This window comes from Vigna angularis, chromosome 5 (assembly GCF_016808095.1).
Source record: "Vigna angularis cultivar LongXiaoDou No.4 chromosome 5, ASM1680809v1, whole genome shotgun sequence".
In the NCBI taxonomy this organism is placed as follows: domain Eukaryota; kingdom Viridiplantae; phylum Streptophyta; class Magnoliopsida; order Fabales; family Fabaceae; genus Vigna; species Vigna angularis.
Genome location: NC_068974.1, coordinates 8,246,628 through 8,318,716, shown reverse-complemented (window position 1 = coordinate 8,318,716; position 72,089 = coordinate 8,246,628). Strand labels below are relative to the sequence as shown.

Here is a 72,089-nt window from a genome sequence, read left to right as displayed (position 1 = left end):
AATTTTATTTAAATTAGTCTTTTAAAGTTGATCTAGCTCTTTTAGGGTATGTTTACTTTAAAGGAAGGATTTGGAGGGAGTGAGTAGATGAATTTGAAAGTAAATTATTTGTTGTTTATTTGAGTGAATTTGGAAGTGAGTGAGGGTGGATTTGGAAATAAAGTTTGTGAAAATTAGTCTAGAATTTGATAGATGTGACAAATAAAAAAATTATTTAATTGATAAAAATTGAAGATTACCAAAATATTAAGTAAAAGTAATATAAAATTGTAATTGTTAATATTATATATAATTGTAAAAATTAGTATAAGAAGAGAAAAAAATAAAAATTTGTTTTTAATATGAAAAAAAATTATATTATTATTATTATTATTATTAATATTATTATTATTATTATTATCATCATCATCATTATTATTATTATTATTATTATTATTATTAGACTTAATACCATTTATGGTCCTAATTTTTGTCCGCTTTATTCGAAATGGTCCTAATTTTTTTTATGTTCAATGTAGTTCTAAATATCGTAATTTGTGTTCAATTTAGTCATTTTCGCAAACGTCGTTTAAATCGTTAACGGCCAAATGTCCAGCTGTGCAATCAGTGACACATCACCCTTGACATGTCATCATCATCACCTACCTCCAGAAACCCTAATTTCCCCCAACATAGAAACCCTAGCCACCAACCCTAACCGCCATCGTCACGCTCACAACCAGTCACCATCTTCGCACCTCCATCATTAGACATTTCGAAACCCTAACCAGATGGTCGCGCCGGTGTTCCAAACGCTCCGACACAAGCATCGCGAAACCAAATCGCGAGTTCCTCACACCTTTGAGCAACGTCGTGAAGCTTCTTCATTCTTCATCAGCGACTACCAACCTGAAACACAAAAGATCAAAACCCACAGAACCAAAAATCTCCTTCAAAAATAAGAAGTGTGATTCGCGCTGCAATAGTGAAGAGCCACCAACATCATCATCAACCTCTCGCGAGCAAAATCCAAATCGCTAACGCAAACCCAAATCGCACCAGCGCCTCTCCGCAAGCTTCTTCACTGCGCCTTCTTCATTCACCTACAGGATAAAAGCCTAGAAGAAAACCAACTATCACGAAGTTCGCCATATTCGCCGTGAAGAAGAAACCCTATTCTCGCGTGACGACAATCGACCAAGCTTTTTCCCAATCTACCGATGCAAATCTGAAACCCTAATTTTTGGGTGAAGAAGGGGGTTGCCACATGTCAAACCCTCATTGGCGTGATCATCCTTAGTGAACTCTAGTCCTAGCCACATTAGCCAATAAGTGCCCTGTAATTCACAAATTACGATCTTTAGGAATACATTTAACATAAAAAAAAAATGGGACCATTTCGAACAAAGCTAACAAAAATTGGGGCCATAAGTGGTATTAAGCCTTATTATTATTATTATTATTATTATTATTAGACAGGGACAAAATGGATAATTGAGGGTAAATACTCTCAAATCTCTACTATCAGCGAAGATTGAATTAAAGAGCTAACTTTCAAATCATCATCTTCATTTATTCGCAAATACTAGGAAACGAACGCACATAATCTCGCTAATCCATTTGCACAAATCATCATAAACAGTGAAACCCCTTCAACTAAACACAACATTAGTTAACTATTGTCATGCCAAGTTACCTAGTTGCTCCTACATTGGATACCATTGGCTACCTAGTTGCTCCTATGTTGGATACCATTGTGTTGTTTTATTTCTGTACTCGGGTCAGGTTACTGATATACCAAGATGTCGAGTTATTTGTTGTGTTTGATCATTGGGATTCTTATATGTTTTTGTACTAAGGTATTGGAACATGTAAGATCTAGGAAAAATAAAATTTAGAAAAGTGGTATGAGCATGGACGACATTAATTAAAATAAGGAATTATAAGTTATACGAAAGTGAAATGTGGCACACTTAGTTAGAGATCCTTGTTATGGGTTGAAGGATGTATTTGATTCTTGTTGTGTACATTGGACATGTTTTATTTCTTTTTATTATATATATTATTTCTCAAGGTGCATAAGCTTGAACTCAATCAAGATGGATCAATAAAGAAAGAAAAAAACATTGCTCTTAAGGCTGCCGAAAGAGCACCTACAAAAGCTCTCAGAATGAATGAATCCTTAGAAGAGTCTGATGATGAAGAAGACTTTATGGACGAAAATGAAGAAGAAGAACTTTCATTCATCTCAAGAAAGCTTCACTCAATGTGGAGAAGAAAGAAATACACAGTGTTCAAGGATAAACGCATAGGGTCTAGCTCAAGAAACAATCAAAAGGACATATGAATGGAAGAAACTGTTGTTTGTTATGAGTGCAACAAACTAGGATACTTTAGGTCTTAATGTCCTGATCTAGGAAAACCAAAAAGAAAAACTACTTCTCCTACGCATGACAAGAATAAAGTGCTTATGAGCACTTGGGAAGACTTAGATACCTCTAAAGAAGAAGAAGCAAATTTGTGTCTTATGGCAAGAAGTGTTGAATACTTATCAGATGAGTCTGACAAATAGGTAGATGTCCACTACGGTTGAAAATACTAAATGTATTGAACATCTTCAGCAAGAAAATGACACTTTACTCAAAGTGTTAAATAAAACCTATGAAGGTAACAAACTTTTAGACATGTTAATAAACAATAGAAAATGTCCTTATGACAAAATAGGATTAGGATTTAATGATAAACCTATTAGTCATTCATGCTCATCAAAATTTATTAAATTTGTTAAAGTTGGGAAAGAGGTCTTCAACGTTAAGTCCAATACTGAAAAGAAAAGGACAAACAAAACTAACAAGGTTGGACCCAACTCTAAATGGATACCAAAGAACAAAATCATTTCCCTTGTAGATTTAATGGACAACAAAAGAGAAACTCCTATCATGACATTAGGACAATAGATACTCACTTATCACAAAGGAAGAAAGATCTATATTCCAAGATTTGAAGAAGAAAAATGAAGAGCCAACTAACTATGAGAAAGACCACAAGAGAACAGGCATTGGGAAGATAAGTATAAACACTCTACCATTTATTAATCTTATGTAGCATCTTAGTTAATATATCATAAGACATATCGTCTAATGATATCATGCTCAATTGTATGGTCTAAGACACATCGTTTGAAGACACTCCATATTGCATACATAACATCTAAGGCATATCGTCTAAGACGTCATAATATTACATTGTCTAAGGCAGATTGTCTATGGATATTGCACTCATGCATAAAGTCAAATGCACAAAGCCGAACTAGGTAGCCCATTAAGGATCATCCAGAAAAAGAAAAAGAATTCAAAATCGCCATGTCAGCAAAACCATACACCTCATATTAAATGTACCATGATTCCTCTTAAAAACCCTGATTATTCGAATTCCAAGAAAGCACCGTTATTCTTCACTCACATAACCGCCAAGAAAACCAAAGTCTTTGTGTCCTCAATGCTATCTTTGAAACGTTATGCCCTTTCACTCTCAGTCTCAATCATTTTCTCTTTGAAACCCTAAGCTTTCAAAATCCCAAAAACCTTTCATGCTACTATGGCCACAAACTAGAACCTAGAAGTTGATATCTCTCTTAAAGATGTCTTTGAGGCTACTTGTAGAGTTTTTGGCGCCGTTGTCGGGGACTCGTGGTTTAAACTATACTTTTGTGTGATTCTTAACCGATTAGAATTTATCTTTAATTTTATCTTTTTATCTTTAGTTTTTATTTTTTTATCTTTAATTTTTATTTTATCTTTAACTTTATCTTTTTTATCTGTTAATTCTAATTGGGTGCTCTAGTGTTTTGTTCTCTAGTGTATGCATGGTACAATTCGAAATAAAAGCACAAAAGTCTTTAAACCTCTTCTTGTAGGTTTGGACAATAGTAGAAGAAAAAGGAGAAATAGGACGTCCAAAGAACTTTTCCCTTCTTCTGAGACTCTTTTACAGCCTTCACCTCAAAGATCTAACCAAGAAGCAGAAAATATGGCTGAAGAGTAGAATGGTAGACGTACCTTGGCAAATTATGCAACAGTCATTGGCCCTCATCATTTTAAAGTTTCTGAACAAATACTTCCCACAGTCAAAGGTGAATAAAGGTAAGCAGGAAATTTCTTCTTTCAAGAAGGGCATGGATGAAACATTAGGTCAAGCATGGGACCGATTTAAAGGCTTGTTGAGAAAGACGCTCACTCATGGTTTTGATGAACCTACAGTAGTCATTCTATTCCTTGGAGGTCTAAGCTCACAAACTAAATTGCTGCTAGATGCCTCAGCTGGAAGTAATATCAAGTGCAAGACTCCAGAGGAAGCTTATGAGTTGATTGAAAATATGGCTACAAATGATAATGAGATGCATAGTGAAAGAACTCAACTTCAACAAAAAGGAGTTCTACAATTACAATCTTAAGATGCTCTGCTCATAGAATACGATTATAACTCAACAACTGGAAACTTTGATGAAGAAAATATCTCAACTGCCAAGGGAGTTGCAGAACGTTTCTCAAGTTGAACAACAACTTTGTGAGTTGTGTGGTGGAGATCATATTAATGGTCAATATGCTATGCCGGAAGTTACCCAAGAGGAAGTCAATTTTATGGGTCAAGGTAATCAATTTCGTCCAGGTAATTACAACCAAGGATGGAAACCTCAACCAAGTATGGTTCAAGGGAAAGTTGAGCAATTCAATAGACCACAACAACAACAATGGCAACAACAACCCTCCTTATATGAAAGAATTGCAAAGTTAGAAGAGACACTCCAATAGTTCATGCAAGTGTCTATCTCCAATCATAAGAGCACTGAAGCTGCTATAAGGAATTTGGAGATACAGGTTGGCCAACTAGCTAAAAAGTTGGAGGAGAAATCTGAAAAGCCATTTGGGGCTAATACTGAAGTTAACACTAAAGAGGAGTGTAATGCTATCATGAGCATTAGTAGTGAGAGGTTGGAAGAGAGAAAAAGAGAGAGAGAAGAAAAAGATGTGTTGAGTGAAGAAAAAGAAGAAAGTAAAGAGAGAAAAAGTAAGGTTGAGAGGAAAGAAAAGGGAGAAAGAAAAGAAGAAGAAGAGGGCGAGAGAAAAGTGAAAAAAATTGTGAAATCTCTTCCTTACCCTAAAGTTTAATCTAGAAAGGAAAAATAGAGACAATTAGGGTGTTTTAAGGAGATGTTCAAGAAATTGGGGATTACTATTCCATTGACTGAGGCATTACACCAAATCCCTGCGTATGCAAAATTTTGAAGAAGTCCCTCAAAAACAAGAAATATTTAGATGAGGGAACAATTGAAGTACATGAAAATTGTAGTGTGATTTTGCAGAAGACACTTCCTCCTAAAGTCAAAGATCCGAGAAGTTTTACTATTCCTTGCACTATTGGGGATTCTGATGTAGGGAAAGCTCTAATTGATTTAGGGGCTAGCATCAATTTGATGCCCTTATTTGTGCTAAAGAAGATTGGTGATCTTGAGGTTAAACCTACGAATATGGTGTTGCAAAGGGCGGAGAGATCTACCAAGAATTCCTATGGTGTAGTGGAAGATGTTGTGGTCCAAGTTGACAAACTTAAACTCCCAGTGGATTTTGTAGTGATAGAGATGTGGGAAGAATTGAAGATTCCTATCATTCTTGAAAGGTCATTCATGAAGACAACTAAGGTTGTCATCAATGTAGATTATGGAGTTCTAATGCTTAAAGACCAAGATGAAGAGGTGACTTTCAATGTCTTTAATGATGAGCAGTCGATTCAAGTGAAGAAGATAAGTCCATATTCTAGAAGACTCAAGAAGGTGGACAGAAAGTTGTTGAAGATAAGTTGGTGTGATGAAAGTAAGAGGAACACCAACATCAAAGCTTTAAACTGAGCATTATGGCGTCAGGCTCGTGACGTTAAACAAGCGCTTGCTGGGAGGCAATCTAGTGTTTTTGAAAACTTTTATTTTTGTTGGTTTGGTGTGTTTGATATGATTTAGTTGCATTAGAGATGTTTTTGTGGATGTATGGTTATGATGTGCATCAAGAGTTAATTATTTTAAGTGTGAGATGTTCAGCTTGAGTTGGAAAGTGGAAAGTTTTGAAAGGGCAAAAATTTTAAAAAATTAAGTGTTGAAACTGAGGGCCCCTACCTAAAGACACTTAGGGCAAGCAAGAAAGGAGGGGAGAAGAACCACCGCATCGCGCTCAGTGCCCTTCTTAGGGGCGCTTAGCGCCAGCGACGTTGGTTTAACAAAATGGGCTTTTAAAGTTCAGCATCATTCGGCCCATCCCATTCTTTTAACCCTAAAGGGCGCGATTTTACCCTCATTTCTCACCCCCACACTTTCCAGCCAGTAAAGACCTTTGCTTATGGTTCTCTATCACTTTCCCCTTTCATTCATTCACTCAAAATCACCATTTCCACTCTCTTTGCCTCATTCCATTCATCAAGTTTGGGGTTTTTGGGGTGCTACTGCTAGTGTCCATAGAAGCCCTAAGTTTTCACAAGCTCTTTGTGCATCTTTTGAAAGATTTGATTTCCACTCAAGTAAGCATCTTGCATTTTCAATTTTAACTCTTGAAAGCTTTGATTTTTGATGTTTATGCATGATGTGTATTTGGATCTGCTGGTTAAACTATTGGAGAGGGTTTATTGTTGAAAATAAATGGTGGAAAACCCTGCATTGAAGGAGAAAAGTGCCAAATGGTCATATTCCCTTTTCTGGTATGGCGCTGAGGGCCCCTCTAGGGGCGCTCAGCGCGATCGTGACTGGTGCATGGTATTTGTTTTATGTTATGGTGGTTTTGATTGTGTGCAGGTGCCGCTGAGTGCCCCTGATTGGCCCTCAGCGTTGGCAAAAAGGTTTTGATGTTGATTAGTGCTTTAGATTTAGGATGCTTATGTTTGATGTGTTATGTTGAGAGTGTGAATTATGTTATGACCAATAGAAAGCATGGATGTAAGCACTAGTGAGTATGTGTTGAATGAATTGATATTATAGATGACTCATTAGTGGAATGTATTGTGTTTGTTTGTGGTGCAGGTATGGCTTCATCCTCTGGTAAGCGTATCAAGACAGTTGCTTCCAAGACAAACAGAGGTCAGAAGAGGAAAGAACAAATATATTCTAACAAGTTCCTCTCGCACATGCATGAGAGGCACTTCCAAACAGTACAAAACAGGAGGTTGTTGATGGAGAGAAAGGTGGGATTAATACCCACCATGGTACCTGAGTTTGAGAGGGAGCTTGGAAGAAGGCAGTGGGAGAACTCGGCTTCTTATCCATCTCCTGCCAACATAGTGGTGGTCAAGGAGTTTTATACGAATGCAAGGACATTTGGTGGTGCTACTCATGAGGCATATATGAGTTATGTAAGGTGAAAAAGAATACCCTATGATGCTACTACAATCAATAGGTTTCTTGGTACTGAATGGAAAGGAGAGCAATGTCAGTTTGCTCTAGCACTAGATGAGGATGTTAATTATGCTAAGGTGGAAGGGACTTTGTGCATGCTAGGTGGCGAGTTTCAAAGAAATAGAAGTGAAACACCAATTCATATTAGGAGGTCCTACTTAACTCCTTTAGTAAAATATTGGATGGCATTCACTCATGCCAATATCCAACCTTGTTCACATGTATCAGACATCACCACAAACAGAGCAGTCTTCCTCTACTGTGTCCTCAGAGGTTTAAATATTAATGTGGGGCAGGTCATAGCAGATGAGATCAGGCACAATGCCCATGCTGTGAGCAACAAATCACCTCTAGGGCACCCTTCTCTTATTACTCACTTGTGTGAGCTTGTAGGGGTGAATACCCCCACACCTCCATTTGAACGTCCAAGGAAGGAGATTGATGCCTCCTATTACACCCAGTACTGCATGCTGGATGATTTAGGAATACCTATGTCAGCACCACACCGTAGTAGGCTCAGTAGGATCAGGCTCAGGATGCTACTCCTTTCCAGATGAGAGACATGTATATGTCTCTAATGGAGTCCCGGATGGAGGCATTGTATAGAGGAGAACAAGCGTTACTGATGACCCTGACTTCCGCCTTTCCTGAGAGACAGTTCATGTCTCGGGAGGATTTCATGGCCCATGTTGCATGGCCTACAGATCCAACTCAGCCTAGTGGAGGAGCTGGAGCATCTGGAGCAGCAACTATGGAGGAGGATGTTGAAGATGAGGAGGAGGAGGAAGATGAAGAGGAAGAAGAAGAAGAAGAAGAGGAAGACGATGATGATGATGATGATTCTGATGACAATAGAGGTTGATTTGCTGGAGAGCATCTACTGATGGATGCTAGATATGATTTGCTGGATAACATCTACTAATGGATGTTATTCTAACAAGATTTTTCTTTTGCTTTATTATTATGAAATTGTGAACTTTGAAAGTTGATTAATATGTATTGTACTTGGCCTAATGAACTATGCTTGAATGGTTTGACTAATGTGTTTGTGATGAGTAATGTATCTTGTGATACTTTATTGTGTTGAATGATGTTGAGATGATGCATGGTCTAGTCTTATAGACAGGTGGTTGCTCATGATTGTTAGAACTGATGCATGATTTCAATTGTGATTAATTTGCTGGGTAGGATGTTACTAAATTGGGGAACTTGATTTATCCTGTGAGAGTTTGGGCTCCACTGTTTTGGATTGATTGAATGCTATTGCTTAGGAAGCATGATTGATTTTGCCTAATTTTCTATCATTGAACCACTTGTTTGCTTGTTACATACGATCAAGGCCATGTTTTCTTCTCCCTTAGAGCCAATGCCAATAGGTGAACTCAACAAAGAACAATGTTTCTCTTTACCCTTTGAACCTTGAGCTAAAAATTGAAAGTGAAAAAACTCTTTTTGAAATCCTTACCTTGAGTTAAGTATAGTATGTTTATTTGGTAATGGAGAATGGTTCAAGTTTGGGGTTGTGATAAACCGGAAAGAACTTTGTGAAATTCATTAAAGAGCATTGAGCAAAAGCAAAAAGCAAAAGAAAAGAAAAGAAAGAAAAGAAAAGAAAGAAAAGAAAAGAAAGAAAAGAAAAGAAAGAAAAGAAAAGGTTAAGCTCAATGAAAGGAAAGTTGGGAATAAGTTCAAAATTGGTTTCTCACATAAAAGAAGAAAGAGAGTTGATTGTTAATGAGAATATATGAATTGTGCACTCTCTTAACTCAAGGATTTTGTTGTCTAGAAAAACTAATTTTCTTCTTAAAACGGTCTCAATACAAGCCATAAAAAGTCCTTGTGATGATAACTTGCTTGTGAGTGTGTTTGATATGTAGTAAAATGAAAGGCAAAGTTGATTCATGTGACATTGTGTGGTAGAGTGTAAGAGTGTCACCTCACTATACACCTTTGAGTGCTTGAGTGAAAGACTTTTGAGTGCTTGAGTGAAACACTGTCTTTTGGTGAGGAATAGTTCCATGCACTATAGGATAACATTCTTGCCTTGCTGTTGATCATTCATGAGTTTGCATCTGTTATATATTGTGAATATGTGAGCACCATAGTTTAGCTTGTTTGACTAATGCATCAATGCATCTTGAATGATATTTTTATGATAAGCAGTTATGAGTGATTACTTGTCTTAGAAGAAAGTGCTATGTGATATGTTGAACCATTGACATGTTGTTTAGGCTGAGTCACATGTTGTTTTGCTTGAGGACAAACAAAGTTTCAAGTTTGGGGTTGTGATAACGGTTGATTTCACTGTTATTTGGGATTAAATTTTGGGATTAAATTTTGATAATAAATGAACCAGTTTTGACTTAGAAACTTGCTTGTTCTCTTGTTTTTAGCTTATTTTGGTGAATAAGAGAGTTGAGGTTATACTTGAAGATTTTATCACTAAATTCCCTTGATTTTGTAGGAAACAGGGATGAATTGGAAGAGGAGTTAAATGTCAAGAAGTTGGAACTCAAAAAGGACAGAAAGAGAACCCGAAGAAAAGGCTGCTAAAGGTCGCATGACGCTTGGGCACCCTTTTTTCGGGCCCTCAGCGCAGGATGCTTCGCACTCACACTTGAGCGCCCTTTCAGGGACGCTGAGCGCCAGTCTTCAAGTAACATTTCACGCTTGGGCGCCCTTCATGGGGCGTTGAGCCCCACTCCTCTCGCAAGCTCGCCTAAGCGCTAATAACAGTTGAAAAACTGTTATTTTCATGCTTAAAATTGATACTAAAAGCAACCTTTAACCCTTAGAAACTAGCTTGAAATCATGCTTTTGTTCATATTTTCAGAAATAAGAGAGCTGGACAGGTTTATGCTTGATTTCAGTGTTTTTGTGCAGGTTTTAAGGTGAATTTGGTGAAAGAAGTGAAGAAGGAGAGAGATGGAATCAGAAAAGACATCAAAAAGTGCAAAAGGAGGAGCCGCAACTACCGCTCAGCGGCAGTTTACCGCTGAGCGGCACTCAGGAGCTCACGGGGGATCCGCTGAGGGGCAAAATGGCCGCTGAGGGGAAGAAACCAACTCACGCACTTACCGCTGAGCGGTACTTTACCGCTGAGCGGCACTTTTATGGGCTTGGGCCTAATTTTTCTGTAATTTACGAATAGTATATAAGCTTTAGGGTTTCCTAAGGTTTGTATCTTTGGCTGGAACGAAGCAAACACTCTATCTTCCACCCCTTTGAAGGAGGATCTTGGATGCTCAGGCTACCTCTTCACCTTTCTAGGGTTTTATCTTTCATTCTTTCATTATTATTCATCTAGTTTCACCATGAATATGGTGAACTAAACCTTTTATTGTTGTTAGGGAATCAATGTAGTCTTGTGAAACTCTCATATATGGAATTTGTTTTTACATCTTATATTTAAGACCTATGCTTTCTTTCATCATTAGTTAGGGTTTTTCCTCTTTGCTCAATGCTTGCTTTGTTTAACTCATTCAATGCATGATTATTGATTTTGTCGATACGGGAACGTACGGGGAAGTCTAGATCTGGGGAATTTCTCCCAATAGTATATTGGTTGCCGTTAAGCTCCTGCACTAAAAGAACTAATTATTAGGAATGTTAGGAATCGTATGAACTCGTAATTAGGGATAGGCCTTCTTGCAAGGTAATTTAGAGAGTGGCATTAACAATGATGAAAAGAATGTTGAATTCCTAAAGTATATGAGAGTGGATAAGATGAAATTGATAACCCCAACAACATACTCATCCATATATTCCATTGAAGTGTTTGTATTTTGTTTTATCCATTGATCAAATTCATGCATACATGTTTACTTTCTGTTTTGCATATTAAACTCCACTTATTTCGTTCTTAAGTCTTAAATAATCAACGAATCACATAACTAAACTAGGCCGTGAGTCCTTTGGGAGAACGATACTTGGTCTTACCGAGTTTATTACTTGAAACGATTCGGTCACACTTGCCGATTGTTAAACAAGTTTGTGGCGCCATATTTCGGTGTTCATAAATTTGTCATCAGTGTCATTGAAAGATCAGATTCTACAATCTTTTGAAGATTGGTTTGAAGTTCCCTGTTGTGATTACAGGAAGAAGAGTGTGCGGCGTTCTTGACTTTGAGCGTGTCTCAAAGGGTTTAGACAGCAAAAGAGAGGATTCTTGCTGCTGGTCTTGTTGCCTATATTTTGATTAGAGGGTTAGAGAGGTGTTTTATATTTTTGATGTGTGGTCACTATAAAAACCTTGTTGTAAAAACCTTGATCATTATAGCGCATTGGCTTCCTGTGGTTGGAAGGACACTGGATGTAGGCTTGGCCGAACTAGTATAAAAACACAGTATTTGAATTTTCTCATCCCTACTCTCTTTATTCAATCGATTACATTCTGCATTCATTCGATTAAATTTCCGCCGCATTGAAAATCTTATACCTTGCGATTCAAGAAAAGTATCAAGGCATCATTTTTGTGAAAAAGATTTTATTTTTACATTTCACCAATTGACCTCAACACTTGGTTTATCCTCTTGAAACTTTAGCCACCCTGAATCAATCAAATCTTGTACCTTACGTTTAAAAGTCCAGCACTTATCAATTGAGTGACCAATGCCTTCCCCATGATAACTACATTTGGCATCTGCATCATAATTTTTGGGATACGGAGGCTGATGGGCTTCATTGGACAAATAGCTACAAGATTCTTCTTGATGAGATGAGGTAATAATTCTGTATAAGTCATAGGGATTGGAGTGAAATGAACAAAGCTTTTTTCTTGATTTCTCTTTGGGTAAATGTCGGGACCTGAATCCTTATTGGGACTCATGTTACCACCAGTCTTCCAAGCTTCATTTGAGACATGTTGTGGTTGATAAAGTCCTTATTGTTGTGACCTTGTTTGGTGAACATGCATTGTATTAGTCACATAAGGAGATTGATTAGGGTATGGTTGATAAGAAGGGGCTTGACTTCTCCACATGGATCCTACTAATGTTGCATTTACTCCCATTTCTTTATTGCTTCCCAGATTAAAACTAGACTTCTTGGAAATTTTTTTTGTAGATGAGCCATGTGCAATTTTTTAATTTTTCATCTCGATTTCTATTCTTTCTCTTATAATGATGATATCAGCAAAATTGGAAGGCACGTTACCCACCATGTGTTCATAAAAAGGTGGTTGCAATGTGTTTACAAACGTGGCCACCATCTCTTTGTCATATAGAGGTGGCTCAACCTGAGAAGCCACCTCTCTCCACCGTTGCACATATTCCTTAAAAGTTTCGTCCTCCCTCTTTGTCATGTTCTGTAATTGCAACCTGTCTGGTGTTAAGATGTCGGCAAGTGTACCGAATCGTATCAAGTAATAATAAAATGATAAAACCAAGTATCGTTTCCCAAAGGACTCACGACACTAAACAGTTATGTGATTACTCAACTAATTAAGACTTTTGAAGAACAATTTAGGGGTTTTGAATGCAAATGCAATAAAAATAAACATGAATGCAATTTGATCAATTGAGGCTAAACACAAAGATGAATGGATGATATTGAAAATATGAGATGAATATGTTGTTGGGGTTTAGATTTCACCAAGTTTCCTGTCAGGCATGTATGAATTCATCTTTTTCATTAATGTTAATATCACTTTCTAAATTACTTAAAACCCGATGTCTCGGCGAAGAAAGCATATCCTTAATTACTAGTTTACAATGTCTTGTCTCCCTAGCAATTAATTATGCATTACATACGCACAGAAGCTTAAGATAACCAAAACTCATATCCTTATGTCTAGGCAATACTGCTTTTGGGAGGAATAATTCTCCAGATCTAGGTTTCCCCATATGTGTCCATATCACAAAATCCAATAATCATGTCATGAATGAGTTAAACATAACAATGCATAGAGCGAAAAAGAATAACCCTAACAATTAATGAAAGAAGCATATATAAATTGGAATCAATTCAAAATACATGAGAGTTTAAGAGGTTACATCTTTCCCAACAAGAAATAAGGTTTAGTTCTCCATTATCATGCAAACACTAGATGAAAAATGGAATGAAAGAATGGAAGAGATAGAAAAACCCTAGGAAGAGAAGAGGAGAGTTGTCACATCCCCAAATCTACCCTCAAAGGGGTGAAACATGTGTTTATGTGCTTATGCCATCAAAAGATACAATCCCTAGGACGTCCAAGTCCTTAAATAGATCAAAATAATAATAGAAAACAGGTCCAAGCCCACTTCACTACGCTCAGCGCCCTAAGTGGGGCGCCTAGGCATTGTGCGGGAGAAAACTGGCGCTTAGGCGCCCCACAGTACAAAGCTGGCGCATACGCGGCCTGCACTACACAAAATGGCGCTCAGAATGGGACGCCTAGGCGCCTTGCGTGACCTTCTGTGCTCTTTTTTTTATGCTTTGACTGTCCCTCTTGAATTCCAACTCCTTGATACTTTTGCTCTTCTTCCAAATCATACAAATAACCTACAAAATCAAGGGAATTTAGTGATAAAATCATCAAGTATACCCTATACTCACTTATTCACAAAATTATACTAAAAACATGAGTTCAAGCAAGCTTCTAAGTCCAAAAAGGGTTGATTTAATATCAAAATAATATCACAGATAACGATATATTTAACCGTTATCATCTGGTGCAATATGCATGTTATATTCATACTATTTTACAAAGGCGTCTGCCAAGTTCATAAAAGAACGAATGTGAGATTACTCCAATTGTGTATACCAATTCAGTGTTATCCCAGTCAAACTATCTTGAAAAAAATGGATCAACAATTTATCATCATAAGCATAAGCAACCATTTTTCTACAATACATGGTCAGATGGTTTAGGACATGTACTTCCCTTGTACTTTTCGAATTCTGGCACTTTAAATTTGTGTGGTATTATCACACCTGGGGCTAGGCTTAATCTTGCAACATCTCCAAACCCGTAACTCTCAACCCCCTCTATGGCTCGTAATCTTTCTTCTAGGCTTTCAAGCTTATTTTTGGCCTCTTCAATACCCGTGGTTACAACATGGGTGGTAGCATGCGGTATAGCCTTGGTTGAAGAATCTTCTACAACAATTGTGTGTAGAGGCTCGGACGTTACAACTGCATGTGATCCTATGAATATGACCGCTTCCTTCATTGTTGCACTTGCCATGGGTGCTGAAACTAATACACTCCCTTGATTATCAATTGCTAGTGCATTACTGGTTACAGGAAATAAAAATGAAGCATTTCCTGTCTTTGGGTATTCTCCAATGGGCGGAGTGTAACCCGGAGGAAAACCCTACATTGGGAAAGAAGTTGGTGTGCCTAAAGTGTTTTACATCATAAGATAAGGATGAGCATTTTCTTCGATCCTTATAGATGATGTTTCTCCTGTAGCCTTCATAGACTTCAAGGATTCTAGAATTTGACTGATTTGTTCCTTCAATTGGTTGATGTCAAATTTTACCGCTTCATGGGCTTCTTCCCAATTATCCATATTTTTGCAATTTGCTCGGGTCCTATAAGGATGTCGTGGAAATCTTGTCGTTGTTTTTTCTGGTTGAGACTTTGATCATTATGAATTAGAAAAAAAAAATGAACTACGCAGAAAATATATATATGACGCATTTTTTTGTTTTTTTTAATCTCACAAAATTAATTATTTGCATTGAAAACAATTGACTCACAATGTGATGTATTATTTTTTTCCTTTTCATGAAAATGATAAAACTTTAAAAAAAAGAGTGAGGTGTGATAAGAAAAAAAAAAGTGGTGAGGAAGTAAAAAAAATGCGGGATTATTTTTGGCCATTGGGCTATGGGTTAAAAATTTAATTAGGGGTGAAAACAGTAAAACAAATAGTATTTTATTATTTTTTAATTTTGTTCTTATATTTTTATTTATTTAATTTTGTGATAAATTTTATTTACCCGGATAAAATTGGGTGTTGACAATAGGTAGAGTATTATTTTTTGGAAGTGATAAATCATTATTTTGTACTATTCACTTAGTCTTCCGCATCGAATTGTATTAGTGAATTGTGTTTAATTTTTCATTATTGTCTCATTTTCACTATTTGGGATTAATTTGACTAATAATTATTATTTTAATTAATTTGAATTATTTGGGCTTAATTATTCCAATTATTATTTGCAGGACAATTTTGGAATCATATTTTGGGACAACAAAAGTGTGACCACATCATTTATTATTTTCCACATCAACATTATATTTTTAATTTTTTTTAATATGTATTTTTGGACCAAAGTTACATTTGGGCCATTTTGGGTCAGATTTGTAAAAAGCCCAATGTGAGGGCTGAATGGGGACTTAGGTTTTATACCCCGAGGGACCCAAAAACGTTTTTCTCTTCTTTTCTTCATTCTAGTTTTCGAGACCCCCCTTCCCTTTGGGATTTTAGGTTTTGCTTTCTTTTCCTTCTTCATGTATTGAATAATTTTAGTTTAATTCCAATCTCGTTTTGTCCCGTTGCTTTAATTTCATTTTCTGTTTTGAATTTCATTTTCCCCCTTTCATTTTCGCATTTGCAATTCAATTTCGTCATAGATTTTTGCATTCTATTTTACTTCCAGGTTGCAATTTCGCTTATGATTTTACTTGCCTTTGTTGTTTCGTTTTCTAGTGTTGTGTTTTAATTTTTTTTTATGTTTCACTCCAATTTTGATTTATGTTGCTTCAATTTCGTTTTCATGGAAGTTTAATTGAGTTGGATTGGTAACTAGAACGATTGTGATGTTTGCTTGAGATTTCTGGACCATTTTGATGGTGTTGTTCTTGCCTTGCATGATGTTAGTTCGGTTATTGTGTGCTTGCAATTAGGTATACATTTAGTTTCCTAATTGGTGTTTGATTTTCGCTTAGTTAATTAGATTGTGTGTGCATAATTGATTAGACGTGTGCAATGTGTTTACTTAATTCGCGTTTTTGAAGACCGAATTAACCTTCACTTAGTTGGTTAATTCGTGTTGGATTAGGGGTAAGAGTAGTGTTTAATTGTTGTTAATCCCTGATTGGAAGCATTGCAATTGATCTAGATACGAACCTGTTTTAATTAGTGTTTTAATCAGTTAATTTTTGTTCACACAATCTGTCCAAATGACTGAACCAATTGTTGGTCCTTGAGAGATGACCTAGGAGTCACTTCCTAATATATACTGTACATTAATTGCATATTAATTTGATTCGGGATGACCTTGATCAGGAAGCATCTCTTTCAACGACTCCAACAACTCTGTTAAGCTTTTGTCGGTCCATACATTCCTTGTTTTTAAACTAAACAACTTCAAAGTTGCAGATAGACGTGTAAAGTTGGAGCATCCTAGGTACAACTGTTGCTCTGAATCATTTATAAGAGAATCATACAAATTAGCTCTTCCAAAATTTTCTTCACCAACATCATGTATCATGTCCTCTAAATGATCACTCAATCATTCTTCCACATAATTTGTTCCTCGTCATGTCATTGGCTGGTCTAGTACTTCTCCATGCCAAGTCCAAACGATATAAGTTCTCATTATACCGAACATGAATAGATGGTCACATATATTGCAAGAACTTTGAAACTCCGTAACAAGCTTCATCAGTCTCAATTTTTTAACTCTCACAAGGTTAGGTCCCACCCATTTAGAAAAATTACTTTTCATAATTTGCTAAGACACATGAAAAGAACTCTAAACTGATAAGTTTGATAAGATTTTGGCAACATTTCGCATTGTTCTCCAAAATACAAGAAATGAGGGTGGTTAGAGATGACCACAATCAAATATGCATCCCGAGAACAATACAAATAATCTGAACCGAACTTTTATCAAACTTATCCATAAACTCCAACGTACATGGTATAGGAAATTATGAAAAATAATTTTCCCAAATTGTCTGATCGGACAATTCGAAATTTAAGACAAACAATTAAAAGATTAATCGTTTGTGTTAAATCTCAAACGGGAACAAAGTCTCACTCAATGATTTCATACTTATAATATATTCAAAATTAAATCAACAATATATATTGCGAAAATTCAAGCTAAAAAGTTTACATAACATGTCAATCATAATAACACAAGAAACTTTATCAAATAATGCAAAATCACATATCAAATAATCATATCTCCCAAAACTAAAATTCATATATATTATAACTAACAACCCAATGACATGCATACCCAAAACCCAATCACATGCGTATACAAAACTAACAACAACAAAATTAACTTTCTTAATGGGGAAATAGAGGAGTGGGAAAGTGTTTTGAAGGCTGCACCACTGTTCAAAAACGCACAGAATATGGCCCTAAAATCACCGGCCAAGAACGCGCCAAGAATTTCACCAAAACGCAATGAAAACACATTTTAATTGGTTAAAATGGAAGATAATTCATCAAAGAGTAATGTAATCGGAGTAAAAATGATTTTAAACGGTGCAAATGGGAGAAAATCGTACCTCATTAGTGATAGAGGATGAGAGAATTCGTGAGGAATATGCGTAATTGTTGCTCGCATTCACGGGTTGGTAATAGCAGCAATTTAGACGTCGACCGGGGGGGGGGGGGGGGGGCGACGTCTAAATCAGTTTAAACGGCAACCCCCTCTCGAGCTGCCATCTAAGGGCTTTAAAAAATTAATTTTGGCGTTGTTATTCAGTCATTTACGGAGCCATTTGGAGTCCGGGCTAGGAGGAGCCGACGTCTAAAGCCTATTTGGACGTCGGGGGTTGGGTCGGACGTTTAAGGGCAATGAAACAATGGCTTTTGGGCTACTTTATGCAAACCATTTAGCGTTCGGGGTGGGGGGACCGACGTCTAAAGCCTATTTAGACATCGAGGGGTGGGATTGACGTCTAAACCCCTCCAGAAAGTGACTTTTGGATTACTTTCGTAGACCATTTGGCGTCCAACATGGTCAGCTGACGTGTAAAGATGCTTTAGTCATCGGCCTCCCAACCCCTGAACGTCTAAATGTAATAAAAAAAATTGTTTTTTTACCTCTCTCACATATTTTTGGCGTCCAATGAGGGGGCCCGATGTTTATATGTATTTAGACGTTGACTTTGTGAGCCGACATCTAAATGACTTTTTTAATTACGAAACTGTCACCGATCATTTTTAACGTTGAATTTTTGGAAATCAAACATTATATGTGTGACGTTAATTATATTCTATTTCTACACTAGTGTAATTGTTGATATGAAGGTTGTGGACCATCTCATATATGAAAATAAGGTCAATCACTTTTAAAAATGGGATGAAAATAAGGTCAATCACTTGCAAAAATTGAATTGTATCTTCAACATTTAGTTTTTCACACACGATTGACTATATGTTACTATTTTTGTAATAAAATTAGAAGTGACAATGTGACACAAAATGCGAATCGAACTAACCTACGTTGCTTGTTAAAATAATTTGAATGTTAGGGTCCATCCCACATTCTTTTTTACCCGAAGGGAGCTCGCATCACTTTTAAATCATATTCACTTCACTGATAATAGTGTATCTTTTTGTAAACCAGTTCCCACGTCACTGACCCAGAAAGAAAATTGTTCCTAGAATTTACTCAGAATTGTCATTTGATAAACTGTCAACCATAAATTTAAAGGTTATACATCTTCATAAAGACAAACAATAAAACCATGATTTCATCAAAATTCAAACACAACACTCCTGAAATAGCATATTGTTATTTCTAATGAACAACAAAACCTTAAATTTCACTATGCTTTTTTACTCCATTTAAAAAGAGTATACTTTAATAACAACAAACTAAACATTAAACCTACTAAGATCCACACATGAACTAATAAACTAAAACAGAGCAACACGGTAAATAAAATTCTGCAAAATAGCACAAGAGACACAACCAAAACATACATTAAACCCGTTGTGGATAGTTGGTAACCGCAGATAATATGTACCCGCGGATAGTGGGTAGCAGGGTTTTTAATACCCGCTCGTTATCGGGTCGGGTTCAGGTATTGCATTATCCGTACCCGCAGGTATCTGTTACCCGCTTAGAAGTTGAAATTACATCTTTATCCTTAGTTTAAATTAGGTTTTATGAATGTGTTCTACTTCTTTCCTCATACTCCATCCGCGTGTCGTGTCGTGCCTCTTCTCTTTGCAGCTCCATGCGTGAACTGTGCCTCTTTGTAGCTCCAAAGAAGATATTCAAAATCTTTCTCTCGACCAGGGACGCACATTGTAATGTACTTTTAAATCTCTTATGTTACCTCTTTTCGGTAGGGTTTTGGGTTTGGGGATGAGATCAATTTCTGTGTTTGGTTTGTTTGGGAGTTTAGGTTACTTTGTGTTTGGGGGGGTTCGTAATGCCTGGAATATTTCCCGTTGCAACTGTAAAGCTAGAAGAAGCAGAGAATCAGTTGGGGGTTTCGTAGAGAAGAAAATTGATGTTTTGTTTATTGCTAGCCTCCTAGCATCCAAGGAAGCACAATAGGAGATTTTTACGATTTTTGTTTGATTTTGTTGTTGCTGATTACTTCACCTCAGGTACGTCCTCTTGCAGTTCATAATCTAGATTTATCATTTAGAGAAAAGTAAATGTCTTTGAACTTAGCTGGAAGCCTCGAAAAGTAAATGTCTTTGAACTGATATCTCGAAGATTGATATTAGAACTAGGATTCAATAATCATTCTCATTACAGAAAATCCCGTAAAATTTTTGGGACATGAAATTTGTCTTGCTCCTTTCCTGGATTGTTGTTATGCTGATAAAAGAGCAAGATTGATGATTCATTAGAATCAAAGCTGATCATAACACGGTCACTAACAACATGGTTTTTTTGGTCCCTTCTAATATTCCTTCTGTTTCAACCCCAAAGTCATGAAAAATTTTCAACTAGATGTGAGGGAATAATAGAATATAATAAATCCTAAAATTACACAATTCTATAAGAGTTGAAAAAAAGCACATTACACTAAAGGAGCATCAGCATAAACTTCAGCCAACATGCCATCCTCACTACCAAACATGGCAAACAACTTTGCATCCTTCTCTTCCTCACTGGAAAAGTCTCTCCTTTCAAGCTTGGCATGAGTTGCAATGTATATCATTTTCTGAGCCCTCTCCAAGGCAGCTCTTGACTGTTTATTAGCTTAAAATTTCCTCATAAAAGACCAATTACTCTTAAACCCACATGAAGTTGCGTGCTGAAAAATAAGCCTCACTGCAATCTTCCCCAAGGATTTAAACTCACTCAAACATGTTTCCCACACAAGTCTACTACTCAGTGGATTTGCAGCTTTCATCTTTCCTGTCATCGTGCTTCATCTGTTTCCATCAACACAACATTAAGTGGACAGTTGTCTTAATAACAGCTCTACATCTGTTTCCATTCACTGTGCATATAAAGCCACTTGTATACTTTCACATTTTAATACACACAGAACATACAATTTTACATTTCCTCTCTTTCTCTGCTACATCAGAACTTCTATCTTCTTCTCTATTCTATCTTTTGAAAATATCTTAGCAAATCTAGACACATTGTGTATTAAAAGTGTCTCGTGTCTCCCTTTTATTTTCCAAACAAAGAACTATTAAAGTAAATGTTTCACAGTATTCTAGAGTTCTTTTGTGTTTTTATGACATTGATTTGCCCTTTGTTTGGTGATTTCATTTATAATAAATAAATTGATGACAATTTGTTGAAATTTTAATATGAAATTTGTTGTCAAACAATATCCTCATTATATAAGGGGTAGGAATTATGCTCGTCGACACTTTTTTTAGTCCAATTCCTTCACATATACTTTTTTAAGTATTGAGTATACTATTTTCATATTTACACTTGTTCAAATATTTATTAAATAGTAATAATAAAAAGTTATTATTTAATAAGTTTCAAAATAAAACATAAAAAAAACTAAAATATATTTAGTAATTTAATTTTAAAAACCATTATCATTATTCCAAACATCAGATTGCAAAGAAAAATGAACCATCAAATTATAAGTTAGAACTTGATTATTACTTCGAGGAATCGACACTACCGGATTCAGATGAAGAATTTGAAATTTTAATTTGGTGGAAGACTAATGGATTAAAATATCCAATCTTACAAATGATTGCAAGAGATTTTCTAGTCATTCCTATCTCAACAGTTGCTTCTGAGTTTTCTTTTAGCATTGGTGGTCGATTTCTTACTCCACATCGGAGTAGATTACACCCAAACACTTTAGAGGCATTGATGTGTGTTCAAGATTGGCTATGGAGTGACATACAAGGTAATTAAATGAACAATACAAATTACATATTTATATTTATTCAAATGATTGGCTATGACAAATGAATTTATTTTTCTTTTTCAGGTTCTTCAAAATTGAAAGTGGATAACATGAAGCTTAATACAATACTAGAGGAGATAATTGATGATAATGTTAGTAGTTTTGTTTATAATATTTTAATCTAATTTTATTAATAATGTCACTTTGTCATTGATTAATGATTTTATTTGTATTTATTTGTTTCAGGAATTAAGTGGTCAAAATGAAGATGTAGAAGAACAAACATAAATCTTACAGTGTTATTTTTAGAACAAGTATTTGAATTTAAGTTTTAATTTGTACTAATTTGATTTAATTTGTATTAATTTGAATTATTTTTACTATTAATTTGTATTAATTTGAATCTAAGTTTTAACTTTTATTTACTTATGTATTGACTTTACTTGATATATGTTTTAAATATTATTTGCATTTTTTTTGCAATTTAATTTGGATTTTTTTCATTTAATTCTCATTATAAAATAATTTTTTTTAAATATTTGCGAATTGAAAACGGGTATCCAACGGGTACCCGCGGGTTCTTTTGAGGCGGGTAGTAAGGCGGGTAACGGGTACAATTTTATCCAGCGGGTTAGGTTGCGGGTAGGCACTATCTGTACCCGACCCGACCCGTTGCCATCCGTGGTCTCATCCCATCCAAAGCTCGGGCCGACTGTGGTTCTGACTGTAAGAACCGTGAAATTCAGAGAAAGTGGGGAGGACAAGTGTATGCATTTGAGTGGACCGCTCGGTTTTTGACGGTAGTATATAAATGAACTTTTCAAAAGTTCGTGCCATTCTCTGCATGCACTTCTTCTCTCCAAATTCTGAGTTTTCCTTTTCTCCTCCTTCTCTCTACAAATTCGCACTTTTTCTGCATTTGATCATCAATCAGGTCGTGCTTGAGCTTTCTTGGTGTCAAGAACTTTTCTTTTCACCGATCAAGTTGTTGTGTTAGAGTTGGTAAGTTCAATTCCTTCGTTCTTTGAGGTTTCTACATTTTCTGTTACATGCAAGCACTGTTCAGCTTGCATGTGTTCATCAACTACTCCTCCGAACATGTTTTTCTGTCTTTGATTCTCTAGTTGGTTCCTTTTCACCGATCGGAAATTGTAGGCTGCCTTAGAAGTTATTTGCAGGTTAGGCAAGGCTGTGGAAGTGTAGAATTGTCTGGATTATTCGAGGTAAGGGAAGTTAGTAATTTAATTATGTTTTTCTGTGTTGAGGAATTTTTGTTTGGATGTTTGCATGAATGAATAAGTGAATGTTTGATTGAATTTTGTTTGAAACTCTATATATGGCTGCAACCTGGGGAACAGTTGAAATCTTCTGTATAGTGATCGGTTTGAGTGATTTTGTTTTTCTATTTTGGGTCATAAAACTTGGACAGGGATGGGAATATAATACAAGTTTGGAAAAATGTAGAAGTTGGTGAGAATGTTGTGTTTTGGTTAAGGATAGGTGTTGAACATAACTCTGCAGTATTATGAGGAATTATGCCGATCGCTGAGGGTCACTAGTTGACCATAAGGTTTTACTCGAGAGTTTGGTTCTATATGTGTTTGAATTCTTATGGTTCTTATTGGTTAATGACCGATCGGTCATACTATTGTACCGTTCGGTCTCTTAGTAGTAATAAGTGATGATTAACATTTGTTATAAATTCTCAGTGTTGACCTAAGCATTAGGTGTTAGATCTAAGCTAAAGGGTGTTCGGCTTAGGTGGGTAATTGTATTGGTAGTGTTTGTACTTGTATTAGTGTTTGGTCTTTTCTTGGGGGTTGGTCCTTAATAGTGTTTGGCCACTTCCTCTTTATTACCTAATATGGACCTTTCGGTTTTGTTATGTGGATAGTAAAAGACTCTCGGTCTTACATTAGGTGTTCGGTTTTAGTTTTAGTATTCGGTCTAAGCTTAGTACTTGGTCTGGTGGTAGCATTCGGTTTCTAGTCTAGTGAAAAGTTTTAATAGCGTTCGGTCAATTCTTCAGTCTTATCCATTATATACCATTCAATCTTGTCCTTTAGGAAGTGAGAAACCGTTCAGTCTCCAACATACACAAAGTGTTCGGTCTTATTCATATGTGTTTGGTTAATTATGTTCGGCTTATATTTATTCCAATGTGTTAGGATAATTAATTGTCCAAATTGCTTTGATGAATTATGTATGCATGATCCTGATGGTGTTAAAGTAAAAGTATGTTTGATAGAGGTATTACTATTATCCTCAAGGAGAGGTGACATGGTGGTGATTGTTTTTGGTGGTTTACTGTATAAATGGTCGGAGTTTTGTTGGGATTTATCCTAACATTCTAAATAACCATCCATGCTCAAGTAAAGTGGGATGAGTCATGTGATGAGAATAGCAGGAGGTCTGAGTCCAAAGTGCCTGTATGGCAAGAGGGCGTTTGTAAGGCTAACCTGGTGTGATGGCTGATGGAGTTTCTAGTACTTCATCACACCAGTGCACAAATCCTTAGAACTCGATAATTTATACAATCCGGATGGTCAACGTCAAGTGTTCGGTCATGGCATGCTTGTGTGGTTGGTGATTTCATAACTTTGAGTGTTTAACGATTATAAGATTATGTATTTGCTTTATTTGTATGATTAATTAAATTACACTAGCTTACCCTTCTTTTGTTATTCTTTCCATTCGGAAATTCTTATTTGCAATGATCACCTTGTGGGTGTGAGTAGAGGGAGATGGGTGTTCTTTGGAGCAAGCGTTGGATGGCAAGGATCCTGCTGTGTAGATTAAGACCGTTCGGTACTAGAGTTGAGTGGTTCTGTATTAACCGTGCGGTTATAGTTCTAGTTTTGAAATGACCGCTCGATTATGTACCTAGTTTTGTAATAGTATAGAATTATTGTAAAGTTTGAACTTTTACGGTTATTTTGAAGTAACTATAAGGTTAACTTTATTTCTAGTAACTATTTTACCATATTATTAAATGATGACACCTGTATATAGTTTTATGCTATATTTTTGGGATGTTACATTAACGAACTTGAAATTTTAACCCCACATTTTTCATGCAGGCTTGTGAGTTGACCCCACATTTTAACCCTTACTTTTCTATTCCTAAGTCAAATCAAAGAAAATATTAAAAATATATATTTTGGATGAAAATAGAAATGTAATTGTATCATAGGACCATACGGTCTGCACATCAATGGATAATCGACCAGTATGATAGACTTGTTCATTTCCTTTACAAACCGCCATCTTTATCTTAGCAGCCTTTTCTACATTACGAACGACACATACCTGCTCGGTCCAATCCTCCAAGTCTTTCTTTCAACGAAAATAGGTGACATATTCACCAACTCAACCATAGCCTGGAATCACAGACGTACTTATCTCCCTCGTCTTGACCATCAACCTCCACTCCCCCGAAGTGAAGACCGATCGCAATACCAAAAATAGCCTTATCACTATATATAGTGGTTGAACCGCCGACCGAGTTGTTATCTCGCTCGGTTGTCTCAAAGAATGTTAAAAAGTGGACTTTAAGCCTAACTCAACCCCACAAAATCGGCTTGTAAGGTGAGGTTTGCACCCACTTATATACTATAAATTGGCCTTATCTCTAGTCGATGTGGAACTTCCAACAAAGAGAGAAGAAAACACAGAGTTTGAAGACGAAGATTGAGAGGCAATGCCGACAAACACCCCGCCGACTCCTCAGACAAAGATAGATGAACGATAGCCATTTTGTTACTTCAAATTGCAAACAAAATTGTGTGGTAGGCAAAGCAAATGGAAGAGAGACAAAGATAGATGAACGATAGCCATTTTGTTACCTGAAATTGCAAACAAAATTGTGCGGTAGGCAAAGCAAATGGAAGAGAATGGTGAAAATGACACTAGACCCCACTCTTATTTATAGGAAAAAATTTGCATAACCGCCAGCATGCATCCACCGTTGGATTTAGCCACGATCAACGAACCAAATGACGGGCCTTTGCCTCTTCCATAACCATGATTCAAAATTCACCCGAACGGCACACTTGTTAGCCAAATAGAGAACGAATGCTCATGGATACAGGATATTGTGGAGGAACTGAAACAATAATCCCTAACACCAAGTAAACCTGGCTCGGGCTTGGAGGCTCTGCATACCATAGGACCGTATGATCTCCACATTAATGGAAGGTCGGCCAGTGTACTAGTGAAATCGAACGAGTCTTAAGCAACCTTAAAGATAGTTCCTAATCAAGTTTTACCGATAAGTTTTGCTGATTAAGATGATGAGTCGTGATTACGATCTTACTAATCATAAGCCCAACTAAACACCTATAAATACAGGTCAAAGGTAAGAAGATAAATAATTGTATATATTGCGAATTAAAGATCTTATTATAACCCCAAACGGTTAAATTAGTGACTTGACCATCAAAGTGTCTTTGATAGGTACCGTCCGCATGATTTGGAGCTCGAACATCAAGAAAGTGAAAGGTAATTAACTAAAAGTGTTCAAGATAACCTAAGTTGAATAGAAGAAAAGTATGAAAAAGTGTTTTGTAAAGTTTCTCAACCCTACTCCCAAAACTACTCCCAAAACTATAACTAATATAATTAAAAATATGATGAACAAATAAATATAACATTTGATAACAATATATTTTTTGTTCAATTTATAATATATTTATTTGTTATTTATCTCTTTCTCAAACCTAAGTTAGGTCTATAAATTTCTTATTGAATAAAATGCAAATTGATTGGATTCATGAATACAAATTTTCTATAATTGCTTTTTGGAGTTATATAATAGTAATTTGAAATCAAATAGTTAGAAATATCACTTATTACAATAATTTTTGTACACGATTGTATTTTTATTTCTAACTATTAAATTTATTTAGAAAGTTCAATTATTTATTATAAAAAAGTATTGAAACTAATATATAAAGAATTTTTTTGCATAAATAATTTATTTTGTTTGATGACTTCCAAACTTAACACACTGTATTATCGTTAATTCATTTTCAAAAGATATTTAATAATAATTTCATTAATATACATGTCATTTTTAATAATATTTTATTAATAATTATTATAATAATTTTTATTATTTTACTTCAAAAATTATATATAAAATAATTAATTGTTTATGTTATAAAATTTATTATATTATTAAATATTAATTTTTGTTATAAATCTTTTTTTTTTTCAAATAGATTTGGAACTTCCGAATTAGTGATATATATATATATATATATATATATATATATATATATATATATATATAAAGCTTGGCTCATACTCTAGTAAGGATATTCTACCGAAGATAGTAAAATCAATAAAAACTCAATTTGTTGAAAATTTACCATGATATACTTGTATAAAAAGGTGACATTACTAGCTTAAAAAAAACACATCTTCACGTCCGACTCATACTCCAAAAGAAAATACTAAAACACCTATTATTTGCAAGTCATACAAACACACAACAAAAGAAAAAAACAATTTGCAAATGTTGAAAAAAAGAACTTGGCGAAGGAAAGAAAATATTGCCTACTCAGCACATTTATATATTAAAATCTTTCGGCAGTCTCCACAACAGGTTGAGGTTCAGCATGGCTCTTAACAAGGTATGGACCCATTTTAACAGCTTTCTCTAACTGCATAAAACATTACTCAATTACTAAATTTTCAATTCAACAAAAATATACTCAAACAAACACGAATAAAAAATTGTCAACTCAGAACTGAAAGCCAATAAGATAACTAAGTCTCGTATTATTGTATATTTTGAAAGCACATATCATTCGATGCTGTATATGAATGAAGTATCTAAATCTAACCTTTGCATATATATCTGTAAAAGCAGAAACACTATCAGAAAGTGTCAGAGTTTGGTATATAGCCTTGCAGCAGTTATATCGGGCTTCCATACCTGAAATGAACCAATTCAAGTGATGTTAATGCGACAGATGGAACAAAGTAATGGAAAAGCATATATCACTAATATAATTAACAACAATGTTCTTTTCTTTTTCTTTTTTTAATAAATTTTTCATTAGCATGAGAGATAATTAACAACAATGTAAATTATAATACATACCTATTTTCGTGGTTTCAATAGTTGGATTAATCAATTTGTTTATAATATCATCTTTTGAGCATATCTCCATCAAGCACCATGATCGGGCAACCAATCCACTTATCACTCTATAGACCTGAAAATATATTGAACAAAATTGGTTTTGATAAAAATTTTCATGGACCACTATATCTAGAGAAAATATATCAGATGATAACTTTTGTTGTAAAATATAATAACTAGATTACACTCCTTTATATAAAAGCAAATGAAAGTATTTGTTTTTTTGCTGATGACAAGATTCACTCATTTCTCCGTGTGACTGCATGCTCAAGTTGGGTTATTAATGTTATAACAATATGGCAAAAGTTAGTTACTGGATGAACTTTTTTTAAAATGTTGTTTCTTTCACACGTGGTCAAATGAAACCACAAGATTCGGTCAATGCAGTTTCACAAAATCTGCAGGTTCCGCAAGTCACGGGATTCAACCGTGATAGACTGATTTTGATCATTTTCCAACTCTATAGAGAGATTTGTGCTCACCTCCAAATACATTTTTCTCTCATTCTACTTTTTCTCTTAATTTCATCCTTCTCTCATTTCTTTGAATTTATTATTTTAGAATTTCTTGCTAGTTTTGATATCCTAAAATATTTTGAGAAATTCCTATGGTATCTTGGAAGACTTACACAATACACCACAGAAAAGTTTTTAAGAACAATGGATCTACACATCTTGGCAAATCTTTGTTCGTGGATTTTATTATTTTTTTGAGTATTTTACAACAATATTAAGGACTTGTGATGGATATCAACAACCCAAACCTGGAAAATCAAAACATTGTTTCCAGAACTCAAACGGTCTTCACAAAATCTTTTCTGGATGTGTCGAAAATTGAAGTCTTCTTTGGTCAAAATTTTCGATGCTAGAATATGTGTGTCTACCCTTTTAGACATATACAAAGTCACTTTTACTCTTTCATTTCCAAAACCCGACTTCAATCTCCCTACAACTTCAAAACAAGTTGTAGATTGGATTCATGCAAACAAGGTATGTCGATATAGTTTACTTAGTGCACTTTCTAATTATTTGTTTGATGTGTATTGTTGCTATAAGAAAACAAAAGACATTTGGATTCGTTGATTCTCAAATATCCTGCTGAAGATGTTGTCAGACAAAGGTTCATAATTGGGAACTACTACCACTAGGAAATGATTGAAGATAAGGATATAAAGTCTCAAATTAATAAGTGCCACAAGCTACTTGAAGATATCAAAGTAGAAAACATTTTTCTATTGGATGACTTTAAAACATTTTTCTATTGGATGACTTTATTTCAGAACTTTTGATCAAAAATTATCACCATCCTAGGACAAATATAGCTGAAGGAGATGATATTATCACTTCGGTCATTTCACAAGTAAATTTGATGACCAATGTGAACAAATGGATGGTAGACTTTGGTGCTACCACACATATTTGTGCAAACAAAAATGCTTTTACTTTCGTATAGGGGATGGAGAAGAACATGTTTACATTGGTGATTCCAAGACAACTCTTGTTCTGGAAAAAAGGGAAAGTTATTCTCAAACTTACATCTAGAAAGACTTTGTCCTTGAGTGATGTGCTACACTTGTCATCAATCAGAGTTAATTTAATCTCTGTAACACTATTGAAAAAAGTGAGGGTTAAAGTGTTATTTGAGTCTGACAAGATTGTAATGACAAAAAATAATGTTTCTGTGAGGAAAGGATATTCTGATCAAAGTTTCTTTGTACTCAACAATTCTGAAAATCTTAATGAATCTTGTTCTTCTCCTTATATTATTGATTCAAATTATGTGGCATGCTAGATTACGACGTGTGAATTCTTAATGACAACAACTAGGATTAATTAATATGCAAGACAAATAGAGTGCTAAATTTGATGTGTAGAATTTTAAATAACAAAGAAAACCTGTTATTTTGTAGATCGTCAAACTGAATTGTTAAAGTTAATTCACACTTATCTAGCTGATTTAAAACAAAGCATGTCTAAAGGCGGTAAAAATTATTTTGTAATCTTTATAGATGATTATTCTAGATATACCAAAGTGTACTTAATCAAACATAAAAATGAGGTCTTTGATGTGTTTTTAACCTATAAAGCAAAAGTAGAAAATTAACTAAATAAAAAAATTAAAAGGATTAAATTAGATAGGGGTAGTGAATATGTATTGTTTAATATGTTAATGAGTTTTGTGTTAGAGAAGGTATTATCCATCAAGTAACCTTATTATATTCACCTGAGTCTAATGGAGTAGCCAAGAGAAAGAATATAACTCTTAAGAAAATGATGAATGTCATGCTTATTAGTTCTAGTGCACCTGATAACATTTGGGGAGAAGCCCTTCTTACTATGTGCTTTTTACAAAATAGAATATCTTATAAAAAAACTAGTAAAACTCCCTATGAGTTGTGGAGAAGTTATTAACCTAACCTTAAATATCTAAGAGTATGGGAGTGCCTAGTTAATTTGATGTTACCATATCCTAAGAAAAGGAAAATAGGCTCTAAAACATTTGATTGCATGTTTTTAGGCTATGCTGAACATAGTGTTGCGTATATGTTTTTAGTTCTTAAAAATGATATACTTGAGAGTAGTTCTAGAGTGGAGACGAAAAAAGCCGAATTTTTTAAACATGTGTTTCTCTTAAAGGTTAGTGAAACATCTCAACTTTTATACTTATCTTGTTGATTATGATCCAAGTAGCTTTATAGAAGCTATTAATGCTTCGATGCAAAACAATAGGCTAAGGTCATTAGGATTGAAATTGAATCAATTCAGAAAAATAATACTTGGGTCTTAGTAGATTTACCTAAAGGAGCAAAACCCATTGGTTGTAAGTGGATCTTTAAGAAAAAGTATCACCCTAATGGATCTATAAGTATAAAGCAAGGTTAGTAGCTAAGGGCTTTACTCAAAAACCTAACATAGATTATTTTGATACCTTTTACCTAGTGACTAGGCTTTCCTCCATTTGAGTGTTGTTAGCCTTAACAGTTATCCATAAGCTAGTAATACACCAAATGGATATTAAAATTGTCTTTTTGAATGGTGATTTGGAAGAGGAAATTTATATGATTCAACCTGAAGGGTGTGTTGTACCTGGTCAAGAGAATAAAATATGCAAACTTTTAAAATCTTTGTGTGGGTTTAAGCAAGCACTAAATAATGACATAAAAAATTGATAATGTATTGTTATGTGATAGTTTTTCACCTAGTGATGCTGATAAATATGTGTACTCTAAATCTAAAAATGGTGATTGTGTCATTATATGTTTATATGTGGATGACATGTTAATTTTTGGTACATACAATGAGATTGTCGCTAGAACTAAATTGTTTTTAGGATCACACTTTGAAATGAAAGACATGGATGAAGCCAAAGTAATTTTAGTTGTTAAAATCATAAGGAAGGGAGATAGTATATTACTATTCCAAGAACAATACATGGAGAAACTTCTTAATAAGTTTGGGTATTATAATTTCAAACCTATGAGTACCCCTTACGATGCTAACTCTAGATTAATGAAAAATGGAGGAGAATCTATATTTCATCCTCAATATGCCCAGATAATTAGGAGCTTATTGTATTTGATGAACTTTTCTAAACTTGGTATTGCTTAGTAGGTAGACTAAGTAAGTACACTCAATGTCCAAATTAGAAACACTGGGATGCACTTGTAAGACATATGAGATACTTAAGAGGTTCAATGGATTATGCCATTGATTATATTAATTTTTCGTTGTATTAGAAGGGTACCATGATGCTAACTAGATCTCTAATTCAGATGCGACAAAATCTATTAGTAGTTAAGTATTCACACTTAGGGATGGTGCAATTACATGGAGACCAGTTAGGCAAACAATTATTGCAAGATCAACAATGGAATCTGAGTTTGTTGTTGCTTTTTAGAAGGCTGGTAGTGAGGCTGAGTGGTTGAAAAACTTCTTAGCGAACATTTCACTAGGAATGAAACCAACCCCATCGGTGTCAATACATTGTGATTGCCAATCGACAATTTATAGCTAAAAAAAAGAAATACAATGGAAAGAACAGACATATACAATTGAGATACAATTTGGTTAAGCAACTGCTAAAGAGTGAAACTATTTTGATTGATTATGTGAAGTCAGAACGGAATCTAGCAAATCTTCTGACTTAAATCAAATATGTTCATTCCCATGGTGTGCGTGAAAATGCTAGAGACTGCATTATTGAAAGGTTAAACTTGGTAAAATAATTTTAGTTTAAACAAAGATTTAAATGATCTTCATATTCCTTATGGGTAGTGTATGATTTGCAACATACACTTGATGAAATCACCTAGTCAAGTGGAGTTGCCTGCATGAGATTTTGGCATGATTTCTAAAGCACTCGTGAATATCGGACACACGCATGACCCAGTAAGAACATCATAGCTATAACAACAAGGATTGTAGGGGTGTATTGTGATTGATAAACTTCTAACACACATCAAATATCTTTGGTTCATATACATTGCTATACCAACTATATTGTACCTTGATATACCAACTATATTGTGTGTTAAGTTGCTCGATCATATAGCTTACTACACTAGCTTTACATCTTATGAAACCCAAGATATTTCTTTTCTATATCTTTAGTTAATGTTTTTATTTTTTTACAATATACGGGGATGGTTATATCAATATTGCAAAAGTTAGTTACTGGATGAACGTTTTTCTTTTAAAACGTTGCTTCTTTCACACAAGATCTAGTCAATGCAGTTTCACAAAAATCTGCAGGTTCCGCAAGTCATGGGATTCATCCATGATGGGCTGATTTTAATCCTTTTCCAACTCTATAAATAGAGACTTGTGCTCATCTCCAAAATATACACTTTTCTCTCATTCTCCTTTTTTTCTCTTAATTTCTTCTTTCTCTCCTTTTATTTCTTATAATAATCCTAGGTTTATTATAAATAGAGACTTGTGCTCATCTCCAAAATATACACTTTTCTCTCATTCTCCTTTTTTTCTCTTAATTTCTTCTTTCTCTCCTTTTATTTCTTATAATAATCCTAGGTTTATTATTTTAGTTTTTTTAGAGTTTTTTGCTAGTTCTAAAATCTCAGAAATTTATGAAAAGTTCCTGTTTAGTCTAGGGCTTACGCAATACCATGACTTAAGAATAATAGATCTACATGTCTCGAAAAATCTTTGGTGGTGGTTTTTATTATTTTTTGTCATCATTTTACAACAATTAACAATGTAAGTCACATCTATTGGTTCAATTCTTTTAACTTATGAGTAATGTTAATAAATATAATCGTTACTTAAACAATGTTAAATTTAAGTTAATGGTTTCTTTTGGAATAAAATTTAATTTATTTAGTGCATATATACTAACAATATGAAAGTTCATATTAATGTCTCACCGCTAGACGTATTTCTGCATCCTGCTGCAGTACTGACCGAAATAGACCCTGCAAATTGCATGAACTTGGTGAGAAGGTAGTATTTCAATGTTTAATTAAATAGCTCTCATGCAAGTCAACTCAACAAACATTATATGAAGATGAACTTTCATTTTGTAGCTAACATTTATCTTAAACTACTTCCCATATAGGGATAATGATACATGTTCTAAATTATAATATATATATATATATATATATTTATCAAAGGAAAGAAACAAAAGTGGGCGTTCTTGAGTAAAAATATTACTACAAAATATAGGAAGCATTACACTATAAAACTGATCAGTGTAATACGTTTCTTGGTTTTTAGCACGTAGTCATGATTATGTTAGCACAAACCTACAGTTAGATAAAGTTTCACATATATCCCAGTCCCTTCACTTCAAAGAGAAACCAAATCATTATAAGTAAAACTTCAAAATAATTAAGCTATAAAAAGCATTTGAAACTAAAAAGAATGTAAAAAGGCAACCGATGGAGTCAGCTTTGAACTTCTAGTGGCTGTTTCATAAATTAAGCGTCGCAGATTTTCTTCTGCTTCAGCATTGAGTATAATACTATTCTTAGATCTGGTTTCTCCCGAGATGTTTCCGAGAGCATGTAATGCAGCCTGTGATCGCATAAGAAACCATGGCAGTTAGAACATAGAAGATAAGTTATCAGCACATAATGCATCACAGAGATTGAAGTGGACAAGGAAACATGGTACAATAAACTAGTTATTCTACTGAAACCCTAAATAGAAGCTGTAAACCTAGGAAACAACACTGTCAAGATTCAGAACATTACTACCCAACATTGCTTGCAGCAATTTGCATCAATGAATAATACAGCTTCATATATTTTCATCTTTCAGGGCAATACACTCCTTCAAGTTTCCTAAGCAAGTAATTTTTTATAATTATAAAAACAAGGAGCTGATCTATAAAATCAAGAATATTGCTATAGTTATAGAAATAAGGAATTGCTACTACATCATTAGGAATATCTAGATTGTATATGAATTTTAGGAACATACTTATATCATATCTTTGTTATTGGAGGAAATCCAATCACTTCTATTTATTGTATTTATTTCTTTCCCTCAATATAAATAAAAAACTCATGCTATCTTAGAAATACATTGTTGTGTTGTAAGTAGCTGATTATTTGGATAAAAATATTTTCAATATTTCCATGATAATTAGTAAAACATATCTTTAGATTCTTCCTTCTCATTTCATCTTTTTCTTATTTTAAAGGATCTAATTATTACAAACAGAGATGATGAGAATGTAGTTAGTGTGATTGTTATTAATAAAATAAATAATTTTATATTTCCTTACGTATCTGAAGTTGGTATCAAAACTCCCAATATTGGGAGTCTTACTTTTGCTGCCTCGTCAAATAGAGTTTGCCTGCACACTAGCACATGCAACCACCAGTATCAACATGTGTATCCCACGTGCCTTGCTTGGAAAGCCCTCTTGCTGCAACAAGAGACAAGGTTGTCAAGACCTCCAAAGCCCAGTGCAAGGGGTGGTGAAGTCTCATTTGACTCAATAGGGATGGGCAAAAAATCCAATCTATAATAATCCAAATGCGTATCACTTTAAGTCTATTTAAATGGATTTTTTCCAAATTCAAATAAACATATTTTGATTTAAAATCCAATTCACTTAATAGAATTTGGACTGGATTTTGAAACTCCAAAATAAAGTTGAGATAGCATGAGGACAAGATCAAGCCAAATTGGCCCTAGATCGAAGATTGAACTAAGTAGACCCAAACCGAAAGGTCAAGTTAGTCAACCTAGGTTGAAGGGTCAAGTCAAAATGGTCCAGGTTAAAGGTCCAAATGAGTCGGCAAAACTTGTCAAGCCTAATCAGCCCAACCAAGTCAGCCTCCACCAAAGGTCAAGACAAGTCAACCTCGACTAAAGGATAAGCCAAGTTAACCACGATCGAAGGTCGAGCCGAGCCAGTCGAAAGTCGAGCCAAGTCGACCTTAATCCATGGTTGAGTCGAGTTAGCCCAAGCTGAAGGTCAAGTCGAGTCGCCCGGATAAAGGTTAAGGGAGTTTCCCCGATCGAAGGTCGTGCTGAGTTTGCCCCAATTGAAGGTTGTGCCTAGTTTGCCCTAACTAAGGTCGGGTCGAGTCAATCCAGCTAAAGTTTGTGCCTAGTCGACTCTGGCCAAAGGTAGAGTCGAGTCAACCCGAGCTAAAGGTCGACTCAAGTCAGCCTCAACCAAAAATCCAGTCAAGTTAACCCAAGCTGAAGGTCAAGTTGAGTCAGCCTGAGTTAGCTTAGGCCAAAGATTGTTGGGATAGCCTCGACTGATGGTCAGGTTGAGTCTGACCCAACCGTAAGTCGTGTTGAGTCAGCACCAACCTAAGGTTGTAATGAGTCAATCCTGGCAAAAGGTCGAGTCAAGTCAACCCAAGCCAAAGATCTAGTTGAGTTGGCCACAACAAAAGGTCGTGCCATGTTAGCCCTAACGGAAGGTCATGTTGAATCAACCCTTGTCGGAGGTCCTGCCAAGTCTGCCCTAGCTAAAGGTCTAGCTGAGTCGACTTGATTCAAAGATTGAGCTAAGTCGCTCATGGTCGAAGGATGAGCCAAGTTGAAGGTTAAGACGAGTCGACCTAGGTCGAAGGTTAAGATGAGTCAACCTAGGTCGAAGGTTGATCTAAGTCTAAGGTTGAGACGAGTGAGCATGATCTCAGGACAAGACAAGTCAGTTTGAGCCCATGTTGACTCGAACTCTGGTTGATGCTAAGGAGAGGCGACCCAGACCTAAATCGAGACAAGTGAACTAGACCCAGGTCAACATAAGTTAGCCTGACCCATGTCTAATAGATCTAATCGTCACATATATTAGATTGGTCTCATTGGATTTAATCTAATTGACAACAAATTCAATCTAGATTTAATCCAATTAAACATGGATTGGAAAAAAATCCAAATTTGGTTGATTTGGTTAAAATGGATATGGATTATAGATCTAATCTATTTTATTGGATCTAGAATGGATCTAAACTAGATTTTGAAAAATTCAACCTATGCCCACTTAAAATAAAGAGTTTATCCTATATAATCAAGAATATTGTTACAATTACAGAAATAATGAGTTGACCCTTTGCAATCAAGAATATATAGATTATATATGTATTATTATGAACATTTTTATTTATTCCTATATCATATCTTTCTTATTAGAGGATACCGAATCTCCTCTATTTGTTATTGTACTGATGTCTTTTTCTCAATATAATTGAAGCACCGATGTTATTTAATAACATACAGTTTCAGTTCAATATTGATTTCTTTTTCTCAATATAGTTGAAGCACGCATGTTATTTCATAAACATATGGTTTCAGTTCAATATTTCTCTCTTTCCTAGAGTTTCACACAACTAAACAATAGAAAATGGGACTGGGGAGTATCGAATTATAGTAGTTTAGGATATTTAAATTACTTTGAAAAGAAAAGGGGAAGAAGAATCTAGTTCACTAACCAGCTGTTTTCCATGTCCTTGTGGCCCTTGTCGTTCAAAAGCAGCATCTATAACATGTCTTGCAGCAGGTGATGAACCTGAGAGTAATAATGTGGCCCCCTGGGTAGCTATGATCACAAAACCATAAATTGAAATTTGTAGTATGTAAAAACCAAAGAAGTTCTTATTAAAACAATTATCAATAAGGACATATAAATTGATAATAAGTAGTTTGGATATGCTACAAAATCATCTATGCATATCTATATGTTACAATCATATTATAATTCAACTATTCATAACATACATACGAGTAATGGAGACAATATCTTCAATGTGAAGTTTGTTGGAGATTACACATCAACTAAAGATATGATCAAATTATAATATATAAGTTGGTGAGGTTGAGTTGGCTTAAAACCTAGGATGGATTGGAAAGGTTTGTTGAAGTCTGAGTAGTTTACCAGTTTGTTATTTGTCATGCCTTCAATGAATGTAATGCAATATATAATTTTATACATACATAACTTCTGCGATAGGAGTTATGTTGGTTTAAAACATACAACAGCAGAAACAATATATTTTGTCAGATTCAAGGTGAGATCTTTGTAACTTAGCACAAGATAGCACCGCTATAGTAGCATTACATCACATGCACCCAACAGCATTGCATCATGTTGCACCCCACTTGGCCTCCTGTGTTACTACAGAGCAGTCTCTGGTCACAAACATAGCAGCAAAAAAATCATACTGCTCTTATACCAAATCAAAGCCATCTCAAGCAATTCTCACAGTAAAAAAAAAAATGTTGGCCCTAAGTGGTAATCCTCAGATTTCAGCTCCTCTCTTTACTTACCGGAACCAAAACCATATTCTTCCCTTTTCAAATCCATTTGCACACCCCATGCAGGGTCAGACCAGGCCCTTTTCTTTGTCAAGGATCCAGATTTCTGAGGAAATTATAGTGGTACAGTTTCCTATACAGCAGTGACTACATAGGAACAAGCACAACGTTTGCTGCCCAATCCACACCCTGTGCAACTCCAGCACACAGTTGTATGGTCTCTTCTCTGTTATTCTCTGTTTTATTACATTTCGTTTCAACAGGTTTGTCTTGTTTTCTCTGTACTGTTGTGTTGAGATTGGTAACCTATGTTGCCCCTTCCTGCTATACTTTCTGTTTATTTTATATTACTTGACTCTTCCTTTTATTAATTTCTGCATTAGGCTTAGGATTATAAACCTTAATTATTAATTAAATGTGTCTTTAATTAGGAGTATTTTTTATGTTTGAGCATTTATATATGCATTACAAATTATTTTATACTTGTAAAAGTCATAATGGCAATCAAGCCACTAACTTACCATAGCGCTTTTTGGGGTTCACTTAATATTCTTATCTGAGATTGATAACTCTGAGAACGAGACCTAAGTAATTTAATCAACTAAAATCACTTTTCCTACTAGATACAAAAACAAATTTGCTAAAAAGCAGGCACTGATGTGACATACTTACATGATCCTATATGACCCAATGATTCAAGTGCAGTTTCACATTCATCTATATCTGAAGGATTCAATGACTGAAGTCTACCGTCAATAGATGCAATAACAGCTTTAACACCTGAGTTTATCAATTTCATAGCACAAAAAAATATACACTAGTTAAAAGTTTCAATATACTTTCATAACAAATTATCAAATTGTGTGGATAGTATATGAACACTTTAAAATGAAGACGAACAAGCCCTGCAAGGTAGCATCATATTAGTAGTTTCTTGCTCTTTGAAAATAGGTATCAAACTGTGAAACATATCATGCTTGTAAACAGCCAGTTGACAAACCAAACCAGCAAGTGACCCATTAGATTTGCAACAAAACCTAGTTTCGATTAGACGGATTTAAGGTTTTTGAATTTTGTCTGAAGATGAAATCAATTTCCAATATCTTCCAACAAATAACAGAGAGAAATGGATAGCAGTGCAGCACTTACAAGGTTCGTCCGTGAAGGAGTGTATAATGTCCTTGGGCACAAGCCGTCCACATATCATAATTGCTCTTGATCTTAAAATTGATTCCACAGAATTGTTGCTAGCGTCAAGAAAAGGAATGTCCGCTTTTATCAGGAAGGAAACTTTCACAACATCCATTAGATGAATAAAAAAAATTCTCTACAAGATCATAAATCGTTACCTAATCATTGACGAAAGCAATTCAAAGAGGCTAGTCTTTGACAAAAATTCTGTACTATGTTCGATCGATGCCAACTGCATCCAATGCACACAAATGAGATTGTATATATGAGCATGTAATGAGATTGGTATCTGCTACTTGTTTAATTGGATGATTGTGGTTTGGTTTATCCATGGAATCACTTTTGCATGCAATCATTTTAAAATTCAGTTTATAAGGGGGAGGATGTCAAGTGAGTGAAAATGTTTGGGAACAAATACTTTAGTCACCCGTTACAAAATGGTAATAGACAAAAGTTTTTGGGAAGAGGGGGGTCTGTGCCCAATTTTCTATAAATTAAACCGAACATGCTTTTTTCTCTCACAATACAAATAATCAAACAGTTCTAAATAGGAAAATAACTTTAAAAGGGTAATAGTGAGAGCTACTGTGATGGTTATTAACATGATTGTCTATAAATTAAACCCAACTTGCATTTTTTTTCTCTCGCAATACAAATAATCAAATAAGTCTAACCTTGAAAATAACTTTTAACAGGTAAGAATGAGACCTCGTGATATTTATTAACATCATTGTCAAGCTAAATCCCCTAAGGTGCTAGTAACACTCTTATAGGATAAAATTTATTGAAACCTCAAAATCATGAAAGTAGTTCATTGAATAGGTGAGACCTACAAAATTTTATTTCAAATAAATTTAACCAATGGGTGGGAGTGTGTTAAAACAGTGTATTAGATAGTGTTTCTAACATTTTCTTGTCTTGTGGATGTAACTTTGATATTATAATTAAGTAATAAATATAAACACATGTACAAGTAAAAGGATAATTATACATTTTTAAAATCAATGATAACAAGAGGAGGGAATAGTAACCTCATATAGAAGTTCCAATACACTTAAAGTTACAAGGGTATCGTCAGCATTTCTGAGTTCTTCTTCCAACAATTTAAGTAGATTTAAGCTATAGACAGTGGATGCTGCCGACCTAGATACAGAGAAAAGCTTCACCACCAGTGCCAGTACACGAACTCGACCCTGAATCAGAATAGTAAAATGTTATACAGTAGCAAATTTAGTCCATTATGCACACGGTGTCAAGAATAACCCTACATTATGCATTTTATCAAGGGATTTTCTTGATAAATGGGGAACATCAAAACTATACCCTTTATTTATTTTGCAATATTTGTGAATAACTACAATCACATGTTAACAATCAAGTGATTATATTGTAAAATCTTTCCAGTGCGTAAATGACAAACAGATTACATGCATGTTTATTCTGAACATTTATTACGAAGTTCTTTTATACTTAACACTCTTCATAAACAGTTTTAACAGGAAGAAATTGTTTCCCTGTAATGCATGCATTAAAATAGTTGTTTGTCATTATTTGTTGTACAATTTTTATAAAGCTGCTTTTTGGGTGTACCCAGCCTAAGGGCTAAAGTGTCATATTGTAGACTTTCCTTTTAGCATGTACTTGTAGTCACCAATATTTGTATAATGCCCGTCAGCTGAGAAGCAGAAGTCACTGATTTCTGGTCATCCCTTAAATTCAAGTTGATAACAAATCAGGTAAGATCCCACTCTATCCTCCTTCTTGCCTGTTCGGCCACTCTGTCATGCTTTTTGTCCTCTAAGCTAGGGTTTGCTGTACCTTGGGGAGTACAATCCAACCCATTAAGTTGCATGGCCTGATTCTCTGCAAGCGCTCTCAGGCACCTGTCTACTCCAGCAAACAGGAGTATGTCAAACGTGTTGTCGTCCGCTTGTCAGAATCTCAGCAGACCACTTTTGACAACCTCATTAGAATCTTCTAAAGAATATTCATATGCAGATTGATTATGAGGATCAAGCGTTGTTGTTATTGTGTTCATTGCCTAAGATGTATGATCATTTCAAGGAAACCTGTTGCATGGAAGAGAGACTCTCTCTTGACGAGGTTCAGTCAACTTTGAGCTCAAACAAGTTGAACGAGAAATTTGGAGTTAAGGCATACGGTGCTCGAGATGGCCTTGTAACAAGGGGTAGATCGTCTATCATTGATAATAAAGGAGGTAGAAAGAGGTCAAGGATGCGAATAGGTGGAAATACATCGTCCATTAGATATTACCATCATAAGAAGGAAGGTCACAACAAAAGGTTTTGTTCAAAGAGGCAGAAGAAGGATAATAAACTTTTTGGTTCAAAGAGGCAGAAGAAGGATAATAAACTTGACAGAGCATCTAGGTTTGGCAAACAGTCTAATGGACCATCTATGTTTGGTGATGTAGCTCTAGTGGAAGATGGTTATGGTGTTCATGGTGTTGAGCAATACTGAAGATTTTGGGTGGATAGTGGACTTAAGATGTTCATTTCATATGGTACCAGGAGTTTACAAAACTTGAAGGAGGTTCAATTCTCCTTAGTGACAACAAGTCTTCTATTAGGTTCCTGGGTTGGAAACCTAACTATCAACACTCACAGTAATCAAAAGAACAATTAAAGAATGGGTTTCTGTATTGATATTGAGAACAAAGTACACTGATAGCCCTAACGGAGGCATAATCCCCGTCTGAGCCGTAACGGAGGCATAATCCCCCTCTTAGCCCTAACGGAGGCATAGTCCCCCTCTTAGCCCTAACAAAGGTGTTAGGGCTGGCGAGTATATGAGAGAACGAGATATAGGAGGGAAAAAGAAGGGAACCGAACGGTAGAGGACATGGGCCGAACGGTGGAAAGGGTGGTGGAAAGGGTGGAGCACGATGGCCGAACGGTTAATAACAGGGAGTGAGCGGACCAGTTGATAGAAGGTGGAGAGGGACCTAGCCGAGCGGTAGAAGGAAGATAGAAAGAGGACCGAACGGTTGGGAGCAGTGGGAAGCATCCTAACTGACATAACAGTTAGGATAGGCGGGACATTTATTAGAATTTATGGTCGTATCTCAGGATACAATTACTTATATGGTAAATAAGGATAAATATATTCTTACCAGATAATCATAATAAATAGACGTATATATGATTATTCTTTACCTTTTCGGGAGGGAGTGATTAGGAATAAGATAGGGGAAACCTAGGGGGAAGGGTATGCTTTTGATAATTAGCTTGTGTAAGAGAGGTTGTGCTCTCAGGTAACTGAAGGAGATCCTGCTCCCAGTTATTGGTTGTTATCTTGACTCAGTATTTCTATTTAATAACAGTGGTATATTCAATAAATCTCCATTGTTCCTTATCATTGAGAGTGTGTGAGTGAGCCTGCTAGTTACGTCGCATACTCGGGTACGTAACAGGAGGCATAATCCCCCTCTTAGCCCTAACGAAGGCATAATCCCCGTCTTAGCCCTAACGAAGGCATAATCCCCCTCTTCTAGGCAAAGTCCAGATTTACAAAATAGTACTCAAAAACTCCCCTCTAACATGAATAGAAATCTATTTATATAAGATCTCCCATCCCGCCTTTCCTAACTACTCTCTCATTTTCCCGCCTTTCTTAACTGCTCTCTCATTTCCTCTTCCTTCTATCCTTTTACCTTAGGTCCTATCATTACACCCTGTTGCAAACAACCTTGTCCTCAAGGCTGGAACAATGAAGTTGAGCCCATAGCATTGTGTTATGGTCTTATCATAGGAAGGGAACCCTCTAGCTACTACCTGCAACTTCCTGTCTGGAGGCTTGGGTCGAAATGAGAGACATAACTTATAGGACCATTTTCGTGTCTGCATTATTTCCTTGAAGGCAAGGAGCTTCTTATTCTTCCCTCAAAAATAACTTCTTCTACCGTTCGGCTCTCTTCCCACTATCTTTATATTGTTCGGCTCTCTTCCTACTATCTTTATACCGTTCGGCTCTCTTCCCACTATCTTTATACCGTTTGGCTCTCTTCCCCTTATCTTTATACCGTTCGGCTCTCTTACCCCTATCTTTATACCGTTCGGCTCCTCCCCCTTGACAGAGTTGTTGCAAGATCTTCAATTGTGGACAACTTCGTCTGCTTCAAGTCTAATTCAGTCTCAGCTCCTTCAATCTCCTCCTCTTCATCCTCCGCCAACCTAACCATCCGTAGACTCCTTTCTAGGCAATAATTGCTTGGAGCGCACGGTCCCCTGAAACACCTTCCCTCCTCTCTCCGTTTCAGGAATTCTGAGTAAGGCAGTTTCCAGCTGTTCAATACTAACCCCACATTCTCGGCGACTCCTGATCGGCCTAGGTGATTTGCTTCGGACCGCTCGGCAACTCCCGATCGGCCTGGCGCATTGCCTCAAACCGCTCAACAACCCTTGATCGGCTTGGGTTATAACGATTGGCCTCGGACAGTGTCACCTCTCTGCTCGTTCGTCCCCGAGACGACTGGTCTTCAATCCCGCTCCCGTTCCCCACCTTTGCGCCTCGCTGGAACTCCTCAACATCGCCACCATTAATTCCTGCAGGTTATGTGGTCGGACTTGATTCCGGATGTCCTCTTGCAATCCCGCAAGAAAATATCCTAACAGCTGCTCATCCGGCACCGTCCTCGTTCGACCCGCCAATATCTTTAAGTATTGTACATACTCGTCCACTGTCCCTGTCTGTTTCAATGCCGCCAAACGCTCAACAATGGTTCCAAACCTTATCACCAGGGCTTCCTTCAAACCATCCCATGAACAATTCTTGGCTTTCTCCTTCCAGGCTCTGAACCAGTAGCCAGCGCTTCCCTCCATCCTGATATCGGTTAGGCGCACCTTTTTCTCCTTCGATACCCCTTGTAACTCGAAGAATTCCTCTGCCTATGCGATCCAGCTAGTGGGATCCGCACCGTCAAATGTAGGTAGTTCAACGCGCTTCCTCCAACTGCGTCGAACTTCTCCTCTGTCTTCTTCCGATTCCTCCTTTGAGTTTTCCAATGGTCGTCATTCGCGTCCCACATTAACGAATCACCACTTCCTTTGGATCTTCTAGGCTTGTTCCTGGTGCGACGTCCTGAAGCTCGTTGGAATGCGAGAGTCATCGCTCGCACCTCCGCCTTCGATTCCTCCACCGTCGACTCAATCGCCATCAATTGTCCCTCCATTCTTCTTCTTCACACGCGCTCCATTTGCTCCTCTGATATAAATCCGACAGGTCGGACCAATTTATTAGGTTCCTGGGTTGGAAACCTAACTATCAACGCTCACAGTAATCAAAAGAACAATGAAAGAATGGGTTTCTATATTGATATTGAGAACAAAGTACACTGATAGCGCTAATGGAGGCCTAATCCCCCTCTTAGCCCTAACAGAGGCATAATCCCCCTCTTCTGGCCAAAGTCCAGATTTACAAAATAATACTCAAAAACTCCCCTCTAACAATGAATAGAACTCTATTTATATAAGATCTCCCATCCCGCCTTTCCTAACTGCTCTCTCATTTTCCCGCCTTTCTTAACTGCTCTCTCATTTCCTCTTCCTTCTATCCTTTTACCTTAGGTCCTATCATCTTCTAAGATAATCGTGTTAGAAGCATCATATCTAGTCTCCACCATCAAAACATTGGAAGTTTATATACAATGAATGAGAGGAAAGACAAGAACAAGAAAGGTCATATCTATACTTAAAAGAGTTGGGAGAGAAACTAAAATTTTATTATTAATGTTCTCTTAACCCTAATACATCATACTACTCTATTTATAAGGGATAGTAGTTCAACATACAAAGGAAAAACAAAAGGCTCCTAAAAAGCCTACTAGAAAAATACATTACATTTCAACACTTCCCGTCAAGTTGGAGCATATAGATCATATGCACCAAGCTTGGAACATATAAATTGAATTCTAGGCCCCCTTAGAGATTTGGTCAGAATGTCCTCGAGTTGTTCATTAGAGTTGACAAACTCGGTAACAAGTTCCTTGGACAACAACTTCTCTCTAACAAAATGACAATTAATTTCTATGTGTTTTGTTCTCTTGTGAAAAACTAGATTGGAGGCAATATGAAGGGCTGCTTGGTTGTCACAGTACAGTTTCAGCTGCTCAGTTTCACAAAATTGCAATTCTTGAAGTTGTCTGATCCACACAAGTTCTCATGTAGTTAAAGCCATAGATTGGTATTTAGCTTCAGCACTAGATCGAGCAACAACACTTTGTTTCTTACTTTTCCAAGATACAAGGTTCCCTCCAAGTAAAACACAGTATCATGTAGTAGATCTCTTATCAATTGGACAATCAGCCAATTTGCACCACAATATCCTTCGATCTGAGTGTTTCCCTTGTTCTCATACAACAATCCCAGTCCTGGGTTTCCTTTTACATATCTGAGAATGCGAATCACTGCATTCCAATGGTCAACATGTGGATTTTGCATAAATTGAATCAACTCCCACAGGATAACAAAGATCAGGTCTTGTTATGGTAAGATAGATGAGTTCTCCTACAGACAATTTCACTGTGCAACTTCAAAGTAACACCTACAGACAATTACCACCTAATTGGAGTTACTCAAAGGAAGGGAGAAATTCAGTGGGTTTTACCAACTCCAACAGAGGAAGTGGAGAGAGCAGTGGTTGTCTGAGCACCATCAATAGTTCTCCTGCTGGGACTCAACAAGGAGGGACACCATTTAGAAAATTGTCCCAAGAAGAATTGCAAGATCAAATAAAAAAGGATTATGCTTCAGGTGTGATGAAAAGTTTGGGCCTAATCATACTTGCAAAAATAAACAACTCCATATGCTGCTTATTTCGAAAGAGGAAATTCAGGAGTTAGGGGAATTTGTTGCCTGCATTCATAAAGAAGTTTCAACCTTTCACCTTGAGGATAAGGTGCATCTTCATGAAGGGGGTGTTGATAGTTTACAAAATAAGGAAAAAAGAAGGTAGTTCGTACAGTTGAAAACACCTCCCACCCATTGAAAACAGCTAGGAAGATGCTACTGCCATCAATAAGGAGTTAAGGAGTTTCCTGCTTTTCACCTTGAGGACAAGGTGAAATTTCATGGAGGGGGTATTGATAAATTCAAGGGAAATGTTTATATTAGGAGAAATTAAAGGAACAGACAATTATAATTGTTTGTGGGTAGGTTTTGTTGTCTCATACTTTTATAAAGTCTGTGTAGACAGTTGTTTTTAGCAGCTTTTTAGGAAGTTTTATAAAGGGAAGGCTAGGGAGAGTCTGGTCCTCTCGAAAGACTAGGGCTAGTGTAACAATTTAGATTAATGTGCTTGTTTCATTGTTAATAAAGCTGTCTAGTTTTTTTGGGTGAACATCCAAGAAACTGTCTTGGAAATCTTTACAGTTTTAAATAAATCTGGGTACCTATTAAAAAGCTTTTTAATAAATTCTATTTAAGATGACCTATTCTAAAAGGTTCAAGGGGCACTACAGATAATTGAAAAGATGCCTTTGAAAAGAATCAAACTTGGGAGACTTTTGGTAGACCATTTGATAAAAACAGGTGAATCTACATTGGGAAATATTAATCTAATGGCATATCATATTATTACGAAGCAAAGTTAACAAAAATGACTACCCTTTCGTCACTCCTTAACAGTCCTCATATAACCCTATGCATTTGTCAATTTTCTTACACTACTTCCATGTCAGCCCCTCTCTTTCCTTCTTTGTTCCTCTTAACAAAGACCATCTAAACCTTGGGCCTTCCCACTAAAACTAGGCCCACACCTAGAGTCCAAATAAACTCAAGTGGCAGAAGTTTCTTTAAATTTACTCTCAAATTCAATGAAGCAATAGGTCAAATCATTTGGTAGAGATTTACCACGTATTAAAGGTAAATCTCATAGTTTACATGTTAATATATTTAACAAAAAATACAAATCCATGCATAACAGGTAAATTACCATACCAGTGATGAACATTGTGATGCTATAAGCTCCAGATCTATCTCACCTACTTTGCTAGATGGAAAGATAATTTCCTACAATAGCACATCATGTTAGAAAGCAATCACATAGAAGGTTCAACTGCTTTCCTTTCATACAAGTGAAAGACATTTATCTGCAATAAGAAAAGTGTTTGCATACTATTAGATATTTTAGATATCTATCTTTTATCTTTTATCTTTTATTTATCTATTATTATTTCTTTTTGTTCACTATTTGTAATTTGGGCTTAGACCATATTCTCTTTATTATAAATACATTTTGTAAGATTGAGTTAGGCTTAAAGTCTACTTTTTAACATGGTATTAAAACCAGGTTAAAAGTCTATCTTAGTGAAATTTGACTTGACGTTTGTTGAATCTATTGTTCCACCTGCTATCGGACCGTTATCGAACCACCTATTAAAGTCTAGTCCCATGCTCAAGATATATATGTTGAATCTATTGTTCCACCTGCTATTGGACCGTTATCGAACCACCTATTAAAGTCTAGTCCCATGCTCAAGATATATATACCTCAGCGTGATAAGAGTATGTTGAAAGTCTCGTATCAACTAGAGATAAAGCCAATTTAAAGTATATATGTGGGTGCAAACCTCACATTACAAGTCAATTTTGTAGGATTGAATTAAGTTTAAAGTTCTCTTCTTAACATAGTTTGTTAGATATATTAGATATCTATTTATCATTTATCTTCTCTTTATTATTATTTTTTTTTTTAGGATTGAATTAGGTTTAAAGTTCTCTTCTTAACATGATTTGTTAGATATATTAGATATCTATTTATCATTTATCTTCTCTTTATTATTATTTCTTTTCTATCATTATTTGTAATTTAGGCTTAGCTCATATTCTCTTCATTATAAATACACTTTGTAAGATTGAGTTAGGCTTAAAGTTCACTTCTTAACATGATATTAGAATCAGGTTGTAGTCTATCATAACAAAATTTGATGTTTGTTGGATCTATTGTTCCACTTACTATTAGGTCATGAACCACCCATTAATGTCTAGTCTCACGTTCAAGATGTATATACCTCGACATGATGCGGTGTATTGAAAGTTTCACAATTTTGTAGTGTTGAGTTAGGCTTAAAGTTCACTTCTTAACATGGTTTGTTAGATATATTAGATATCTATATTTTATCTTTTATCTTCTGTTTATTTGTTATTATTTCTTTTCTACCATTATTCTACACACTACACAAGGGAGATTACTCTTGTACCTATTTTTCACTATATTCAACACATACCATGCCTTCAGGAAAACCAGCTAAATTTGTTATTGCATCTGCTGCTACAGCTGCAACTTGTTCATCACTGCACATGTGAGGAAATCAAAAGATCTATTATGTAAGTGAACTATAAAAAAACGAGTAATTATTAGCCAGCAAAGAGATCTAAACAAAGATATGTAAAATAAAGGACAAGTAATTATAGAACCCTATTAAGATGCATCCCTTGACCACATTATAAAAAGGGTCCTTTACAGAAATCTTGATTTACTGCTAAATGGCAGTTTATTGTCGAGGTATTTTAAGAAGTTTTAGATTTTATTATGACGATATATTTTACGTAGTTTTAAATTTTATTTCTATTGGTTTTCATTTTGTATATTGGTTATATCTTGGTTTTATTACTAACATATCAATACCGCACTAAGGGATTTGATTCCTAGGATAGGTTGTACTTGTTTCCTAAATTATCGAATCAGGGTATGTAATATATATCAGATCGTGTAATCAAACTGAATAAGAGAAATTATTTTCTTCTAATTTTGAGATTGTATCAGAGGTTCTGATCAATAGGAGTCTCTCCTTGTGTGGCTTAATTACGGCCTTCATTGTTGTGTAAACCTAATTGCAATCTTCATTGCCACATGTTCTGTTTTCAGTATTCATTGTTGCACAATCTGACGTCCATTGCTATGCGTCTCTTATTAATTTATTTCTTTGGGCCTTAATTGCACATAATTGTAATGGCTGAAATGGAAAATGGTGACAAGTCTCACAATGCAGGAGAATTACATAAAGTTCATTCAACATATTGGTTGAATGAAAATATATATATATATATATATATATATATATATATATATATATATATATATATCTAAAACGGTCGCAACATTGAGACCATCTTGAAAGTGAAAGGAAAGGCTAGCCATTAAACCAATGATGTTGTTGAAGATGATCCTATTTTCCAGTCATGGGACGAAGAAGACTCCATGATCAAGGAACTCAATCATTCTAGAAAGCAGTGATATGTGTATGTTTCTCAATTCGGAAAAAGCCGTATGGTTTGCAATAGGGCAAAAATTTGTAAGGCAAAAGATACAGAACAAATCTATGATGTGAAGGTAATAGCCATGACAGCCAAATATGTTATTGAGTATGCTAATCATCTTAAAGCTTTATGGATGGAATTGGATCACTTCAGTGTCATTAAGGCCAAGTGTTATGAGGATTCAACAATTTTAAGAGAGTACATTGAATAGGATTGGGTGTATGTTAGGATATAGGGTGGTAAGGGTATAATGAGTAATGGGTTTAGGATAGAAGGAGCAGGAATTATATAAATAGTACTCTATTACGTTGTCAGGGGGATTATTGAAGATTATTTTGTAAATCTAGACATTGGCCAGAAGAGGGGGATTAGGCCTCCGTTAGGGTTAAGATTATTTTATAAATCTAGACATTCTTTCATTATTCTTTCTATCTTCTGAGTGTGTTCTAGTTAGGTTTCCAACCTAGGAACCTAACAAATTTGTCCGACCTGCCGAATCATCAACAGGAGAATTGCTAGATCGAGAAGCTGTTGGATCCAATTAAAGACGGAGCAAGACGATGGGCAAGCTACTGCTTGGGAGAATAGAATCGAAGGGAGGATAATCGTGATGGAAGGAAGAGACAATACTTGGGAGAGCAGGACCAGCGAAAGGAGCATGGCAGAATACAGAAGAAATATGGAAGAAATACGGCAAGAAACGGCTGTGATGCGTCAAGACTTACAAGAAATCATGCAAAGGCTGGGTGGACGAAACAGGAACCAGGATGGACACGCAGATGGGGGCCAAGCGTCTGTCAACGAGAATCAGAGGGTGAGGCGGAAAGACGAAGGAGGAAGGGAAGGCGAACATACTGAGGGGCAAAACAGCTGGCGGAAACGGGTGGCGCTACCCATCTTCGAGGGGATCGATCCGCTGAACTGGATCAATCGCGCAGAGAAATTGTTCAAGTTACGAAGGGTATTGTTGGAGGAAAAGGTGCGCCTAGCCGATATCAGTATGGAGGGGAGCGCTGGCTACTGGTTCAGAGCATGGAAGGAGAAAGCCAAAAATCGTTCCTGGGATGGCTTGAAGGAAGCCATGGTGATAAGGTTTGGAACCATTGTTGAGCGTTTGGCGGCATCGAAACAGATGGGGACAGTGGAAGAGTATGTACAGGGAGGCGAAAAGGTAAGATCGGGATTAGCCGAGTAGTCCGAGGCCGATCACTATAACACAGGCCGATCGAGAGTTGTCGAGCGGTCCGAGGCCATAGAAGACCAGTCGTCTTGGGGACGAACGAGCGATGAGATGACACGGTCGGAGGCCGATCGCTATAGCCCATGCCGATCGCTAGTGGCCGAGCAGAGGCCGATCGCTATAACACATGCCTATTGAAAGTTACCGAGCGGTCAGAAGCCGATCGCCATAATCCAGGACGACCGTTCGGTCCAGGCCATCATTGGCCAGAAAAGAATCGAGGGACGGTTATTTTGGGGGAGGATGAAGAGGTGGAGACTGAGGAAGCTGAGACCGAAGTAGACCGGAAGCAGATGGAGATGTCCGCTTTCTCGGCTGGAGGCCTCACTCAGCCAAAAATGATGAAGCCGAACGGTTTGGTAGGGGGCCAAACAGGTATGGTTTTGACCAACAATGGAGCCAGCCACAATTTCATAGGCAAGGGACTGTAGAGGAACGGGGTTTACCCATGGAGGATAACCAACCGTACCAGGTGAGCTTGGGGGATGAGCAGAGGAAGAAAACCAACACGGACCGAACGGTAGATCGAGGGTTGTTGAGCGGTCTGAGGTCAAGCGCAATATCCCAGGTGAGGTTGCCGAGCAGTCCGAGACAGAATTAGACCTGAAGCAGACGAAGTTGTCCACTCTCTCGGCTGGAGGCCCTATTCAGCCAAAAGCGATGAAGTTGCACAGTTCGATAGGGGACCGAACGGTATTGCCCATTATAGGACGAAACCGAACAGTGTTAACCAATATAAGGGAGGAACCGAACGGTAGAAAAGCAGGGGAAAGCAAGCCGAGCGGTATAAAGATAGGAAGAAGAAAACCGAACGGTAGAAAAGCATGGGAAAGCAAGCCGAGCGGTATAAAGATAGGAAGAAGAAAACCGAACGGTGGAAAAGCGTGGGAAAGCAAACCGAACGGTATAAAGATAGGGAGAAGAAAGCCTAACGGTATAAAGATAGGAAGAAGAGAGCCGAACGGTAGAAGAAGTTATTTTACAAGGAAGGATAAGAAGCTCCTTGCTTTCAAGGAAATAATGCAGACATGAAAAGGGTGCTATAAAGTCCGTATCTCATCTCGACCACCACCCAAGCCTCCTGACTGGAATTGGAGGGCATAATCAGTGGGTTCCCTTCATAGAATAACAAGATGATAAAGAGGAGCCAAGAGATCAAGTTTTTTGGTTCCAACCTTGAGGACAAGGTTGTTCTACAGCGAGGTGTAATGTTAGGATATAAGGTGGTAAGGGTATAATGGGTAATGGGTTTAGGATAGAAGGAGGAGGAATTATATAAATAGTACTCTATTATGTTGTCAGGGGGATTATTAAAGATTATTTTGTAAATCTGGACATTGGCCAGAAGAGGGGGATTAGGCCTCCGTTAGGGTTAAGAGGGGGATTAGACCTCCATTAACACTATCAGTGTACTTTGTTCTCTATATCAATAGAGAAATCCATTCTTTCATTGTTCTTTCTATCTTCTGAGCGTGTTCTAGTTAGGTTTCCAACCCAGGAACCTAACAGTGTATGATTTCTTAGTAGGTCTAAACCACAAATATGATCAAGTTAGAGTTCAAATATTGGGAAAGGAGAAGGTTCCAAGACTCAATGTACTGATGGAAATCATTGGAGTGAAGAAAGTCAGAGTCTATTGCTAGAGACTGCTATTGCAGAAAATTCAACAATGATTGTTGAAAGAACAACAGACATGGTTACAGACTGAAAAAATGGAGGCCCTTTTAAAAAGATGGAGAGAAAAAAAGGAGTATGATGTACCTATTGCAAGAAGCCATGCCACACTAGGGATAAATGTTGGAAGTTGCATGAAAAACCCCACAACCAAGATCGGGGATACAAAGGAGGTCTTCTGAAGAAGGGTTTAAACAGCCTATGTTGTTGATTCCCATGTTGTTCCCGAAAATCAAAGGATTCCTAGAAATCAAAGGAGGTCTTCTGAAGAGGGGTTTTAATTATGTACATTGGTCATATCTTGATTTTATTACTAGAACATCAATCCCACAATCTTAGGGATTTGATTCCTAGAGTAGGTAGTACTTATTTCCAAATTTATCCAATTAATGTATGTATATAAATCAGATGTATGAGATGTATGTAATGAGACTGAATAAGAGAGAAATTTTCTTCTAAACTTGAGATGGTATTAAAGCAACTAATCCTTGAGAGCCTCATTTTTTATACAACCTTCATTGTTGTGTAAACTCTAAAACACAGTCTTAATTGTTGTGTAAACCCTAAAATGCCTTCATTGTTGAGTAAATCCTAAAATGCAGCCATCCTTGCAATGACTCTTTGGTCTCCATTTCAGGCTTCATTGCTGCATGATTCATTTTTTATCTAGATTCATTGTGTTCACATTCATTCTTCCCTCTCTTGCCTTAATTGAACATAATTGTAATGGGTGAAATGAAAAGTGGAGACAAGCCCTACAATGTAGGAGAATTACAGAAAGAAAGAGTAAGGTCCTTAGTAAACTGAAATTGTTCGATTTACATAATCAAACATAAAGACAGAGGAACTCATGCTTAGTAAACAAAGTACCATCAGATCAATAATAAATAATCTCATGTAAGTTCCCAATATATATAAGATTACTTCCGATTACTAGAATCTCATATAATATCTCATACATGTCACGAGAACCAACAAGTACAAGTTTTAACCCTCTTTTATAAATTACCAATATCAACCTTTCTTTCATAAGCTTCAATTCAATTTCTTATTAAAATTAAGATTTGATATTCATTTGTATCTTGGATTATGTCATCTAAAACAACTAGAAATGAAAAATGCATGAAATATCCCTTACCTATATTTCTAGGTATTGCGATAGTCAGCATAATTATTTTATTGCAATAAACAATTCAGCAAAGTCAGAATGATAAGGAACTCAAAATACTTTCTCTACTTACCCTTTTATGATGCAATCAAGCAAAAGAGGATATATGTTGAAGTCTTTAATTAGACGAGCACTTGCAGCAACTTTGTCATCATTGTCAACACTCTCTAGAAGGCGACTTACCTAAAAGTTGCTACCATGTCAATAAAAGTATTACTACAAAAAGAGTGATACATAAGTAGTGATTTCTTTATTTAAACTCATATCTTAACATCTCAGCTATGCCAACATCCCAACGCGCACCAATAATTTGCCATCACATGAAAAGTTTATTAAAAAGAAAAAAAAACAGAAAACATGGGGGCCAAACCAAACCCATGTAAAAAAATACAATGCAAACTTCCTACTAAAGAACTAAACAACTCTAAATTGGAAGTTGAAACTTATTATGAAAGAAATCAAGAACAATCTTTGATGGCATAGTATCATACCCTTTATAGTGAATCTTAAACACAAAGAAGCTAATTTATCCTCACACTGGTTACCCTCCCTAACAAATAGTAATTTGCATATGTAAAAATATCAAGCTAAAATGATTTCCAAATGTAAATTTGTAGGAAATAGGAACATTTTAGGAGATAAGAACTTCTTTGGCGTTTATTTTTTCCAAGTTTTTTGGGTACTTGATATAACTAGGTTCAATGCATAATAAGAAGTAGCGGCATCTTAATTATTCTCTTGTAAATTGATTTTGCATTGATTATCTTTGTAATTCTCTTGTATATAAATAAATCCGTTCTGCTGGTTAAAATTATCAATCAAGCATATCAAGAAAACATTTGTTTCTCTCCTCTAAAAAATATTCACCGGTAACTATCAAAGAATTTCAATTATCAACATATACAACTTGGAGGGAACGCTTCATTAAATCTTAAATGCCAATGCATAGTCATATGTCCAGCATTCTTTAATAAGGAGAAACACTACACTGGATTAGGACAAAAACGATTGGTAAGAGGACGTACTCTCCCCTATAGATAGACATGATAGTAAGAGAAACCAACCTTACAGTAAGTAAATGATTAAATATGTAAGACAAAAATGTTACAGTTTTCAAGGATAGACTCTCCCAAATAGGAACCAGGTAAGCCAAAGCAAACAAACACCAATTGGGTGAAGGTTCGCAATTATTTTTATATCTCTAAAACACCATTATAACAACAACCCTTGGGGCTTGAAGCATGGATAATGCCTCAAATTCACTCTACCTCATGCTGAAAGTAAATTTTATTTTGAACTCAAAGATCTTACTTCTAAAGGCTCATCACGTCCAATACTAACTATCTTAGCAGCTTAATCTATAAGGTAAAAGGTTCAAGATTGATTCTATATTTCTACACACGTGTACACAAACTCAAGAATAGGCCATTGGTAGCCCACATATATTATATTTGGGGATTGACCGAATAGAATTTGCAAAGATCTATGTACAGAAATAGTAAAGTACATTCCATTAAACATAAATTATTTATCTTTATTGGTGGGGTTGAGGGTGATGAATCCTCATTGTCAATGCAAGAGAAGTATTTAAACAAACTTGGCATATATAAAGCATATCCACATACTGTTTTGCAAGATAAGGATCTGACTGCTTGAGATTCTGCCTGCAGACCAACTTGAACAAAAGGCTGAACCAAAATCATAATAGCAAAAGAATAAGAATAACCATTACAATGATAACACAGTTAAATAGGAGAATAATACAGAATCTTATGTATGCAGAATGAAAATTGTTTGCTAATGATTCAAATGTCCTATTCCAATAACACTGAAACATTATATGAAGATAGAAAATGATTATATAAATTAAAAATAGAACTAATATATTCAATCAGTTATCCAGTGCATAAGAAACAGAAACAAAAAAACTTGAGTCAATTATTGTAGCCCACTCTTGCGAATTGTTTTTCTCAAAAACAATAATCTAACTAAAACTATAAATAGATAATATTTTGGCAAAACATATAATACACCTTAAAAAAATATATATATATAGTATACTTGGACAATTTGCAAATCATATTCCACTAACAATTTAGAAATCAAAAATAGAAAGAATGAGCTAAGAGTGTATATTGCAAACCATATACTGCAGGATCAAAGAAGCTCCCAACGTCGTATTGAATAGCTTTTCAACACATGCAACAAGAGTATTTTCTATGTCAGGCACGTCAAAGTTAGTCTGTAGTGCACTGCAAAATTAAAGGAGAAAATCAAGAGAAAATTTCTCCAGAACGAGGTATTATGTCATATGTCATCGAATTAACAGTAAACACGACCCCAACTTTATGTCATGACCAAGAAGAGAATTAAAAAAAAAAAAAAAAAAAAAAAACTACCAACACAAAGTCATACACATCATACATGCAAATAAGTTCTCCACTGATCAAGATTCTAAAACTAAATCGTTTTTATTTTTTGTAAATAGGTGAAAGCACTTCGTCTATCAAATCATTATAAAGTACCAAAGAGAACCATGAGTTGTATATTTTTAATCAAAATGCTTTCAATCAAAGTCAAGAAGAAAATTCTGAATGCAAACAAGTCTTAATAATGTCAAACCTAACCCCCCAGAAAAATTCAGCATAAAGACCATATATAAATTTCCATTTTCTTGAGACACCAAGACTTAGCTTTCCTTTTTTTGAAGAACAATCCTATGCACACACTCACAAACACCCTCATTTTAAACCAAGTAAAAACTCCTATAGGCAGCAAAACATAGAAAGATAAAAGGGTACAGCATAAGTGAGAAAAAGAAGCAAACTTGATAATGAGTGTAAGAGGGAAGCGATTGAGAAAGTCCCTAGCGGAATCATCGCTTTGCACCCCTGAAATCGAATCAATGTTATTCTCAAAGTGAAAATACTGATAAACAAAGAAAAGGGAAGTGAATAACAGGTAAATTAGTAACCTGGGTAGCGACTAAAATCAGAAGCTGCTTGGAGAAGTTGAGATAGATCACCCATGGCGTCAGTGGCAGTGAGTCTGAAGCAGAAACTATAAATAAGAGAAAGAAAAAAAAAAGGAAAAACAGGAGAACAGGTGGCAAATGATGTTCTACGTGTAAAGCAAGTATAAACTGTGCCGAAAAATATTTGGTTTAGTAAGACTGTTACGTTTAATAAGGACAATAAAAATCAATAAATCTAGACTTGGTGTAAATTAAAGGATAAGATTTTAATTTTAATTTTTTAAAATTTAATTGTTATGTTTTGATTTACTTGTGCAACTTGCAGGGGGGTTTGAGTAGTGAGTGACATGTGAAGCGTAAACAATTGTTATAGGCCCATCAGTTGGAGTTGGATTTAGGTTTTTGCTTCTTCCATTCCCAAGTTTCTACTTGCACCCCGCATAAGATTTGAAATACTTTTGTTTTCCTTTGGAGCTTTATTTGAAACAGTGTTCTCCTTTGCTTTGGAAGAGAAGTATTCTTGAAGGGCTGGTTGTGCGTGTGGTCGTGTTACAATGGTGAAGTATCAAAGTCCGAAAACAAACTTTCACAAAACATTCTTTAGTCAAATTTCTTGCAAAGATTATTTATTTATTTTTTAAATAAGACAAGGTTGATACTATTATAAAAAAAAACTCCTTCACTATAAGTATTTAAGTTTTTCTTTGAATCTTAAATTAAAATCTTGATTATTCAATAGTAATACATGACTCGTGATTTCTAAAACATTACAAAATATTAAAAACGTGTTTCTTTGAATAGATAAATTTGAGAGAGTTTTTCTTTGAAGGGATTTGAAATAAAGGTGAAAGAATTTAAAAGTGAAGTTTGTAAAACTTTGTCATTGATAATAAATAAATAATAATAATAATAATTACAATTTCACCCTTACAATTTTTATAATAAGAATAATTATATTTATAACTATTGTTATTATTGATATTAGTATTATTATTAATTATATATATATATATATATATGATTATGTAATTAGTTTCCAATATTAATGTAAAATTTTCAATCATTCTCTCAATAATAAAGTATGACTCAAACACACAACACCCACAAGAATTAGTTTCCTATTCTGATTTTTTAACATTAGTTTCCTAACCGATGTTTTAACTCACACACATGATTCTCCACATCTTCACATTTCTCACCATGGAATCGATTAGCAATATATTTTTCTCCCTTTTGGAAACATATGTAAATGAATTCTTCTCTCCTTTCCAAGTATACGTAAATGCAAAAATATCAGTCATTATTTTCTACTATTTACTTAGCTTTTCGCACCCAATTGTATTAGTGAATTGTGCTTAATTCTCCATTATTGTCTCATTTCACTATTTGGACATAATTTCAAAACTAATACTTATTTTAATTATTTTAATTATTTGGGCTTAATTATTTCAATTACTATTTGCAAGATAGTCATTGTTAGAAGGTTGAGAAAAGGGTCTAAACATATTGTATGGTACCGAACAGTTTGAGTAGGTCAGAACCGAACGGTATGTTGAAGCCTTGACCGAACGACCTGTTGCAAGCCTGCATCAAATGGCCGAGCACTACAAACCGAGCGGTCTGACGAAGTCATGACCAAACGGTTTGTTAAAGCTTGCACTGAATGGTTGAGCACTAATGACCGAACGGCAATTAATTGTTGTCCGATGACCGTACGGTCTACTGAATCATTCACCGAACGGTCTGTGGAATCCTATACCGAATGGTTTGCTGAAGACTGCACTGAATGGACGAGCACTAGAGAACCGAACGGTCTGAACTGTGTTGCACCGAATGGTTAGAGAAACATGCAGAGCTTGATGACCGAACGGTCTGATGTAGTGATGAACCGAACGACATACAACTTGTCTAAGCCCTTCATGACCGAACGGTCTGATGAAGTCTGCATCAATCAGTTCCTAGCCTGCAGAGCATCACTGAACCGAACGGTCTGATCTCTTAATGACCGAACGGTCAGTAGAGGTGACTAGAGAAACTTAGCAGTGGAAGCACATTTTTGGGACTTCAAGAGGGTGGCCACGTTAGTGTTAAGTGTAATTTTGTTTTAGAATGCCCATTTTAGGACTTTGGGGCCAATTTTAGGTCATTTTGTAGGACAATCCCATTAAAAGGGCAGTTTGGTCTTTTGGGGTCTATATACCCCAAAATCACTTTCACTTGACCTAAGTCTCCCAGCCGCCACTTAGTTTTTCTGTTATTGGGGAGCGTCTTCTTCTTCCTCCCCTTTGGGGAGGTTTTAGGTTTTGTTTTCTTTACTTCTCAATGAATGTATGAACTCATTTTTAATTTCAATTGCATTTGTGTTTGGCTTCCATTTTCAATTCCAGTTTCATTGCTTATTTGCAATTGTGCATTTTAATTCTGTCAGATTTTAGCTTCCCATTTCACATTTTTCAATTTTGCTCATTTATGTTTCCCAGCTTAATTTCATTGCACCCTTTGTTTGTGTTTTGATTTACATCTTGTAGTTGTGTTTAGAAGTTCGTTTTGCTTTGTTCCAACTCTGCATTTTCATTCCAGTTCTTCTAGTTTAATTTACTGTTCATCGCGTTTTCTACTTCATTTCTGCAACGTTTTCTGAGCTTCTGCATTTAGACCGTTCGATTTTACTGTTTTACACAGTTCGATCTGTTGTTTTAACTGCAACCTTTTATGCATTTCTGCTTTAATACCGTTCGGTCACCTGTAGAACCGTTCGGCCTTTACCTTTACTGTTTAGTTTGCTTTTACCGTTCGGTTTCCAACTTTCCTGCATGTCCATTTCCTTTCTTTAGGGATCGTTCGGTCTCCACTTTAAAAACGTTCGGTCTCACATTATGACCGTTCGGTCTTCATGCTTTCTAAATCTTTTTCAGTGTTTTTACTTACGTTTGGTTGTGTTTAATTTCAACCCCCCCCCCTGCGTGTTTGACTTAAGTCTCGAACCACATTTGGTCCTTGAGAGACGACCTAGGAGTCACTTCCTAGTCTATATTGCATTCTTATTTGCACATCAAATTTGTATGGGCTGCGACAACCCATCAAACAACATTGTAACATAGTGCGGAAAAATTGATAAAATTCAAAATTTATCACAGCGCGCGAAAACGTATTTAAAGAAAACCTTATTTAATTACATTATTTCGAGTAATAAAATAACGAAGAAAATACTCTAATTATATTGTCTTAACTTGTAAAACAAAATAGCTTTAAATGAATCCCAAGGTTATTCCTCATCCTCTCTCGAGTTAATCTCGCCTTTGGAACATCTATAACATTATTTGCTCACGTATAACACATTATACGATCATCGCTGATAATTTCATTCACAAACACACAAACACAAACATATATGGGGTCAGCTACCGATAAAACAATTATAACAACATGATACATACATACTGATTATATCAACTACAATCAAACGCACAATAAGATACATATCTTCTTATTGTACCAATCATAATCAAACACACGACAAGATACATACCTTCTGATTATATCAACCATAATCAAACACCTCATACATAGTAGTAATAACAAATGATTCATAATCCTCTAACCTAAACAATTCAAGCATATTGAATTACTCGATCCCCGTTTCTTGAACTTCGATTGTTAACTCTCTAAATTTGCCTATTTTTCTGTGTTTAGAAGGTAATTTTAGTTTCTTTTAGCTTCTTATTTTCTAGAGTTAGGATAGTTTTTAGATTTTTCTTTAATTTTAGAGTTTTGTAAAAATAGTGTTATTTTTCCCTTTTTAGTTAAATAAAATAGGTTTTTAAATAATTAGGTATTTTCTCTTTTAGAAAAATATTCAGAAAATTTAAATAAAAATTTCTTTTGCTGTTGTAGACTTTTACTTCTTATTTTTGTTGTTTAATTCTTCATTTCTTATCTTTTTGTAGGATTAGCCCTTGGAAAAATGAGTGATGCTCCCTCCACCACCCCGTCTTCTCCCTACACCTCTACAATTTTTTTTAAATTCTAAATTTACCCTTTTTACTTTTTACTTTTACCAATTTTAATTTTTTTTTAAAACCCTAATTCCAATCCCGTCTTACTTTTACTTTTCCTTTCACTCTCAGCAGCAAGCGCCCACTCCCCACTGTCACTTTCTCTCTTTTTCTTAATTCCCACTTCCATTAACACAAAATTTGATAGAAAAAGTAAATTTTGCATGGTATAAATTTAAAACATTTATAATTTCTAATGAGTTTTGAAGTATTATGATCCCATAATATAATATGCTAAAAATTTCTTCTCCACTTCCTTGTCTTTAAATAACCAAACTTGAAAATCCATGCTTAAACTTGAAACTCTAAACCACTAGGAGATAACCCTTGTCGTTGTAAATCAAACCGTTTAGGCTGTAGGAGCAACTGAACTTCTCTTCGATGATCACTGGGTGTTTAGTGAATCTCGTGAAATTTGAAAGAAAATGGAAAATATTGTATTAACAGAAGTGAAAATTAAGAGAAAGAGAAAAAGTGACAGTGGAAGGGGGTGGGGGCTTGGTGCTGAGAGTGAAAGGGAAATTGAAAGTGAGAGGGGATTGAGATTAGGGTTTTAAAAATTAAAAAGTAAAATTGGTAAAAGTAAAAAGTAAGAAGGATAAATTTAGAATTTAAAAAAAATTGGAGAGGTGTAGGGAGAAGATGGGATGGTGGAGGGACACTCTAGAAAAATAGGCTAGAGTTAAGTGAATAAAAGCTGTTTGGGCTACAGATTGGGCCGCTGCATTAGGCTGATTGAAAAAAAAAACTATGCACCGTGGTTGTTTTGGGCTTTTGCACATGAAGCTGCTAGAGTTGAATTGGGTTGCTTTTGATGGGCTGATGCCGTGCGGAGAGGAAAAGAATTCGGGTGTTGCTCCCTCCACCACCACTACTTGCTCCCTCCATGTAACACCCCTTTTTAGAGTATTACAGTAAATTTTTTTTTTTTTTTTAAACAAAGCATTGATTCACATTTAAAGTCACAACACTTAATATTATTACACAATAATATCGTCAAAGTTTTCAAGAGTATTTATTGAAGTACAAACCAAATACTAAAACTCTTTAAAATTACAAACCACACATTTCACAATTTAAAATACATGTTCTAAAATCCCATAGAGGTTTTCACATCGCATCCTCGCACTAAACTTCTTCAACTTTACCTGAAACATCATCTACTCCCGTATAACGATACGAGTTATACGATCATCGTAGACACATAAATAGGGTGAGCTAACCAATTACAGAAGGACATAAGTTATAAATAAACTTGTTTTTCCCATTTCAAACAACAAAATAATAACATTAAATGTTATATCTTGATATTATATCGTATAAAATAAATGGACACGAGTCTCACTTTGTTTTCCATTCCTCACACATGGATATTAGACTTATCGATTTTTGTCCTTCACACACAACTAATGGACACTGGCCCTTCACACGCAGTTATTGGACCTATCTCGGCTCTATCCCACATATAAATTTGATAAACATATATCAACACCGGTTCCTCATATGAACCGTGGATAAGAGTCGTCCTCCACCCGCAGCTTCGGACATATCTTCCTTGTCCTTCAAGGTCTTACGAGTAAAAACTTTGGTGATCAACATCTATTCACCAAGCACAATACTCAGCACGAGAGAGAAACTTAAGGTAAGACATCCATATTCCTTCGTAAGAGGAAAATAACAGGACTCGAATCCACCTATCGCCTTTTTCAGGTAAAAGGAATTATCCTTTTAATTACCGAGATAAAACATAAATCTCTACTGGTTATACACGATAATACTAGAGAATCATCAATGGTTATTCTATCAAATCTCAATAAACTAATCTCATGCAAAAATTGCATTAAATCCAAAAATCACATTCAAGACAATTTGCTGTCAAATCTTACCTTTGCTCAGTGTTTTACTCATAAATTTTTCTACAGAACTCTGAATGAGTTGATTCTTGTTTTATTGGATTCTAAACTCAAACATCTTTCTTTAGACACCAGATTCGAAATTTTTAGACCACAGAGTCCACTGTAGTACCGATTTTAACGTTCTAATTACATTTTTTATAGTTTTCAGTGATGACCTTTACTCACTATTTTACTCATTATTCTCTCCATAGAATTCCAAATGGGATGATTCTTATTTGGTTGAAATCTAGATTCAAAATTATTTCTTTGACCACTAAATTCTAAATTTTTTTTTATACCACTTTACTAACTGCAGTACAGTTTCCAAAAGTACAATAAAAAAAAATCCAAATTATCAAACACTTAATAATACTGGAATACTACATATATATTTGTTATAGCTTCTGACTTCTTATTGAAAATCGGACCGGTCAAAATAAACTTATATATATCTAAAACCTGTAATAAATATTTTAGTTCGATCCAATGGTTGATGAAGTGGAACTCTTAAATTTTCCTTACGTGGTTTAAAGATAGAACTAAGCTGAAAATTCAAATACCTCAAAATGCGAAATCTATATATCCACCTTTATACATTATTTGGCTAATCCAAACGGTCGAATTCACTATTGATGTCTTACAAACCATATATCAAAATTTCAGATCAATCCAACGGTTAACTTGGCTAGAATTTACGTTTTCCCGAGGGAACTTAGTAGCAGAAAATAAGGTGATCATTAACTTATTCCATCATGCGAGATTTATTCCTCTAAATACAGGCCTCAAAGTAACCATCCGAACGGTCAAGGCAAAATAATATATCTTATGGTCCACATATAAAAATTTAAGGTCAATCTAACGGTTCACTAGGTGGGAATGTATGTTTTACCGTAGAGACTTAGTAGCAGAAATAAAGCAGTCATCAAATTACTCCAGCATGCGAAATTTAATTCTCTAACTACAGATGATAGAATAATAATCCGAACGGTCAAAGCAAATTAATATGTCTTATGTCCCATATATCAAATATTTGGCTACATCTAACGGTAAATGAAGTAGAATTGGACAGTGTACTAAGGTAACTCGAAAAATAGAAAACAATAGGAAACTAAGATTCACAAAAGTAGACAGATAGCTATTGTTAATAAATTCCAATATGCTCCTAATTAGATTCATGATCATGAAATATGAAATTGTAATATCTAAGAGATGGTTTAGCTTCCCCTACCTCAAGTCCAGTAAGGAATCCTTCACTCCTACTGCTTCTAGTCCACAGCTAGTTTTTCACTTAGCTTGCTCTCAAATTCACAATTTGACGAAAGTTCTTAGTTAACTCACGTTCTCCTCCTCTGCCCTTTGATATCCCCCCATTTCATTTCTTAAATAGAATTCACTTAATAATTGGTAGGAGAAGTTTTTCAAATGAATGGGTCCCAACTTTCATAAATTAAATTCCATGTCTCCCGTAGATTCATTTTTCTCATTTCATGGTTCATTTCATGTTTTGTCTCTTTTGGTGCATGAAACCAATAAAGTCAAGATGCTATGTTGGAAAGTAAATAACTACTATTTGTGTGGGGAAACCAAAACATAATTGCACATTATGGAGGAATAGAAGAGTAAGGTACGGTTTATTAAGAAAATTATTGCATAGGGAAGCTTAGCTTAAGAAAAAATAAAATAATGTTTAGTGTTTAAATGGCTAAGTCTAACGTCCATTCAATAAGCCTCTATTACTAGTAAGATGACTTAGCACAAATAATTTTCAGAAAACACCAACAAGTGGCAATAAAAAAATGTAACCAAGCATGAACTTTGAAGAGAAAAATGTTACTGCCTATTGATGTCAATTACAATATCAGAAAATTTTGTTATTTAACATATTCCGCATTTAATTCCTGAAAAATAATTAATTCAAAATAATATCACTTAGTTTAACTTTGATTCATAAAAAAATAATTTTTAACGTAATAAATGATTTTATGAATATTGTCACTCAACAAGAGATTCTTACAAACTAAACAAAATAATATTGATCGTAATTATTTTGGGTCTTACACTCCACCTCCCCCTTCCTCTTTTACCCCTCACTCCATCTCTCTATTCCTATTTTATCCTTCACTAAAATTTTATTTTTAGGATTAATATTTTATAATTTTTACCCACTGTAATCCTCTACGCGCAGCGGCACACCTCTTCATCCTCTTTTACGTTATACTTTTGTGCTCTCATTGTTACTCTTTTATTGTGTGAATTCTTTCTCCTTTCTTTATGGTGTGAGAGTGTGGTGAGTGAGAGGTTGCAAGTGGTGGTGGAAGAAACTGTTCTATGGTGACAAAGTTCAGTCTCAGTGGTGTTTGAAGGTGTAAAGGATGTGAAGGTGCACTGCGTTGACGTACGTAATCAACCGTAAATTAACGTGGAAACTCTTAAACGAATGTTAACATCCGTCAACGGATGTCGACATCCGTTTAAGGTGAAACGGATGTCGACATCCGTTTTGGTTCCTCAATCATTACAATCTTATGTTTTCTTATTTCCCTAAATGAGTAATCTGAAAAGGGAGAATTTTGTGAAGGATAAGGACAACATTTGACGCTTTTCCACAACTGCTGGATTAAATCTGAAATGACAATTATTCTTATTAGTGTCAATTAATATTGTATTGTTTACAATATTTAACCCTTTTAATATATATTGTCCTTTTAAAAGTTTTTTCACCTTTTCCTGAATTTGATAAGGATCAACAAGACCAGCAAGCTCCCCTCATCATGCATGGAGAATTTGTCAACTTTGCTACAGTCTGTGTTGCTATCTATTGATAGAAATCACATGATTAAAGAGCTCAAGGTATCAGAGCTGGGCTCAGTTTAGGCTGAAATGATTGCAGAGTGGCATGCATGGGAGGAATAAGAGGATTTATCAATTTTTGAGGTGATTAAGGAAATTGTCTACCTTGCCTATTTATTTATTTATGTAATTGTCTATATTATATTATTACATTCTTTCTTCATTATTTACCTTCTAAAATTGTTTTAAGCAATATAGCACAATTTGATTCTATTATTTGTGTTGGAACTCAAAGTAGTGGTAGTTGTATTATTTTTTAGAAGATAGATGTGGTGGAGTTGGAGGGTGAGAATCTAAAAGAAAGAGAAGGAGAGTTGGTGGTGAGACTAAGTGAAAAATGAGTGGGTAAAAAAATATAATTTGAATTCAAAGTAAATAAATATGATTAAAAATAAAATAAAGGTTATTTTTGTAATTAAAAAAGGTTAATTTTGTAATTAATTTTTTTTCAGAAAAAGTTGGGAAGGTGGAGGGAGAAGTGGTGGTGGTGGAGGGAGTAACACCCAAAGAATTCTGATGTGCTAGGCTGGCAATTGCTGCTGATTTGAAGCCCTTTTGGATGGTTTAATGAAACGCAGCGTTTCATGCTGCGAGAAGGGGCAAAGGCTGGTAGTTCTCTATACTTCGTGCTTCATTGGTGCAAGAGGGAGCTTCTTCCCCCAAATTCTCTCAACCCCGCACCTAGGGTTCGTGTTCCAGTAAAAGAGAAGAACCAGAGCAGCGATTCAGAACACAAGCTCCAAGGCCCAAAAGGAAGCCGGCCCAGAAGATTAATCGGACCGAAGAAGCAGATCGGAAGGATGATAGAGCTGATCCAAGTGCTGAGCTGGAAGCAAAGCGAGTCGCTGTCAGAATTAGTTGAAGAAGATCAACCGAGAAGCTTCTGAGTTAGTTAGTGATTCATTTCCCTTTCCCCGTTTTTTTCTTTTTCTATTTTTTTTTGGATTTTTCCCCTATAAAAAGGGAATCTTGTAATATAGAACGCACGAGTGGTGGGTGACAGGCACCGTTCTTAGGTTTAGAGTAGATAGTAGTGGGTGACAGACGCTACTTAGGTTTCCAAATTCTCATGCCTTAGGTTAGATTTTCAAAGCTCTCTTAGAGTAGACGCTATTTTCTTCACTGGAATTCTTGGGGATGATCATTGGGTGACAAACATTGGCTCTCTGAGAAACTCGGTATCTTGTAATTCTGATTTTAGTTTTCAATAAAGCACTTTTATGTTTCAATTGTGGATTCAATTTACATTTCTGATGTTCTTTAAATTCCTGCATATGAGTTTCGGTTTGAAGCCATTGATATTGCTTTTACTTGATTTGAAATTACATTCTGAAGTTTTTTTTTTAGTCATAGCTTTACTGTTCTGTACTATTAGTTAGTTGATATTCTGTTTACTTTCTTTTTCTGCACTTTCTTTACGATTCCAGTCTTATATTACTTTCATTGTGAATTCTGAATTTGTGATTTTATTTTGTTTGATTCTGAGTGATCTGTTTAGGCAATTTAGATAGTTTGATATAGGGAGAGTGCAGTTGTAGGCAATTGGGTTTAAATTGAGATTTGAAAGGAACTATGCATATTTTAGGTATTTGATTCAGGTGCCTTGGGACCCCAAAGAGGGCATAATTTTTCAAGATGTCTTCTTGAGACATAGTATACTTTAAAGTTTCAAATTAAACCTAATGCCAAAACTGTGATTGAACTTTGCTCTATTTTCTGATTGTTTCCATTATAGTTGTTTAGGTTTAAGCATTCCATTTCTGTTTTTAGTTACTGTGTGTTACTCTTTTTATTATTTCAACATTAATTCAGCATTAGTTTTCATGCTTTTTGCCTTTAGTTTTGTAGATTTTTTAGGTTCTTTTAATACGTCATTTTAGTTTAGGTATTCCATTTATCTTTCTTTAGCATAGATTACAGTTTTACTTTTCCCCCTTTGCATCATTTTATATAAGGTATCTTGCATTCATTTTAGATAAAATCATGCATTGCATTATCATTTAGTTTCTTTCTTTAGATTTTTTTTCCCACCTAGTTTTAGTTTTTGTAAATAAATAAAATAGGTTTTAATTCTACAATTTCTAAATTTAATAAGTATCGAATCCACAGATTGATTCCCTAGGTTGCCCCTACATTAGTGGAGAATTTAGGTTTGTTGAGATTTTAGGCGACAAAAATCTGTCCAACATCGATCATCAATTTTTGATCTCTAACCCTTGATGTCATCACTAACATTTCACATAGACCATTGGTATATCCACTCATTAGCATCCATGCTAACTACTTACTATAATCATTATAGTAATACCACTATCAACATAACATAATCTTGAATATCTCAAGTACCATGATCATCATCGTATATACACCACCATCATGACTATCACAATCATGAACAACATAATGAGCATCATCATACCATAATACCATAGTGGAAAGAGTTCATCTCACTCTTGTACCCTACCTAACCAATTGTAGCCACTCCTACAATCCACATGTAGCCTCTCCTACAGGACATTTGTAGCCTCCCCTACAAATCATCTCCTTCCAATGTACATAAGGCAAAAGGAAGCATGTATCCCTAGATAAAACCAAGATTTACGAGGTACAACAAGTAGACTTATTCTTCACTCTCATGTTCATCAATCACATATTCAAGTACATCCCAACACTCGCTCACGCTCCACTCTCAACCACAAGTCAAACTAACCCTAAACATAACCATTAACCTCAATCTCTGATTATTATCATGTTCCACAACTCCTCTAGCGTGGTTCACGTCTATTCTTCATCAAATTTGCCATTTTTCACCATAATGCATGTGATAATCGATTATCACTTAAGATAATAGATTATCTTAGTGAAATTTACTTAGAAACATCATGCAGGAATGGATAATCAATTATCATCCCATATAATCGATTATTCCAGAAACTACACTCAAAACCAATGCGTAGATAATCGATTATAACTAATGATAATCGATTATTGCTGAATGGAAACAATTCCTAGACATGATTCAAGCATTGAAGCATACATACATCAATCCTAGATCACGTGGAAACATAGTTAACATATCATACATGCATTCATGCATCAATACCCATGTAAACATACTCAAACACATATAATACATCATTTGAATCATCTAGATTCAATCATCGACATGTTATACCCCTAATAATAGGGTACAAAAGAATCTCTGATAAAAACACCAAATAGAGTTTTCAATAAGCCAAACTAACTAATCATAACATTTACAAATAAAAACCAAGAAGATGAAAATTCTTAAAAATAGAGCTGCTCATGTGAGGCTATTTTTGCCTAAACTAGACCTTCAATTGAGGATACGAACGGTCAAACTGAAGAACCATATGTTTGGAATCCACTGTTTAAAACTCAGCCTGATCCAACGTGAACGACTTCACAACGACGAAAACACCAGTGTAGATTTTATGAAATTCTCCAAAATAGAGCTTCTGGTGCGAGACTGTTTTCTCCCAAACTAGACTTGATTGACGATCCGAACGGTTAGAATAAAAAACGATATGTCTGGAACCCATTGTTCAAAAGTCAGCCTGATCCAACGATGAACGACTTCACAATGATGAAAACACCAGTGTAGGTTTTATGTTATGTAGGAATGACTTCTTCTCTTCCTTTCTCTCTCACTTGGCTTTTCCCTCTCTTCAAATGACTCTAATGTGTCATACTAATCTGACTCATTTCCAATAAAACAAGTGAGGCATAATGATTCACATTATTTTGCCTATTCTCCACATAGGAAGGGAGTTCAATAACCCAACACTTACAACATATATTTGCATGGAAACCTCAAAGCATCATAACTTTGTTCTCCCTTAGCATCAAATCCTTTGTTGGGATAACCCAACAAAACATACATAACACATTCATAGGGAAAACTCATCACAAATACTACATAAACCCTATGTCCATTCATAAACAAACTCTTACCCAACAATAACCATAAATAATCATAATCATATACACATGTATCAAAACAAGGATTACCAATCAAAATAATCAAGAACACATAACATACAACCATAAACAAACAAATGTAAGTTTTCCTATACCTTGACCAATCATAAGGCTTTATCTACAATCCTAAAACACCATCAATCTTCCTTTACACTAAGAGTTTCACGTTGCTCTCTCTTCTTCTCCCAAAACGTCAATCTCCTATCTTCCTCTATTTTCTCTCTTTGATTTAGAGTTTCTAGGGTTTCTAAACACCAAACCACGACTTAATTAATTTCTACCCAATTAAATAAAGGTAAAAGACCCTTTTACCCCTAGGCAAAATATAAAAATAAAAAAATAACATAACAATTATGTTCTAACAAAATATATACTCAAGAACATTAATTTCCAAACAAAAACCTAAAGTCTCAAAACTACTTTACTTTTAAAAAATCCTTATTTTTTTGGATCTTACAAACGTCATAGGATATAATGGTAGAATTATCATTTATCCTTACAAATGGTTGAAACGACGTTTCAGTTGCACGAAAAGATAACAAATCCCAGTCCTCACTAATGTAATATAGGACTGACTAGAGAATCAATCCACAGACTCGATGAAAATTAAGTTTAGAAAGTAGAATTTAATCTTATGTTATTTATTTACTAATTACTACTCTAATACAAGGTGAGGACATTTAAAAGAATGAAACAGGAAATAATTAAAACTAGATTCTGTTTGAAGAAAGAAAGTAAAAGAAAAGAATAGAAAATAGAAATCTAAACTAATAGGAAATGGACCTAAAATGTACAACAAAAAAATGATATGAAACAATATCAAAACAACACTTAGAAATAGACAAAAGCAGAACCTATTTAATATATCTAGGAAGAAAAAATCATTATTCAAAAGAGCAAATTCAAATGAACAGAAAATATGAACTCATTGCCTAAGCTAAACCAATCTAAATTATATTCAACAAATATAAAAGCTAAGAAACTTGAATGCTAATATGTTGAACAAATATAAATGTCAAGAAACCTAAATGCTAAATGATTATGAACCTATACGAAATGTTAAAATGAAATAATGGGTCTAACCTAAAAAGTTAAAGAATAATGCAATGAATTAAAAGCTTAAAGTGAAATGAACCATAATTATAGAACCAAAATCTAAAAGATCAAAACTAAAATCCAATTATCAAAACTCTCAAACATAAATGATCAATTCTAAAACATTAAGTAAAGGAAAAATTTTAATGGTTGAAGAATCACTCCATCAGAATCTAAAATTTGGAAATCAAAGAAATTCAACTAAAACTAAAATCATTCCAACATAAACATCTAAAACTATTACTGAAACCATGAATCATTGATTAAACTCATGAATTAGAATCAAAATTGCAAAGATTAGTGCAAAAAAGTGTTCAATACCAACGGAGGAAGAGATCCTGTGAAATTATACCCACTTTGGGGTTTTTGAGTTCATATTTCGGAACCTAGAATGAGTAAATTCCAATTAATGCACCCACCCAATCACAACAAGTTCATCGTTGATTTAAGTTTTTAACCAAAACCAGAAGCACATTCCTATTCTAAATGCAATTAAAACTTACACCTAATCTTTAATGCACCTTTAAATTCCTACTGAAACCAATTGGCATAAGCAAATCATCATTCTCAACTTGAATTTCCACAAACAACAATCTAGAATCCATAAGAACTAACTAAGATACTTGCAATCAATTAACATAACCTAATTAAAAATTACATAAACAGAATTGTCATCACATGAATTCAGAAAATATATCTAAAGTTGGGTAAAACTAACATAAGAGCAACATATGCATGAAAAATAAAATGAACAATTAGAATCTAACTGAAACATAATAATACCAAATCATAAATTGTAAAATGTGTTGGGAATGTAAGTGTGAGTCCAAGTCCCACATTGGGTAGACATGAGACAGTAGAACACTATATAAGGTGAAAAAACCATTAACCCATTGCCTTAAGGTTTTGGGTAGAGAGTGGTGTCAATCTCTTATGTGGTTGAGCTCAAATCTCATTAGTATTGTATCTCCCTAGTAAACATTCTTCTCGATAGACCCAACAAAATGCACCAATCAATTGTCGAGAGGCATCAGAATTCAACACAAATCCAAAGTCTATTACTATAAACTGCAAATGAAACCGAGACAATCACAAGCTTTCACCACTGTGATTCACTCCTAACAGTTCAACTAATCTACGAAAAATGCGAAAAAACCCCCTAAGAAAACCTAAACATCTCGAACTTATACACACCTGAATAAAGTCGCTTGCGTCTCTCGTCCAAAACCCCCTATCTATCCTATTTTCTATTGTCTATTTACATACCCCATTTTGTAGGGGCTTGGATCATAGAAAAAGAAAGGTTAAACTCCTTTAGTTGTCCTTATTTTTGTGGATTTTTCCCAATTTGATTCCTGTTTTATTAGAATCCCCAATTTAGTCCTAAAAAATGCTAATTTGAGTCAATTGAGCCATGCCGTTAAATTGGCTTAACGAGGTTAAGTTTTTGATGAGTTAGGACGTTGACGTGGCCAATTTTTTAAACGTGGCATTTACAGAGCTCTGAATGTGGAATTTAAGAACATTTAACATTTTAAAATTAGGGATTTTTGAATGTAAAATGTAATTAGGGTTTGTTGGTGGATTTTAAATTAACTCTAATTCCTAATCACATGGGACAAAGCTATAACCTCAATTATGCCGCGGCGCCGCCACCTTAGTCTTGTCGTCAATCATCCTCGCCGCCATGGCCAACCCCATGCTCATCTTGCCAGACCACCCAAAGCCACCACCTAACCCTAATCTGTGCCACACTATCACGCCGACACCATCGTTGTTCATCTTCACCATCAATGTCACCACACCCGCCGTAGAGACCACCCAACAACCTCCGAAATCGCTGTGACATACCTCTATCGCGAACACCATCTTCCTTCAGCCTTCTCCGAGAACCTGCAAGGAGAGCCATAAATAGAAACAGAAGTCTCGCATGGCACAACTGTGAGCACCTCCATAGCAACATTCGAAAGCTGCAAGCCGCCACGAGCCATTATCTTCCTCGCACAACAACCAACCTCCATGGCCACCTCCATTTTGCCCACCTGCAAACCAAATCAGAAGGCCAATCTCCTTTAAGCCAGAACATTAATCGCAGTTCCCTTCA

The 72,089-nt window shown here is 35.4% G+C and overlaps 1 protein-coding gene across 2 annotated transcripts; it reads right to left on the bottom strand.

The window, feature by feature from the left end:
* Window positions 1–27,010: 27,010 nt before the first annotated feature.
* On the bottom strand, window positions 27,011–56,251 carry LOC108340592 (uncharacterized). 2 transcript variants are annotated; one of them, XM_017578074.2, is made up of 18 exons: window positions 56,239–56,251; window positions 56,089–56,162; window positions 55,942–56,005; window positions 55,258–55,366; window positions 54,740–54,802; window positions 53,188–53,297; window positions 48,000–48,066; window positions 46,711–46,782; window positions 39,787–39,948; window positions 38,914–38,987; window positions 38,714–38,811; window positions 38,237–38,344; window positions 36,742–36,848; window positions 33,716–33,853; window positions 33,202–33,249; window positions 27,777–27,891; window positions 27,517–27,608; window positions 27,011–27,333 (listed from the first exon to the last, which is right to left on the bottom strand). In XM_017578074.2, exons 2-18 carry the CDS (start codon window positions 56,141–56,143, stop codon window positions 27,247–27,249), a joined length of 1,569 nt encoding a protein of 522 aa, XP_017433563.1. In that variant the 5' UTR covers window positions 56,144–56,162; window positions 56,239–56,251; the 3' UTR covers window positions 27,011–27,246. The 2 variants fall into 2 exon arrangements, with proteins under 2 accessions (XP_017433563.1, XP_017433565.1); XM_017578076.2 differs by lacking the exons at window positions 38,237–38,344; window positions 56,239–56,251 and having other exon boundaries at window positions 56,089–56,220.
* Between the last annotated feature and the right edge of the window lie 15,838 nt (window positions 56,252–72,089).

Bases quoted from the DNA above. Each gene is read 5' to 3' on its own strand.
- LOC108340592 (XM_017578074.2), bottom strand. From the start codon at position 56,143: ATGGGTGATCTATCTCAACTTCTCCAAGCAGCTTCTGATTTTAGTCGC. The intron at 38,988-39,786 runs GTTACTATTCCC...CATTGGATGCAG, and splicing joins TATTGGAACTTCTATATGAG to TTGGCATCGATCGAACATAG. The intron at 33,250-33,715 runs GTTGCCTTTTTA...TGCAATTTGCAG, and splicing joins GTTCAAAGCTGACTCCATCG to GGTCTATTTCGGTCAGTACT.